The sequence below is a fragment of the Aethina tumida genome, chromosome 4 (assembly GCF_024364675.1).
Source record: "Aethina tumida isolate Nest 87 chromosome 4, icAetTumi1.1, whole genome shotgun sequence".
Classification (NCBI taxonomy): Eukaryota; Metazoa; Arthropoda; class Insecta; order Coleoptera; family Nitidulidae; genus Aethina; species Aethina tumida.
This window is the reverse complement of record NC_065438.1, coordinates 17,777,150-17,849,238: the sequence shown is the minus strand read 5'-3', so window position 1 is coordinate 17,849,238 and position 72,089 is coordinate 17,777,150. Positions and strand designations below refer to the sequence as shown.

The following is a 72,089-nucleotide window of genomic DNA, read 5'->3' as shown; positions in this document are numbered from 1 at the left end:
AACAAGATAATGTCTTCTAAAAATAAAAAGTAAAAAAGGCAGTTGGAAGATTAACAAGTCAACAAGACAACTTTCTTGGGCACTTAGATCTTGCTGCAAAAGGAAGGCTTATCTAGACATACCATATTTTCTCTCTCCAATAACTAATTCCAATATTACTAGATAGAAAACTTATTAAGACGGCAATCAAATTTTTTGAGAATAGAAAGAAGTAAAGAAAAAAGTCAGTTGTAAGATTAAAACAATATATGTCATTTACTATATCACTTAAAGGAGTAATCAACAAGATAAACGTCTTCTAAAAATAGAAAGTAAGAAAAGGCAGTTGGAAGATTAACAGAGTCAACTCTTGTTGACTTAACTATCTTGGATACTTAGATCTTGCTGAAAAAGGAAGGCTTATCTAGACATATCATATTTTCTCTCTCCAATAACTAATTCCAATATTACAAGATAGAAAATTGATTAAGATGGCAATCAAATTTTTTGAGAATAGAAAGAAGGAAAGAAAGAAGCCGGTTATAAGATTAAAACAATACGTGACAGTTACTACATCATCTAAAGGACAAGATAACTGTCTTCTAAAAATAGAAAGTAGAAAAAAGGAAGTTGGGAGATTAACAGAGTCAACAAGACCATCTTAGATATTTAGATCTTGCTAAGAAAAAAGTCGGTTGTAACATTAATTAATTAAATTATTAAAACAACATGTGACAGTTACCACATCATTTAAAGCAACATTCAACAAGAGAACCGTCTTGAACATTTGGTTCTTGCTACAAAAAGAAAAGTCATCTAGACAGTAATATATTTTCTGATTTTTATGAAGAAGACTGATTTTGATGATGAGGAAATAAAATAAACATTTAATATGTTTTAATCTGGGTATTGTTAATCAATTTAGATTCACTTTGATTTAGATTCAGAAGAATTTTAGATGGTAACGATATATTCAGATTAAAAATTTAAGTAGAATTAAACTTTGAAGATTCCATTCGATACTTAATTTCTTAGAAGATAAGTAAGAAGTAAAAATGTTTTATTAAAATTAAGATTTGAAGAAGAGATGATTTTATTGATGGATCCAATAACTATTTTTAATAATACTAATACAATTAATATCATAATATTTTTTAAAATAATAAGTTTCAATTTCATTTCTTTCTGTATTTGGTTTCTAGATGATGTAAAATATTTTACTACAACTAAGATCTCTACTAACTAAGTTCTAATAATCGTAAAATAACGAATATTTTGAAGCTTCCTTTGACTCTTTAATATGACATATTGTCTTGGACTGTTAGATAGTCAATGTATAAAGTACTTATAATTAATATTTTCATTTTGTTGGCAACTTGAAGAATGTTACCATAACTCTAATCATCAAATATATTCTCCTTAATTAAATTGAAATTATATTGCCACCTTGAATTGAATCTTCATCAAAAAGTTGCTTTGTAATATAAATAGGATTATTAGTTAATTAATTTTGTGACATCTTAACCAGTCTTCATGATATAAGTAAAAATGATTTTGAGATCCACCTTTCCGAAAATGAAAAATTTTAAATTGAAAAATAATTACCTTCATGGATTTTTTAAGCTTAAACATTTAACACTGAATTGAATTAACAGGTAGTGAGATATTCAATAATCTATGAAGAACAGGTACATAACTAGATGTAAAATATTTGTATAAATATGAGATGCACTTGCATACAATTAATTAAATATCAACCTACAATGGCATCGTCTCAGTTACCACAAGTTCCATCCTCCTCACCCGAAGAACAAGTCACTCTTCAAAACCAATGGGTCAAAGAAGAGAAAACTAAAATGGACGATCAAATTAAACTGGTTCAAGAAGGAATTAAACGTTTATATATTTCATTAAAAAAGCCCAAAACCAGCATCAGGAAACTCTTTGTGAAGTTAAAGGAGCGAGAAATTAAAAAGTGTGAGGTAAGCCCACAGTCTAAAAGAAAATTTGACGAATGTAAGCAGCCCATTGAACAATCCACCGAACAACCCACTGCAAAACGTGTCAAAATGGAACGACGGCCTGTAAGACCTGATGGGCCTATGAATCAAACAGTTGAGAGACCTCCTATCCAACATGGACCACCGCAACAAAACCATCATGTGCGGCATGGACCTCCACAACAGTTACAAGATGATCATGTATCAGATCATGTATCAGATCATGTGTCAGATCATGTATCAGATCATGTATCAGATCATGTAGATGTAGTGCGAGCGTCTGTTTCTTTGATCTCCGATAATCAAACTGAATCCCCAAATTATTTAGATATAAATGACTTAATCATCCAACTAAAAGCTGCGGGTTTGATACCATGAATTTGTATATACGAGAATACGTATTGTAACAATAAAACAAATTAATAATATATTATTTATCTATTATTATCACCATATATATGTCCAATTTGACTATACAATTTATATAGATTAAAAATCATTATTTTACTTTGAAATGAATAATTCGAAACTCAATTTATGAAACTGGGTTCCGGATATTTCAGTAAATTCTTTTCTGATACTGGAAGTACTAGTAACAGAAAGTAATGAAATTAAAATGAACTACCCACTTAAAGGGGAATATAATGAATGATAATAATGAATCTTAACAATAATTACTTTACTTTGAAATGCATCTCATCTCAAAACAATCATACAATTCTGTTTGTTACCACCGAAACAAGCTGCATCAACTGCAACTTGTGCAGATTCACAATCTCAATAACTTGCGAAATTATTAAGTTCCACTTAAACAATGGCCGAACTTCCTTCCCGCCCAAGTTCGAGACGCGTCGAACAATGGGGAAAAATTATAATAAAAGCCGCTGCATGTTGTGAAAAGTTTGCCATTTTCCGTAAAGTTTGTTAGTTTTTGTTTCGGCACCGCGACACCGTCGGATCTAAGGATTCGAGTTGTTGGTGACGACTTATCAACTTTCGCGAAACACATCAGACCGAGACCGGGGGAGAATGCGGAATCGAGTGCAAAATGGGGTGCATAAAGCACGATTCGGGCATTAAGAGATTTTATGGAAACGCCCTCGCAATTTTTCCGATCTCTCCGGCCGTTTCGCCGACCGGGGAGTGTTGCCCGGATAATATGTAACGGGGTGCTAATCGAAAAATAATACTCTGTTTCGAGGAATTAACGCACCACCTATAATTTTGTAAGTAAATTATTCTGTCACACGTATATGACTTTTAAAAAGTGTGTAAATGTTTAGTTTTTTTATTATTTGAAATATACCGATTCTGGTAAATTAATACATAAAAATGGAAAATAACATTTTTTCATATTTTTTTTTTTCTAAAAAAATTTACTCGGTGCATTAAAGGATATGTTTTGATCTAGTAAAAAAATTAATTTTGCAGTTTTTATTTAATTTAATTAATAATAATAATGATAATAAATTGTGGATATATTTGACTAAAATCATAAAATCAAATTATTTCACATTTTTTTACATTTTTAGACGTAATGAACAATTTGTCTTAGTGAATTGATAAAATCAAAACTTCTTAGGGAAAATTTAAATTTTTAACATTTTCCCAGGAAATTGATTGTTTTTATACTGTATGTCTATTTTTTTAGAAAGTTCAAAAATAGAATATTTTCAAAAAAACAAAATAAATACGTAAATAAAATAGAAACCTAACCTATTTTTTCATCAAAATTTAATAAAAATAACAAATTTTTCAGACATTCATAAAAAATTGAAAAAAAATCAAAATTTCTTAGAGAAAATTTAATTTTAAATTTGAACATTTCTAAGATTTTTCCAGGAAAATTTTATAATTTTTTTTTTAACTGTATTCTTATTTTTTTAGAAAGTTCATCAACAATAGAATATTCTCAAAATAAATAAATAAATAAGTAAATAAATAAAAGAAATAGAAATCTAACCTAACCTAATCATTTTTTTCTCAAAAAGTTCATCAAAATTTAATTCATAAAAAATTGAAGAAAAAAAAACAAAATTTCTTAGAGAAAATTTCTTAGAGAAAATTTAATTTTAAATTAAATTTCAATCAAAATTTTTCGTAAATTATTTAAAAATAATAATAGAATAATCAAATAATTTAAAAATTGAATATTTAAAACATGAACATGAAAAAATATAAATATTTTTTTATTAAATTTAATAAAAATAACAAAATTTTTAAATATTCCATTTATGATGAACTTTCTGAAAATAAAATAGGTGAGGTTAGGTTAAGTTTGATTAGGTTAGATGTTTCTTTTTTTTATTCTATTTCTATTTTATATATATAATTTTTAAATAAAATTAATTTTTATCTAAGAAATTTTGTTTTTGTTTTTTCTCTTGGCAAAACCATGTTTTTCATCACGCCTAAAATTAAAACATTTTTTTTATAATTTTTTATTAAATAAAATAATTCTATAAAAATTTCAAAAATAAACAGTATTGTTCAAATTTAAATTTAATTTTTGAAGAAATTTTGATTTTTTTCTATTGATAAAGTTCTTAACCCTCCAAAATTAAAACATTTAAAAAAATTTTTGATTTTTTTTTATTTTTAATATATAAAGTTTTAATTTCATAATAATTGTTAAATTTTCAAAAATTCATAAAAAATTGAAAAATTACGTTATTGGCATTTTTCCATTTCTCATGAACTTTCTGAATAAAAATAGGTTAAGTTTCCATTTTCATATTTTTGATAAACTGGAAAAAATTGTCATGTGGTATAAAAAAATAATTCCATAAAAATTTCAAAGAAAAACCTCAAAAATCAGTACTGACAAAGACAAATTCTTTATCCCGTCAAAATTAGAGCATTTAAAATAATTTTTTGATTTTTTTTTTCATTATTTAAAATTTCAATATAATAAAAATTGTTAAATTTTCAAAAACACAAAAAAATTGAAAAATTACGTTATTGACAATGTTTTTTTGAAAATATTCCATTTTTGATGAACTTGCTGGAAAAAAAATAGATTAAGTTAGATTAAATTCGATTTGGTTAGGTTAGGATTCATTTCTATTTCTTTTTATATTATATTTTTGATAAACTGAAAAAATAGACATAAAAATAATTCCATAAAAATTTTAAATAAAATAAATTTTTATTTAAATTAAACAATTTAATAAAAATTGTTAAATTTTCAAAAATTCATAAAAAATTGAAAAATTTCACATATTTTTTCATAAATGCCAACCTTTGAGAAGAACATTTTAAAAATAAAAAAATGTCGAAATCTCAGTTTTTAGATGTTGTATGACTATTTAAATTTTTATTTTTTCTAGAAAAAAATATTTTGAAGATTTTTTGGTAACATTTAAATTTAATAATCGATTAAATATATTAGAATGAGTCAAAAAAACAACTATTTGTTTTTATATTTTTTGTCGACCTTGAAAAATTGGTTCCTTGACACCTTTAAAAAATGCTTTCCAAAGATGAGTTCTTAATTTTAATAGAAAAATTTTTCTCATCTCAGTCTTCCATTTATTCTTCAATTCCACATGGAAAAATCTATATCGCATCATTACTAGACCATACAGAAAATTTCTATATACATTTTTTGTAGGAAATCTACACTCTACAAAAAAGATATCTTACAATTTGTTCATAACTCTTAACGTTTACAAGATATCGGAGGTCAAAGTTTAAGAAATTCACAAAAATTTCTTTTTGGTCAACCCTTGTGTATATATGTGTTTATTTTTCTCATTTTCAGAAAATATTAATAATAATCATTTATTATTGGTGGTGTGGTATTAGTGGAGTAAACTAAAAAACTAAACAAAATTCCAATTGTCGCCGCAATAATTAACACAATAACTTCCGCCGACAATAAATACTCCCCCAGGTTGCACACCGTACGACGGGGCGGACAAAAGGGCGCGTAAGACTGGGATAAACCTTGTGAACAATGTGGTCAACTGGGACAATAATTAAAGCAATATTTCAACAAAATTCGTCCGTATTTATATCCGGGGGATAAAGGATTTTTTCCTAGGACCACGTTTGTTTACCGTTTACGTAATCCGGCACATACATCTCTCAATAATAAAAAAACCCGGACTTTAAACGTTACCATTTGCAGCAGCTCGCCAAGGTTACAATTAAATAATTCATTGCGTATTGGTTAAGGCCGAAACCGCAACACAACAATGTGTGGTCATAAATTTCCGCACCACATTGATTCTTGTGCCTAAAGAATGTTTCCATTATAGATAAAGCCAACGGGCTAGATAACGGCAAACCGAAATGTTAATTCAGCAAAATCTGATGAAGTAAAACACATTTTCCCTGAGCGCTGTTCATTATGAACTTTCCACAAATTACGATGTTAAAATATTAATCACATGTTTGTGAAATGCCATATTCCTTTGTTGAATTTAATTAATCATTTCCCCATATCTTTGTAACAAAGCGAAAAGTGGAGAGCGTTTTCAATTTTGCATTTGACATGCACGTTTTAAGATCGTATAATTAACTGTAATTGACTGAAAACATTGCCCATTTTATAATTAGCCCTTTGTAACGTGGAAACGCACCAAACACAGGTATTATGTAGTCGCAAAGTCCTGATAGCAAAATCAGATATGTTGGAATATCGTCCGTTGTAGATTTCAATAAAATATTATTCAGCCTTTTTCTAATACTCTGGGGTCGATAAAATATATTGAGTTGGAAAGTAGGGTATTATATATCCTTCGGGTTTTATTGTATTGCTGTGGGACCAAGTGAAAAAGTTATCATTGTCTCTTTAAAAACCAACTTTATATTCCTGAATGTCGTTGCTAGAACTTTTGGATTTTTAAAGTACGATTTAAAAAAAGCACATTAAGGCATTGTTTGTAGTGATAATCAAGGTGTCATTTTGACTGATACTAGTATTTCCAGACCAGATAGAGACAAATTGATTTGGTGTCCAAATCTCAATTTCTTTCTTTACTTCTGTACAGCTTGATTAATGATAATTACTTATTCCTTTCCGTGTAATTTTAGAAATACATTACAGTGAGGTCTGTTGTGACCCAGGAAGCCTAATTTACAGTTACTTATACTATCCAAAAGATATATTATCATATAAGGTAAAACATATTCATTTGAATTATATGATAATATATTATGTCTCTTTAAAAACCAACTGAATATTCCAGAATGTCGTTACTAGAACTTAAAAAAGCACATTAAGGCATTGTTTGGAGCGATAATCAAGGTGTCATTTTGGTTGACACTAGTATTTCCAGACCAGATAGAGACAAACTGATTTAGTGTCCACAGCTCAATTTCTTTCTTTTCTTCCGTAAAACATAATTAATGATAATTAATTACTTATTCCTTTGTGTATAATTTTAGAAATATTTTATAGTTAGGTCTGTTGTGACTCAGGAATCCTAATACAACCTTTTTACACTTATTTTTCTATTCAAAAGATATATTATCATATAAGGTAAAACATGGGTTATACAATAATTATTATGTCTCTTTAAAAACCAACTTTATATTCCAGAATGTCGTTACTAGAACTTTTGAACGTTTAAAGTACTATTTAGAAAAAGTACATTATGACATTGTTTGGAGTGATAATCAAGGTGCCAATTTGACTGGCACTAGTATTTAGTGTCCAGAGCTCAATGTCTTTCTTTTCTTCTGTACAACGTGATTAATGACAATTAATAAATTAATAATTAATTAATTTCTGTATAATTTTAGAAATATATTGAAGTTAGGTCTGTTGTGACTCGGGAAGCCCAATACAACCTCTTCACACTTATATTTTCTATTCAGAAATAGAATTGCATTATACAACAACAGATATTGAAAGTAAAAAAAATCTTATTGTTGCAATTTATTTATTGTACCAAACCTGCAGATTTTAGTTTAGCGAATAAGTCATTTACATCGACACTCCTTGTAGATTCAGGAATCAAAGAAACAGTAGCTTTAACAGTGGGAAGGTGCTGTTGGATTGGAACAGATTCAGCTGGTCTATTCGGTGCCGAAGCTTGTTGAGGCGGGACCTGATTATGCTGTATCTGACTAGGATGCTTATGATGGTGTTGCTGCGAACCATGACGCATATGGTGGTGTGGACCATAAGGCATATGACGACGCTGTTGTGCGGGAGCATGGTGATACTGTTGTGGGTGTGTTGGTCCATGCTGCATATAACGACGCTGTTGTGGAGGACCTTGTTGATATGGTCTTTGCTGTGATGCTCCATACTGCATATGACGACGCTGTTGTGGTGGTCCATGTTGGATATGTTGATTCTGCGATACAGTAGGATGTTGCTGTGGTTGATGTTGTTCCAGTTTGACCCGTTTTGCATTGGTATCTTCGGTAGGCTGGTTACCTTCGTCAATTTTTCGTTTAGATTGTGAGCTTGCCTCGTGCTTTTTCATTTCTCTCTCCTTTAACTCCTGGTAACGCTTCTTGATACTAACTTTGGGCTTTTCTGTTTGTTGCTTCTTTATTGAAGCTTGTAAACGTTCGATTTCTTCTTGAACCAGTTTAATTTGATTATCAATTTTGATTTTCTCTTCCTTTATCCATTGATTTTGAAGAGAGGCTTGTTCCTCTGGAGAGCAAGAAGGAAATTGTGGTAATTGAATAGATGCCATTGTAGATTGGTTTTTAATTAATTCTATACAAACGCATCTCTCACTTATATGAATATTTTGCACTACCTATGTACCTGTGTTTGATGGATGATTGATTATTATTCTTTTTACCTAGTAACAATGTGTAAAATAATTAATTAAAAAAAACTTTTGTGGTACTGGTTTCATTTGTGTACCTGGGCGTGATGGATGATTGACTATCATTCTTTTTACCTAGTAACTCATTTATGTGTAAAATGGTTAATTCAAAAAAACCTCTTGTTTTGTTCACCTTGTTGAACCATTATAATTTAAAATAATGTTACTTACTTAATTTGACTTAACAAGAAATATGTAGTAACGATCTTCTCAATTTTGACTTGTTAATTCATTTGTAAATCAAACGATGATTGAAGTTAATTTGATGGCAAAAAATTCGTTTAACTTTGAAACAACCCAATCAAGATCAGATGTATCCCCTGCACCAAGAAAAATGACATCCTTTTGAAAGTTTGCGCCGGCTTAATTTGCAATTTCAAAGTTTTCATTTTAGGACTTCCTGGCTTTCGCTCTTTGTTAGTCCTTTAAATGAGAGGCAATTTGAACGGTTTGCTTTTGTTGCGACGATAATTGTTTCTTACTCCATTCAACTCGTTAAATCTCCAGTTTAACGATCTGCATTTACGTCGATTTGTGTGTTCAGATAAACAGTGGATTTCAATTTCGCATTAACGCGAACGTTCCATCATCTCCACGCGGATAAATGTGTATTTTAAATCAAAGGAATTGTGCACGTATTGAATGGTGGATCGTTATGGTGAAACGTATATATATATCCTTAAACCGTTGCATCACTACTCGCCGAACACAAAACACATTAGACTGGTGCATGGTGCAGATTGCATCGCAGCAACAAAACGACTTCAGTTCTGATTTCGACTTTGAATACAAATATCTTTTGAGATGCATATCCGGTTGATTACGCCGGATAAGTCGGCGGTAGCAACAAGTGTAATGTTGCACTGCAAACGGTCCATGTATCATGTTCCTTTTTAGGGAAATGGATGGTACCGGACAATGTAATTTATGTGTTTGGCTCATTATTATTTGAGTCAGTTTTTTATGATGTTTACAAATTCTTATTGTATTATTTGTTATTTTTTTTCTCGGAATATATTGAAAACATTTTTTGGAGTTAAAAATGGTTTATTCTTAGAAAGCTTGAAAGTGACAATGAGTGCGTTGGCGGTGGACAACATCGAGCTTATCCTGAAAACCCGATCAAGAAATTATATCTCATGTAAAATCTCCATACTTGTAAGGACTATTATTAAATTAAACTTAGTTAGATGAATAAATTATTTTATTATAATTTTCATTTATTTTTAATTCTTTGTGAAGAAATAATTGTTTGTTTGATGAAGTTCTGACGAGTTGACATGGATGAAACCGGTACATTCATGTCCTGAGCATTCTCCACATTTTATTTATTCATATATCTATCTACCCTGGTGCAGACATGCAAGAATCTGTACCATTGATACAGTGTCATTGGACTGGAGTGGATCGAATCATTAGTGTTGTTCAATCCATCAATTGGAATGTTGTAAACTGATAATTAAAAATAAACAGATTGTTATTAATTGGTTTTATTTATTTCAAAATTACAATACATATTTATTCATTGTATCAAACCCGCAGATTTTAGTTTGGTGAATAAGTCATTTATATCGACACTCTTTGTAGGTTCAGTATGACTTTCAGGAATCAAAGAAACAGTCGCTTGAACAGTGGAAATGTGCTGTTGAGTTGGAACAGATTCAGCTGGTCTATTTGGTGCTGAAGCTTGTTGAGATGGAGTACTCTGAGGTGGGACCTGATTATGCTGTATCCGACTAGGATGCTTATGATGGTGTTGCTGCGTACCATGCCGCATATGGTGGTGTGAACCATAAGGCATATGACGACGTTGTTGTGGAGGAGCATGTTGATACTGTTGTGGACGTGTTGGTCCATGCTGCATATAACGACGCTCATGTGGAACACCTTGTTGATAAGGTCTTGGCTGTGATGCTCCATACTGCATATGAAGACGCTGTTGGATTGGAGCAGTCTGAACTATTTGATTCTGCGATATAGCAGGATGTATGGGATGTTGGTGTCGTTCCAGTTTGACCCGTTTTGCAGTTGGATGTTCGGTAGGCTGGTTACCTTCGTCAATTTTTCGTTTAGATTGTGAGCTTGCCTCGTGCTTTTTCATTTCTCTCTCCTTTAACTCCTGATAACGCTTCTTGATACTAACTTTAGGTTTCTCTGTTTGTTGCTTCTTTATTGAAGATTGTAAACGTTCGATTTCTTCTTGAATCTGTTTAATTTTATTGTCGACTTTAATTTTCTCTTCTTCTATCCATTCATTTTGAAGAGAGGCTTCCTCCTCTGCTGAGCAAGAAGGAAATTGTGGTAATTGAATAGATGCCATTATAGATTGGATTTTAATTAATTGTATACACTGCATACAACTGCATCTTATAATTATAGGAATATTTGAACTACCTGTGTACCTGTATTGGGTGATGGGTGATTGCTTCTTTTTACCTAGTAACTCATTTGTATGTAAAATGATTAATTAAAAAATCTTCCTTTTGTACTACTGGCTTTTAATTTCAATTTTTAATTATTTGTTTGTAACAATACATATACTAATATACTTTATATTTACAAGTAGATATGTATGTATCAATGAACTTATTTTATTATAATAATCATTATTATTATAATATTTATTATATTGAACTTAGTCTAATCTTAATTTAATTTCAATTTTTAATTATTTGTTTGATTTTAGTTGGATAGCTAATTTATTTCAATATATATTATTATGGAATTTTATTGGATTGGAGTGGATTGAACTTCATCATTAGTATCTTTCATCGTCAATTTTGTGATTGATATATATTACCTTACAATAGATACACAAAATGTATGTATCTTATCAAGAAATTGAAGAATATTTCCTGTAAAATCCTCATGTAACAATTAACACATAATTTTGAAAAACAGCACATATCTAATTATGCCAAATCCCTCCTTGTATGTAATGTGCCTCATATTCTTGAGATAAAAAGAAAGAATTGACGATAAACATATTAAATTGTTCTAAACTTGTGTTTATTTGTGTGATGTAATATAATAATTACAGGATTTCATTGAATTGGAACAGAATCACTGCTGAAACCTGACTCTCTGAGAGTAATAAGAATTAGAAAAGAATAAAAGAAATCGTTGATCGTTTTTAGTATTTATTTCATTCTGTAAAATCCTAATTTAACAATTAACACTTAATTCAGAGTAATACCATACATCTAATTATGTAACATGACAATTAGCCAAATATCTTCTTGTAGGTAATGGGAACGGGCCTCTTTTTCATATTCTTGAGATGAACATATTAAATTATTCATGAACCTGTATATTTCTGTGGTATAATATAATAATTATAGTAATGTAATTATTATACTGCATTTATTAATTAAATAATAATTCATTTGGATTATATTGGGTCTAATTATGTAACATGACAATTAACCAAATATCTTCTTGTAGGTAATGGGAACGGGCCTCTTTTTCATATTCTTGAGATGAACATATTAAATTATTCATGAACCTGTATATTTCTGTGGTATAATATAATAATTATAGTAATGTAATTATTATACTGCCTTTATTAATTAAATAATAATTCATTTGGATTATATTGGGTCTAATTATGTAACATGACAATTAACCAAATATCTTCTTGTAGGTTATGGGAACGTGCCCCCTTTTCATATTCTTGAGATAAACATCTCTTTGTGAGATGTAATAAAAATATTAGAAAAGAATAGAAAAAAATCGTTGATCGTTTTTAGTTGATATGTACATATTTATTTTATAAGCCCCGCAGATTTTAATTGTGAAAATAAGTCATTTATATTAATGTTAGGAGCTTCACTTTGAACAGAGACCGTCGCTTGTACTGTTGAGGAGTTCTGCGGAGTTGAAACCTCTTGAACTGGATTATGATGTGATGAAGCTTTATGCATGTGATGAAGTCGTTGCTGTTCATTTGGTATGTGGTAATGTTGTTGCTGCTGTCCAAGTTGTATGTGATGATGTTGCTGTTGTCCATGTTGTATGTGATGATGTTGCTGCTGTCCATGTTGTATGTGATGTTGTTGCCCATGCTGCACAGGCTGTCCTGGTAGACCATGTTGCATACGTTGTTGCTGTTGCGGAAGTCCATGTTGTATACGACGTTGCTGTTGTGGACCCAGCTGAATTGGTTCCAATGACGGTTGCTCCATTCTGGGGTGCTTTGTAACAGATTGTACCATTGGTTGCGGACCTTCGTCCATTTTTCTTTTACAATGAGAGGATGCCTTCTTCATTTCTCGATCCTTTAACTCCTGATAACGTTGCCTCATACTTACTTTGGGTTTCTCTGTTTGTTGCTTTATTGCAGTTTGTAAACGTTCCAGTTCTTGTTGAACCAATATCATTCGGTTATCGATTTTAGCTTTTTCTTCTTCTATCCACTTAATTTGAAGGGCTGCTTCTTCCTCTGGGGAAGAGGATGGGAATTGTGGTAACTGAGTTGGTGCCATTATAGATTGTTGTGTTGATAAAGATTAATGTTTAGCGATTCTTATACAAATATGTTACAGTACAGGTATAATTAAGCCTCTCTTGTACCTATTAATTCCTTTGTGAAATATAGGTTAATTCTGTTTAATTTAGTGCAAAAAAAAAAAAAATACAAAAGAAGCATATAATCGAGGTATTTGCTTAAGTTAAAGGTTAATAAGGTGAATTACTTTTCCTATTTTTAATATTTCTTCCGGTTTATTGAAGCTTAATGAGCTGTAAATGTTATGGGTTTTTCAGTCAATAAAACACTATATTATTCAACAGTTATATATATTAATATAAACATAAAAAAGCAAATATGTACTAAGGGTACATATAAAACATTATATAAGAATGCATTTAACAACACGTAACACGATTAATTGCCTTAGAAGTTGGACGGAGATAGATGGAGACTAGATAAAAGTATCAGTTAGTGTCTGTGTGGTCCATGAATGGTCTTGAAACGCCTGGTTAGTAATTTTTTGTTTCTGGTCGATCTCTGCAACAGAAAAAACGAGCTGTAGCACAAAAAAGCTAATCCATCAATACCTTGGTGGCTCAGCATCATAAATTGGATCGGGACCTGTCGCCGCATAACGTACAAGCGGCCCAGACCGGTCGAATGAAATATTTACGCGTTTTAAATGAACAAGTCGCACAATTTGGTGTACATTATCAAACGGACCGGTTCGTAATTTATTTAGGGGTTCAATTATCGAGTCCAGACCTGGCGTGCGGGGCGGTAGACGATGGAAGACGCGGCACCGAACAAACACCGTAAATAAGTAATAATGTGGAGGCGCGACAAATATTACTAATGTATCTCTCGAAATCCATTCGGTGTGTGGCTTCGGAAATCCGATTATCGAACTATGTGCCGTTTCGATCGGGTGTTTCATCTTGAGCAGATGAAAATCCGGCACGTACTGCATCTATGGATTATCATACCAAATGATGCGGTTCATCGATTTTTCACTTTTCACATCTGGTTGGTTTTTGTTGGAAACAATTAATGATTTTAATTCATAAATATTACCTAGACAATGGTTTCATAATTTAAAAAAAATAATTATATAATTTCTTTCTACATAAATCAAATTAATTTGTACTTAAATCTATTCAATTAGTTAATACCCACAATTCATTTGAAATTGATAATGTTTGGTGTTTTAAACGAGATTTCATTTCGTTCCAGTTTTCTATTTTAGATTACTGATGCTTTCTATTTGTCTGTATATAAAAGGAGTTTTTAAGACGTTTTCTTGTTGTATTTTCAATTGAGTAAGTTGTTTCATATTAGTTAATAACATTATTGTAAACCAATTTTCAGCAGCGTATTATGTTTTCAGCGATCTCAACAATATTTGTTTGTATATAAATGGAGTTGATTTTTTTTGATAAGACGTTCTCTTTTTGTATTTTCAATTGACTGTGTTGTTTCATATATATTAATAACAAAACCCACAAACAACAAGTTACGAATTTTACAGTGATACACCAAAATTCAGTTTCTTGACGATTTAGTAAGAAGTAGAAGAAGTAAGAAAATCACACTTCAATAATTTTTTTTGTTGACATCTGTTTAGTGATATTGGTGTTTTTGTACACTTGTTCATCAAGTTTCAATGTTTTTTCTTTTCTGATAAGTTTCAAAATTTGAAAAATTTGAGAAATTTGAAGAATTTGAGAAAATTGAAACATTAAAAGAAAGAAAAATCAGAAAAATTGGGAAAATTAGAGTTAAAAAATATGAAAAATTTGAAAAATTTGAAAGGTTTGAAAATTTGAAAAGTTTGAAAAATTTGAAAAATTTGAAAAATTTGAAAAATTTGAAAAATTTAAAAAATCTGAAAAATTTGAAAAATTTAAAAAATTTGAAGAATTTGAGAAAATTGAAACATTAAAAGAAAGAAAAATCAGAAAAATTGGGAAACTTAGAGTTAAAAAATATGAAAAATTTGAAAAATTTGAAAAATTTGAGAAATTTGAAAAATTTGAGAAATTTGAAAAATTTGAAAAATTTTAAAAAATTTGAAAAATTTGAAAAATTTGAAAAATTTGAAAAGTTTGAAAAATTTGAAAAATTTGAAAAATTTGAAAAATTTGAAAAATTTGAAAAATTTGAAAAATTTGAAAAATTTGAAAAATTTGAAAAATTTGAAAAATTTGAAAAATTTGAAAAATTTGAAAAATTTGAAAAATTTGAAAAATTTGAAAAATTTGAAAAATTTGAAAAATTTGAAAAATTTGAAAAATTTGAAAAATTTGAAAAATTTGAAAAATTTGAAGAATTTGAAAATTTTGAGAAATTTGAAACATTAAAAAGAAAGAAAAATCAAAAATTGGGAAAAATATAATTAGAAAAATATGAAAAGTTAGAAAGAAGAAAAATTAGAATTAGAAAAAAATTGAAAAATTCGAGAAATTTGAAAAATTCAAACAATTTCAAAAATTTTAAGAGTTCCAAAAATTTCAAAAAATCGAAAACATTGGAAAATTTGAAAAAATTGGTAAATTTGAAAAATTAAAAAAAAGAATAATTAGAAAAATTAGGAACATTAGATAAAAAAATAAATAATAATAATAAAAATTTCAAAAGTTGGAAAGAAAAATTAAAATTAGAAAAAAATTGAGAAATTTGAAAAATTTAAGGAATTTAGACAATTTAAAAAATTTCAGGAATATCAACATTATAAAAAATTTTAAAGATTTCGAAAACATAAATAAAACGTAGAAAAAGCATAAATATTGACAAAAAGCTGAATTTGGGTCTACCACTATAAAATTCATAAATTCATAATTTGTTGTCAGTTTTGAAACATTTCAAAATAGACTTAAATTTGTGGTTTCTGTTACTCCTAGAATTATATGTGAATTCTTTGTTCGAAAATACTTCCATAAAAATATTTTGTTTAATGTTTCAAAATTTATAAGAAGATTATAGTGGGATTTATAAAAGATTTTTTTTCCAATATTGACCCACAGTTTTTTTATTTAAGTACAATTAAAGTGGACATTTTAAATCACAAAAGCCTAATATTCCCAACTTGTGAACACGCCTTTATTGTTTTAACCATTCAAGACGAACTTGTAAAAACATTGCCAAAATTTATCAGTTATTTTCCGACTTAATTAACGGTTTTGTCCGCGCACACCGTCCCGAATACAAAGTGCGATCTGTCGTGCGGCAAAAAGACCGGTCTCGAATTTCAGCGCCTGTCCCGACTGGTAATTCTTTCGGGTCACCCTGACCCATATCGGTCTGCCGTAACATGTAATGTTTGACGTTTATTACAGCGACACTTCGCCGTAAATTTACCGCCCTTTCGTACGTCACTCACCTCAAACTTAACGGCTTGTTTAGACTCGTAATTCTTCTTGGCCAACGCCACCCTAACCCATTCCGGCTTGTCCGAAATGGTGATGTGGAGCAAGTAGCGGACGCCGAGCAGCAAGTGTTCGAGGAACACGAACAGCAGGAACCACTCCACCTCGCTCAAATCCGGCGCCTGCTTCCTCATTTGCGGGCTCAGGTACAACAGTCCGCAGTTCGTCATGATGGAGAGGACGCTCAGAACCTCGAAGCATCGCTGAAACGAATTTCATAAAAAGGTTTTTATGAGTATTAATGTTCTCCCTTGGTTGCACAGCATTTTCTGCGAACACAACGTAAAAGCGAGTGTTAACACTGGCTACGTAATTAGAATGTTTCCCCGAGAGACTTGTAATTAAGGGGTGCGGTAAAAATTCTACTAACCGAGATGTTTTTAACGATGTACCAATTAAGGAAAAATATAAAATGGGATTATTAAGGCTCATTCATTATGTGGGTGTGTTTAACTAACCTGCCAGGCTCCGATATCCTTAACCCTCCTGCTCATTGGTCTCTGGTAGATCTTGCAGAGTTTGAAGGCGTCAGCCCTGATTTCGGTGAAGTTATTGATGACCGCCCAGAGGGCAGCCAGTGGATAAACGGAGGAGAACATGAACACGTAACCGAATTGGATGAACAGCTCCAAATAGTCATCGAACGTGCCTTCGTACTCCTCCATCACGCACTCTTGGTTGACCTGGGTGATTCGGGGGTCGTCACGTTGGATTTGAGGTAGATTGTAGGTGATTTGGTCGAAAGCTTCGCTTCTTGATATCTTTTGCTTGGGTGACTTGGGGTGCTGACTTTTGTACGACATTACCTTTTTAAAAGGTCCAAAGTTATTAATGGTTTAATGGAATTGGTTAAGACTAGATTAACTAACTATTATGGAAACTATAGTTGTTCGGGTTTATATTTCCTGACGTTTCGCTTGCACCAATGGTTTTTGAGCACTGATGTTCATATTTTATCAAGCTTCAATGTTGCTTCTTTTCTGTTGAAGTTGTTTCCGTGTGAAAAATTAATAAAAAAACGTTAGAAAAATTAATTTGAGAAATTTGAAAATTTTTTAAAAAAAAAATATAGAAAACATTAGAAAAATAAGGAAATTAGAAAAATATGAAAAATTTGAAAAGTTGGAAAGAACAATTATTAAAATTAGAAAAATTTGGAAAACATAAGAAATACTAAAATAATTAAAAAAAAAATGAGAAATTTGAAAAAGTTGAAAATTTGAAAAATTTGAAAAATCCCAAGTTTCAGAAATTTGTAATGGAATTAGAGAAGGAGAACTAAATACCGTTTTTGGATGTCCTAATAAAAATAGTGTTTTTACACTAACAAATTTTGAAAAGTTGGAAATTTAAAAAATTTAAAAAAAATCAGAAATTTGAAAAATATGAAAAATTTTAAAAAAATTAGAAAAATTAAAAAAGTCGGAAAAATTATCAAAATTATAAAATATTACATAAATTAGAAAAATTAAAAATATTAGGAAAATTAATAAAATTTTGAAAGATTATAAAAATTTAAAAAATAAAAAAATTAGAAAAATCAGAAAAATATACGAAAAATTTGAAAAATTAGAATTAGTAAAAATTTGAGAAATTTAAAAAATTTGAAAAAATTAAAAAATGAAAAATTTGAGAAATTGAAAAATTAGAAAAATAAGAGAAATTAGATATATTAGAAAATTGTGAAAAATTTGAAAAATTATAAAATTAGAAAAATTTAAAATTTGAAAAATTTAAATAATTTGAAAATTTTGAATTTAACAAATTTCAAAATTTTCAAATATTTAACAAATTTCAAGTTTCAAAAATCAGAAAAATTTAAAAAAATTACAAAAATATTTGAAAAATTTGAGAAAATTAGAAACATTGGAAACATTAGAAAAATTAAAATAATTAAGATAATTAGGATTAGAAAAATTAGAAAAATATGAATATGAAAAATCAGAAAGAAGAAAAATTAGATTATGATAATTTTGAAAAATTTGAGAAATTTCAGAAATTTGAATATTGTAAAAAACTTTAAATATTTAAAAAAATTCAAATTTAAAAAATTCAAAAATAAGAAAAATTGGAAAAATTAGAAAATTAGAAAAATTACAAAAAATAGACAAATTAGAAAATTAGAAAAATTTGAAATGTTTGAAAATTTTGAAAAGTTCAAAAAAATTCAAACATTTCAAGAATTTCTAGAATTTCAAAAATTCTAAAAAATTAGACAAATTTTAAAAATTAGAAGAAAATAGGGGCAATTAGAAAAATATTTTAAAAATTATAAAAAAGAAAAATTAGAAATATTAGAAAAATATGAAAAAATATAAAAATTGGAAAAGAAAATTAGAAGAATTACAAAAATTATAAAAATTTAGGAAAATTAGAAATATTATTATTCGAAAAATTATAAAAATTGAAAAAATTAAAAAAATATAAGAAAAATTGGAATAATTAAAGAAAAATTTGAATAATTTGAAAAATATGAAGAATTTGAAAACTTGAATTGACAGATTTGGGAAATTTGAAATATTTGAAAAATTTAAGAAATATGAAAAATTAGAAAAAAGAAAAATTAAAAAAATTGGAAACATTAAAAAAAATTAGGAAAGTTAAAATTAGAAAAATATGAATAATTTGAAAATTTGGAAAAAAGAAAAAATTTGAAAAATTAGGAAAATTAGAATTAGAAAAATTATCAAAATCAGAAAAATTTGAAAATTTTAAAAAATTGGCAAAATTATCAATTAAAAAAATTACAAACATTTACAAAAGAAAATAGAAAATTTATTAAAATTAGAAAAATATAAGAAAAATTAAAAAAAATTTGAGAAATTTGAAAATGTTGAAAATTTTGAAAATTTGGAACTGTTGGATGGAAATCGTAAGATAAAATACACAATTGCTTGTCTGACAACATCATGATTAGGGAAGCAACTGAAATCCATAAACACGGAAGCAACTCCAACAAAAAGAAGAAACATTGAAGCTTGATAAAATATGAACACCAGTGCTCAAAAACACCAAACCACTCGCTACAGAGGTAAGAACGGCCAACGAACATAACGAAATTTCTAGAACATTAGTTGTCCAAGTGACACGAACCATATCAGACCTCTGAAGATGCTAGCCACTCGTACTAGGGAAACGTCAGGAGATAATTCCACCAAACGTCGACCAATAAACCCGAATAACTATATATAGATTTAATGGAATTGTCCAGTCCTTACTTGAAAACTGTAATACTTCATGATGAGCGGCAGCACCGTCTCCTGCAAATTGCATATCATCTGGGAGATAATCAGCATCGTCTGCACCTGGCTCTTGAGCATCTCCATGTCCCTCGTGATGAAGGCGATGTAAAACAGCGACATGAAGTTGTTCACGAACTCGAACAGAACGAGTTTCGTTACCCGATGCCTGTCATACTGTGATTGAGTGCGGTGATTCTCTGCGAACGGATAAAACTTTAACGGGGACTGATAAATAATTCAGAATGAAGACGTTTCCGATTTTAAAGCGCGATACAAACGACAAAGGGGGGGCAATAAATCCCACGAAATGCGTCTCGTGTCTCGGAATTAAATCAAACTTTTCATTAGACGGCGACGGGGTTGAATTTCGGGAATTCGTACGCTTCGAGGAAAGAGGCGAAGCTATTGAAATAACTTACCCCATTCCGTCAAATAAGTGGCCAGTTTTCTGTAATACATGTTAAGAACGAAGACTAGAATGGAGTAGATAATGCTTGGTAACATTATGTATTGTTGATAAGACTCGTCCGATTGTTTGATGTAGTCTTCGGCCCAAAAGGACGCCAACATGACCACAAACGCCCCCACCATGCACACGAACACAATCGGCATTGATACGCAGTACATCTAGAAAAAATTAATTGTTAAAAAATTAATGACAAAGAACTGAAGACTCACCTTGACGGTGGTTAAATATCTGGGTGCTTGCGGCTGGATCCTCCCCGACACAGCATCCACCCCCATGGTACCCCGAAAGTTGGGTCTCGGCTCGTCCAAGCTGGTCATTCCAATCGTGCCCCATTTGAAAGCAAGCTCGTTGCTCTTCCGCCTCCATATCTGTAAATTTCCTCATGCTTTGTAACTGACAAGTCAAGACAATGGGTCATTGTTCAAAAACAAACAGTCATCGCGATACGTTCGGTGAAAGGATCTGCCTAAGAACTAAATATTTAATTAACTTCCATTTAATTTTGTCCGCGTGACTGAGTACTCTCGAAATTTAAAGTGTGTTAGAATAAGAAACTTAGCCTCGGCACTTCATAACTTCAAGTGGGCCTATCTGTGAAGGGTGACTCTTAGAATTTTAGTAATGACATACCAAGATTTAAACTTGTTTCAGAACGTGCGGGGCCAATGTCTAGTTCACTGCTGGGTTTTTAATAATTGTTTTTGTTCTTATTTCGTGAAAGAAAAAAAAAATTATAAAAATGAAAATAATAGTTAGAAATGTTTTTAATTAAGGACTTTATTAATAATAATTAATGACAGAAGTGATAAAAATTAAATAAATTAAAGAACGAAATAAATAATTAATAAGATAAAATTGCTAAAAAACTCCTAAAAATCATAAAAATCATAAAAATCATGGAATTCATAAAAATCATAAAAATCAGAAAAATTAAAAAAATTAGGTTAGAAATTACAAAAATTAATTAGAAAAATTAGAGAAATTGGAAAAATTAGAAAAATAAGAGAAATTAGATATATTAGAAAATTGTGAAAAATTTGAAAAATTATAAAATTAGAAAAATTTAAAATTTGAAAAATTTAAATAATTTGAAAATTTTGAAAAATTTTAAAAATTTGAAGAATTTGAAGTTAAAAAACTTGAAAAATTTGAAGAATTACAAAAATTAAAGAAATTGGGAGAATTAGAAAAATTAATAAAAAGAAAAATTGGAAAAATTTTGAGAAATTTGAAATATTTGAAAAATTTTAAAATTTGAAAAATTTTAAAATTTGAAGAATTTGAAAAATTTAAAAAAATTGAAAAATTTGAGAAATTTGAAAAATTTGAAAAACTTGAAAAATTTGAAAAACTTGAAAAATTTGAAAAATTCCAAAAATTTGTAAAATTTGGAAATTTTGAAAAGTTTTAAATATTTGAAAAATTTGACAATTTTATAAAATTTGAAAAAATTACAAAATTTGAAAAATTTGAAACATTTAAAACTTGAAAAATTTGTAGAATTTGAAAAATTTAAATTATTTAAAACTTGAAAAATTTGTAGAATTTGAAAATTTTGAAAAATTCAAAAAATTTGAAAAATTTCAAAAATTAGGAAAATGAGACGTATTAGAAAAATTAATAAAAAAGAAAAACTAGAAGAATTTATAAAAAAAAATTGATGAATTTCAAAAATTAGAATAAGTAGAAAATTAATAAAAGAAAAAATTTGAGAAATTTAAAAAAATTGAAGAATTTGAAAAATATGAAAAATTTGAAAAATTTGAAAGATTTGAGAAATTAGAAAAATTGTAAAAATTAGAAAAATTAGGAAAATTATAAAAATTATAAAAATTAGAAAAATTGGAAAAATGAGAAAAAATAGAAAATATATATTCAAGAAATATAAGAAATTAAAAAATTTATATAAATTCAAGAAATTAAATAAGTTAAAAAAAAAGGAAAGAAATTAAGGAAAATCAACTAATTGAAATTAAAAAAATAAATAATTCGGAAAAATTAAGAATTACAAAAAAAAAAAAAAATAAAGTAATTTAAAGAAATAGAAAAATATATGGAAATTAAGGAAATTTCAAAAAATTCAAAGAAAATGAAAAAATTAAAGAAATTATAGACAGTAATAATAGGATAGAGGAAATGATAAAAATGCAATAATGACGACAATGTCAAGGGTAAAATCAAATTTAAGAAAAATGTCGAATTAAATATTCGAAAATTTAAGTAACACATTTAATCAAAATTTGGGACAAATACTACATTACAATCTATATTTCTCTATTATGAAAATCCATTATTTCAATAACAATAAAGCAAAGTAATTAACACAATCATATTTCGAATTACCATTAATTGATGTTATTCCTTTGAATTGGGCAAAGTAATTGAGAAAATCGAATCTGGCAAGTACAACCATTCCGTTTTATTTCACTTAAAAAGGTATTAAGACAATAGTTTGTCCATGGCTTTCCTTTCAAGAACAAGAGTAGTTTCCGTTAAAATATTGACATTAAAGCAAGTTCGTACAATTCCGCCGTAAGCTCCACTACAGAGCGATCCCGTGCAGGATATTAACTCGGGTTTTATTTTCCTCGAAATTAAACGTAACAGAAGCAGTTTAAACTAATAATATTGCAGCGTCTTCGACTTTGTTCCCCGATGGATTCAATTGAACACTCAACATAAAGGCAGGACCATTTAAAACGTGAACGAACGGCCAATCTGGAACGCAACAAAAGCCCGGAGGCATCTTGGGAATCTCGGGACAGGGCCATCAGTGAAAGTGATAATTAACCTCGGCCCGAAAGCCGACGGAGTCCTGCCACCAGTTAAAGGCAGGATGCGAGATAAAACTCCGACGACAACGCGATCCACGATAAAAATCTGACGCCCGCTACTCGGCTCCCTCATAATCCGGGCGGGTTAATCTGGGGAAAATAATTTCGAGGACCCGGAGACTGATCCGAAGTGGCGCGGGGCTTTTGTCAATTTAATAACTGTATCTGCGACAACAAAAACCCGCCATTAGAGGCGACGGCACAAAAGGACCGCGAAGACGACAGACCTGGGGCACGGGAAGTTTTCAAGATTAATGGCGTTACTCTGTCCTGGAGTTTTTTGGTTGTTCCTCCGGTTTCCGGAGTCGACTGAACGATTGTTTTTTAATCCGGGGAGAAGGCACCATCATGGAAATAAAGTCTTATTTAAAAGTTGGGGATGTTGAAAAAAGTGTCTAAAAATCGTAGTGTCATTGACTTTTTATTATTTTATCATTTAGAATTCCTTAATAAAAAGTAAGTCTCTTGAAAAAATTACACCCTATGGAAGAGTGTTAAGGAGAATACTCAATTCGAGATATTTGAGAAATTCGTGAAATATCAGAAATTTAAAAAATTCAGGAAATTCAAAAAATTGAATAAATTAAAACAAATTCTTGATATTAAAATAATTAAGGTAATTCATGAAATTTCATTTGATTTATTTAATTAACTAAATTAAAGAAATTCGACAAAATAAATAAGTTAAAAAAGACATACTCAAGAAATATGAGAATTTCAAAAAATTAACGAAATTCCATAAATTGATGAAATAAAAAAATAAACTAAATTTTAAAATTTTAAGAGATTTACAAATTAAAGAAACTGATGAAATTAAAAAATAATAATAAGGTATTCAAGAAATACATAAACTTCAATAAATCAGAATAAATTCAAGTTACAATATTCAAAAGTTTCAAAAAATTCATGAAATTAAAAAATTAAGACAATTTATGAAATTTCATTCCATCTAGTTCATCAACTAAATTATTGAGATTCAACAAAATAAATAAGTTAAAAATAAAAATAATTAAGATTCCATAAATTGAAGAAATTAAAGAAATGTTTATTTCAAAAATTCAAGAAATTTAGAAATTAAATTGATGAAATAAAAAATAAGAAATTCAAGAAATTAAAAAATTAATGAAAGTGATCAAATTAAAACAAATGAAGAATTTCAAGAAACAAATAAGTCAAAAAAATTAAGTAAATTGAAGAAATTCAACCAATTCAAAAAAATATTAAAAATGTAAGAAATTACAGAGATTCAAGGAAGTCACAATATTCAAAAATTTCTAAAAATTCAAGAAATGAAAAAATTAAGGTAATTCATGAAATTGACATTCATTTAGTTAATTAACCAAATTAAATAAATTTAACAAAATAAATTAAAAAAAAATACTCAAAAAATTTAAGAAAATCAAAATAATAACGGAATTTCATAAATTGATAAAGTTAAAAAGGAAATTCAAGAAATTCATGTAATTCAAAAAATTCAAGAAATTCAAGAAATTCAGGTAATTCAAGAAATTCCAGAAATTCATGAAATTCAAGAAATTCATGTAATTCAAGAAATTCCAGTAATTCAAGAAAATGATGAAATTGAAACAAAAAATTTCCAGAAATTGAAAAAAAATTAATAATAATTAAAAATTATAAAAATTTAAAAAATAATTTAAAAATAAAAAAATTAAAAATTTTTTAAATAAAATTAAAAAATTCAATAAATTGATAAATGAAAATTTAAGAAATAAATATGAAATTTAAAATAATTAAAGAAATTAAAGCAATTCAAATTATTTAAAATATTTTAAAAAATTTTAATTTATTTTTTAAATTCCTTAAATCTTTTAAATTTTTTAAATTTACTAAATTTTTAAAGATTTAAAGAATTTAAATAATATGAAAAATTTAAAAAATTTAATTTAATTTTAATAAGTTAAAAAAGAAACTTAAATTATTTAAAGGATTTATTTAAAATACAAAAAATTGAAAATTTTTAAAAATTCGAGAAATTAAATAATTCTTTGAAATTCATGATAAAAGAAATTTAAGAAAGAAATAAACAATTTAAAATAATTAAAGAAATTAAGAAAATACAAGAATTAAAGCAATTCAAATTACTTAAAATATTTAAAAAAATTAAAAATTAGAAAATTTAAAAAATTAAAAAATTTAAAAAATTTAAAAAATTTAAAAATGTAAAAAATGTTAAAAATTTGAATAATTTAAATAATTTAAGAAATTTTAAAAATTTAAAAAACTTGATAAATTTAAGTACTAATAAAAATGTTAAAAATTTAAAGTAATATAAAGTAATTTAAAGATATTTAAGAAATTAAAAAATTGTGGAAATTCATGATATTAAATAAATTAAATAATTTATAGAACTTAAAAAAAATCAAGAAATTCAAAAACTCATATTAATAAGACAAAAAAAATTATAGAAATTAAAGAAATGTATGAAATTCAAGAAATAAATGGGTTAAAGAAATTAAAGAAATTTAAAAGTTGTAAGATATTCAAAAAATTCAAGAAAGTTAAAAAAATTGGGAAATTTATAAAACATAATATATTCAAAAAATTAAGATGTTCAAGAAATTAAACAACTAAAGATTTTCAAGAAATTCATGAAATTAAAACAAATGAATTTCAAAAAATAAATGAGTAAAAAAATTAAGGAAATTCAAAAAATTGTATATATTAATAAAATTAAAGAAATTCAAGAAGTTCATGAAATTAAAAAAATTCTAGGAATTTAGTAAATTCAAACAATTCAAATAATTGAAGAAACTCAAAGTATTCAAGAATTTCATAAATTAGTTAAAAAATTTGACCAATATCTATGTATACATAACTCTAATCAATTTATAAATTAAAAGCTCATTTACTGACTTCTTTAAAAAAGTATATTTTTTTTTTCTGACGAATTACATCAAAATTATGAAAATAATCACTGCCTATATATAAAGTCAAGTACAATTAAAGTGGACTTTTGAACAGGAATCCATCAGTTTTTCAAATTATGAAAATATTTAGCTTCCACTGTAAACGATAATATTGTTTGATTAATTTATGGCCGTACCTCCATCGACTGCACAAATCACCTCTTTGTTATTTACCATCGATATCTGTACAAACGCAACGTATTTATCTTCCGTTATTACAACAAAAATGCAAATAAATGTTTTTGCATTTCAATTATTCCTCGCACACGAAACATTGGCAACGAATCCTTTGATGTGTTTTATTTCCGGTTTAAATTTCATATATTCCTGCCTACTGTTATTTTTTTTTTCAGAACAAAAAACCATTGACAAAATTACCGCCATTATAGTCGCGTCTGGCCTCACCGTTTTAATATTCATTGCAATTACTCAAACCAAACACGGGGGTGGCGACAAAAAAAATTGATTTCCAATTACCAATTATCCCGTTCGACGCGAATTTAACATTACCAGGACACCGGTAGACAGGCCGTCTGTACGGAAGGAGCCGTTTCGGGTCAAGCTTAATTAAAATTATATCGTGTTTTATTCCGACCGTTTTGCACCACCGTCATAATTAAATTGCGAACGGTCCGTAAACGCGAAAAAATCCCTATTGAAACGCCACGTTCATTCCCATTCATCCCCTAATTTGCCGAACCCTTCTCGTCATTATCGATTCCAGACTCTCGTTGTTGTTTTTTTCCGTTCCCCGGCGCTTTTTTTTGAAGTGCGAATCCACCCCCCAAGTTCATTGCTTCCGTTCGGTTTCGCGGGCGGCCGTCGGCGCATTAATCCGCCCTTAATTAAAATTAAATGACACCGGATCGGAAGTTGTTTATGGAAAAAAAGGCCGAGCCCGCCGCGGTGGACGTTCGCAATACGGTCGGGTCGCGGGGATGCGATGAGACGAGGGCGGCGGCATGAAAAAAAGAGCCGGAAAGCGATCTATTATGAAAAGTTTAGAATTGTGACGTTTGCCCGAAACGAGGTACATTTATCTCTCGGCAGGCATTAAAAACTCACTCCAGTGGCGGATGACAAAACGGAATCCATGGCGAGTTACTAATTTATGGTCCTTTATCTGAACTTTCAAATTGTTTCGGATAAAATAAAAGTTGGAATAATCGATGTCCGGGATGCCCGAATCGATTTCGTCCTTTTATTACTTGTGAACTTTGAACAGACGTTATGGAACTTGAAAGGTTGATTAGACATAAGTATATGGGAAAATTTTGGTGTAAAAGCAAAGTTATAGGCAACTCGAATTGTTGTACGTAATGAAATTCATGTAAGTTTTATTTGAAATTTATTTAATTTTTTAAAATTAATTGTTCCACAGTATTTTAATAAAATTAATTAAAATATTATATTTTTTAACTGATAAATAAAATTTTCTGATTCTGAACTGAAACCTATTTAATTTTAAGTTTAAGTTTAATTAATATTTATATAATTTTTTAAAATTTTATTAACTTTGTTTTAGTAGGACCGACATTTCATTTAAACCAATATTATTTATAAAATAATTGTTATATAATATAATTAATTTTAATAAATCAATTTTTATAAATTTATTTTAAGCTCAAAACATAAATGCCAAATAAAGAAATAATACTGCTGATTAATAATTTTTTATAAATTACGCTTAAAAATTTTTTACTAAACTTCTTGTGAAAAACAAAAAGTACTATACTGATACTTAATTATAAATTAATTAATTTTAAAAAAATTTAGTAAATTTCAGATGAAATGAAATTTAATATTTTTTTATAAATTACAGTTAAAATTTTTATAAACTTCCTTTAAAGGTGAAAATCAAAAAGTTTGTTATTTAATTAGACAATTAATATTTTAAATTAATTAATTTTAATAAACTTTAGTGAATTTCAAGCGAAAATTTTGATAAATTTCATTTTAAACAGGAAACAGACAAATTTAATTTTTTAATTAAATAAATAATACTGCTTAATAAATTTTTACCAAATTCAGTAAAAATTTTTATGAACTACCTTTATAAGTAAAAAACAAAAAATCTGATATTTAATTAAGCAAATAATAATATAAATTAATTAATTTTAATAATATTAGTGAATTTCAGTTGAAAATTTTGATAAATATCATTTTAAATATAAAACATAAAAATTTTATATTTTAATTAAAGACATAATATTATTATTTAATATTTCTTTATAAATTTCAGCTAAAAAATTTGTATGAACATTTAAAAGTGAAATACAAAAAGACTGATATTTCAATTAAACCAATAATATTATTAATTAATTAATTTTAATAAAATTTAGTGAATTTCAGGTAAAAATTTTGATTATTTTCATTTTAAACAGAAAATATAAAAATTTAATATTTCAATAAAAAAATTAATATTTTTTTATAAATTTCAGTTAAAAAAAATTATGAACTTCCTTTATATATAAATATAAATATTATAAATTAATTAATTAAATAAAACTAGTGAATTTCAGTTGAAAATTTAATAAATTCATTTTAAATAGAAAACATACAAATTTATGCTATTATATATAATACAGTGTTTAATAATTTTTTAAAAATTTTTATAAAATTCCTTTAAATGTGAAACTGTAAAGTCTGACATTTAATTAAACAATTAATATTATAAATTAATTAATTTTAATAAAATTTAGTGAATCTCAGGTGATCATTTTGATAAAGTTAATTTTAAACAGAAAACATCAAAATTTAATATTTTAGTTAAAGAAACAATATTACTGTTTAAATTTTTTTATAAATTTAAGTTAAAATTTTCATGGACTTCGTTTTAAAGGTGGAAAACAAAAAAATGTGCTATTTAATTAAACAAACAAAATATAAATTTAATTAATTTTAATAATTTAATGAATTTTGGTGGTGATTTTAAATGTGGAAAACAAAAAGTCTTATATTTAATTAAACAAATAATATTATAAAATAATTAATTTTAATAAAATTTAGTGACTTTTACGTGAAAATTTTGATAAAATTCATTTTAAACAAACAATATATAAATTTAATATATTAATTAAAGAAATAATACTATTGTTTAATAATTTTTTATAAATTTCAGATAAAATTTTTATAAACTTTCTTTAAATGTAAAAAACAAAAAGTCTAATATTTAATTAAACAAACAATATTATAAATTAATTAGTTTTAACAAAATTTAGTAAATTTCAGGTGACAATTTTAATAAACATAATTTAATATTTTAATTAAAGAAATAATACTATTGTTTAAAATTTTGTTATAAATTTCAGTTAAAATTTTTATAAACTAAAATAAATTAACTAATTTTAATGAAATTTAGTAAATTTCAGATGAAAACTTTGATGAATTTTATTCTAAACAGAAAACATAAAATTTTAATATTTTGATTAAAGAAATAATAATATAATTTAAAGAAATAATAATATAATTTAATAAATTTTATAAACTTCTTTTATAGATGAAAAACAAAAAGTTTGCTATTTAACAAATAAAAGTATAAATTAATTAATTTTAATAAAACTAGTGAATTTCAGCTGAAAATTTCGATAATTTCATTTTTAAAAAGGAAACATAAAAATTTAATATTTTAATTAAAGAAATAATACTATTGTTTACTAATTACTACTAATAAATTTCAGTTAAAATTCTTATAAACTTCTTTTAAAAGTGAAAAACATGTAATCTGATATTAAATTTAATTATTAATTAAACCAATAATATAATAAAATAATTAATTTTAATATAATTTAATGAATTTCATTCTAAACAGAAAACATAAAAATTTAATATTTTAATTAAAGAAGTAATACCATCGTTCAATATTTTTTTATATAAATTTCAATTAAAAATTTCATGAACATGGTTTTAATGGTGGAAAACAAAAAGACTGATAATTTAATTAAACCAATAATAGATTAATTAATTTTAATAAATTTAGTAAATATCAGGTTCAATTTTCATGAATTTTATTTTAAACTCAAAACATAAAAGTTACATATTTTAGTTAAAAAATTTTTATGAACTTAATTTTATCGTTTTTTTGGTGAGATAAAAAGTATGATGAATTTCAAGTGATACATTCATGAATTTCATTTTAACCATTACAGTCTAATATTTTAATTAAAGAATTAATATAAATATATAATAATAAATAATTGTTAATAATTGTTTAAATAATTTTTTATAAATTTTTATAAATTTCAGTTAAAATTTTCAGAAATACAAAATGTCTCAAACGTAGCTCATGAAATTTATAAAAAATTATTTAAATTTTAAACTTTTTATTTCAATTTTTAAATTAGTTTCTAAAATTAGACATTTTTGTTTTATATTTAAAATGAAATTTACGAAACTTGTACTTAAAATTTATAAGATTTTATTAAAATTAATTAAAACATAATATTATTTCTTCAATTGAAACAATAGATTTAGATGTTTCCATAACGCGTTGTTAAAATAAGATTTTCATTACAGTTTAACCCCTCTCTTTATAAATTAATCAAAAACTTGCCGAACCCCCGGCCCTTTAATTACGCAGCAAGTCCGAGATCCCGACAACAAATCCTAAACCGTTCCACTGGATATTATGAAAACATCTGCCACACATTGAAAGTTCCACTAAGTGAAATTACTGCAGATTCCCACCCTAATTTTTGAAACTGTAATTTATCAAATGGCATCTTAAGCTGTACATGACACACGAAATTAGACGGAATAAAAGCGGCCGATCAATTTCCCAAAAAAAAAAACGACGCTTTTTAACGCTAATACTCGAAGATTTATCGATGCGATATTAATTTGGCAGGAAAAAATCGGGACGTCTGGCGATGTTTTCGAATAGTTTTCGTTACATCCCTTCGAAGCCACATCAACAACACACTTACCTCGAGCAGCAGCGTGACCGAGACGACGTTGAACACGCAGAAGAACGGAACGGTTTCGACGGAAACAAATATTTGCAGGAAGCCCAGGAACACGGGGATCAGCAGGGCTTTGGTGTAGAAACCAAGAAATTGAAAATACAACGCTATCGATTCGCCGAAGTACAGTCGAATCTCCTCTGCAAAGGAAATAAAAAAAAAATTACACACAATTGCAGCCACTGTTTACACGGGATGCTTCGCCCCGGGGCCACTTTAAATTTTATACGCAAAGAGGTTTTGTTGAAAAAATAAACGGCGAGACGTAACAGCGGTTGTGTTTTGTTTTTTTTGTTTTTGTTTTTGAGTAAACAGCAGCTCTTCGGCAAATTTTTTTAGAAACCCGCCACCCACCAATTTAATTATACAATTGTATAATGGAAAATATTTTAACGTGCCAGTTAACATTTTAACGCATTACATAATTTTACAGTGCATTTTTGCAATTTACCCTAATTAAAAATTCCGTTCAAATGATTCCCATTTGCATTAAGCACACTGCGAACAAATTAAATTTTATTCCACGTTATTAGCCAATCCACTTCCATTGTCGGCGTTTTTACGTTTTTTGTTTTTTAATTTTAGTTCACGACTAACTGGACAAACTGTTCACGTACTTCCCTCTTTTATCTCGTAATATTTAAAACGTTGCTGTTGCTCTGCAAATTACGGATTAGCGCAAAGGAGCGAGTAAACGTGTTACATCCACCTGGAAGTGCTGGATTTATAGGGACGGTTCTTGAAATTAATAATTTTACTTTTTTAGATTTATTCTTACGTCTGAAATGTAATTAATATTGTACGTGAATTTGGCCTGGTAATATTGCTCACTTAAAACAGTTGGAGTTCAGTAATTTATCACAAATATTTCTGACTGTTTTTTAAATGTCTTTGAAAACTGAATTTGAGGTGTTTTTGTTTGATTTTCAGACATACGTGTCTGGTATTACGATACCAGGTAATTGTTAGAAAATTATTCGTACCTCCTTGAAATTTTGAGATAACGTACCATAGGCATCTTTTTATCTCAAATGAAAATTTAAAATTGCCTTTAAAATTTGGAAAGTTTTCCTAAAATATATACTATAATTTATGATAAAATAAGTTATCTTGATATAAAACAAAAATATCCCTGGTAAATTTTAAGATATTTAATAAAAACCATAATAGACTTTGTTTTCAAAAAGTTCAAAAATTAAGTTTTTCAAAGATTTATTTTGTAATTTGACTTAACTTCTTAAGACAACGTAAGATTTTTATCTTAAATATATATATCACATTAAAATTTTGAGATATGAATAACTTTTTTATCGCAAATTGTTTTTAAAATATTTAAAAAAAATTACCTCAAAAATTTATCTCCCTGAAATTTCAAGATAATATGTGCAACTTATTTATCTCAAATGGAAAATTAAGTTTGTTTTTAAAATGTTTAAAAAAAGCTTTCTAAAAATATATAATGTAATTTGTGATATATTAAATTATTTTTATATAAGATATAAAGTTAATTATGGTAATTTTTGAGATATTTATTTATTGGAAACCGTAATTTAATTTACTTTTAAAATGTTCTAAAAAATATATTTGCAATGTTTTACGTAATGAGATATTTACCTCAAAAAATACATCTAATTAAAATTTTGAGATAATAAGTGCAATTTTTTTATATCTAATATAAAATTAAATTTACCTTTACAATGTTGGAAAAGATCAGGCTTTTCAAATATATATATATATATATATATATATATATATACATATATATATACTCAAAATATATATCTATTTCAAATTTTGACATAATATGTAGAATTTTTTATGGAACAAAATCAGGTCTTTCAAAAATAACAAAATATACTTTGTGGTATATTGAATTATCGTTGCAATAGATATAAAGATATTCCTGGTACATTTCAAGATATTTAATGAAAACTGTAATTGAATTTATTATTAAAATTTTCGAAAGTATTAAGCCTTCAAAAATGTACAAATATAATTTATGATATATTAAATTACCTTTACATGATATATAAAGATATTTTAGTATATTTTGAGATATTTAATCAGAAGCCTAATTGATACTGATTTTAAAATTTTCCAAAAAATATAACTTCAAAAAAATATGTTATAATTTTTAATGTTTATCTCAAAAAATATATCTACTTGAAATTTCGATATAATAAGTCGAATTTTGTATCTTTAATTCAAAATTAAATTTGTCTTTAAAATGTTGGAACAAAATCAAGCTTTTAAAATTTATATAAATATTATTTGTGGTACATTGAATTATCGTTACAATAGATATAAAGATATTCCTGGTAAATTTCGAGATATTTAATGAAAATTTTCGATAATGTTCAACCTTAAAAATTTACAAATATAATTTGTGGTATATTAAATTACATGATATATAAAAATATTTTTAGTAAATTTCAGATATTTAATCAAAATTCTAATTAATATTATTTTTAAAATTTTCTAAAAAATTAAAGTTTTAAAAAATATGTGTAATTTTTTTTATTTTTAAAAGAAAATTAAATTTTCCTTTGAAATTTTTGAAAAAATAAATTATAATTTGTGATATGTTAAATTATTTTAGATAAGATATGCTTGGTAAATTTTTGAGATAATTTAATATTTACAAATTATATATTTTTAGAAATATTTTTATACATATCTAAAGCAATGTCATGTTATAATTTGTAATGTTATTTGAAATTTCGAGATAATATGCCAAAAAAAAAAAAAAAAATCTCTAACACAAAATTAAATTTGTCTTTAAAATCAAACCTTTCAAAAATTTATAAATATAATTTGTGGTATTATCGTTACAATAGATACAAAGATATTACTTCAAAAATGTACAAATATAATTTGTGATATATTAAATTACCTTCACATACATATAGATATTTTTAGTAAATTTCGAGATATTTAATCAAAATTCTAATTGATATTGTTTTTAAATTTTCCAAAAAATTAAGGTTTTCAAAAATATGTGTAACTTTTTGATTTTTAATGGAAAATTAAATTTTCCTTTGAAATTTATGAAAATATAAATTATAATTTGTGCTATGTTAAATTATTTTAAATAAGATATTTTAGTAAATTTCGAGATAATTTAATATTTACAAATTATATATTTTTTGAAAGATTTTTTATACATATCAAAAACAATGTCGATCGAACAATAAATCAATTTTTAAAAATATAGAGTTTATTATATACAAAATTATCTCGAAATGTACGACGAATTTAATATCTCGAGATTTCAAGAATGTGTTTTTTAAGATAAGTAAAAATTAATTTTTTCAACATTGTGATTTATGGTTTCTTTTTAATATAAAAAATCTCGAACTTATCTATGACAATATCTCTCTTAAAAAATAACTGAATAATATTTAAAATATGGGAAAAATCAGGATTTCAAATATATATATATATATATATATATATATATATATATATATATATATATATATATATATATATATAAAAATTTATCTAAAAATAATATAAAACATATAATATTTTTTTCAATATTTAAAAGTAAATCAATTATGGTTATCATCAGTAACAAAAAGTTGCAGATATTATCTCAAAATTTCGAGTATATATATATATATATATATATATATATATATATATATATATATATATATATATATATATATATATATATATTTGAGGTAAGTATCTTTATATTACGTAAAACTGTTCGAGATATACGCAATTTTTTACATCAAAATTGGTTATAAATGATTAATAAAAGATATTTTGTGATATATCATTGTCCTTAGCTAAGATATAACAATAATTTTGGAAAATGTGGAACATGGAGAGTTAAATCTCTTCTCTATCTGGTGTGAAAATATTCATCACACCCACAAAGTCTGCCAGTTTCTAAAATTATTTAATATTTTATTAAAACAATTTCGTAGAAAAATAATGTCGCCCCGCCTCGGCGACACAGCCTGACCAAGACGTTTGTCATCCCGACGACAAATGCCCCGCCCCGGCGTTGATAAACCTCCATACCGCATCCAGTGATTAATGATCTGTTTAATCGAAAACAGATTTTATAGAAATTAGAGCCGGAACACGTTGAACGATCCCCGTACAAGCGCAATTTGCAAAAATAATTTATGGCTGCAGGGAATTGTGTGATGAAAAATTATTAAAAGTTGCAGACACGTATGCCGGCGCAACGGGGCTCAGCATCCAAGACCTCGTTTCACAAAATAAATAAAAAAAATAATAATAAAAAAACGTAAGCTTAAACGCAATTATCCCAAGGCAGCGTTTCGCCAGCCCGCTCACAAAAGACCATCCACAGCATGCATCATTAATATCCGCTTTTATCATTTTAACGGGAGGCTCCGGCTTTGCGTCGTATTGACTATTTATGAACGGGCGAATTGAGAGGGAAACTGTATCTTAAAATGTTACTTTTTTCCTCTTGATGTTTTCGTTTTATGCAAGTTGATTTTATGATGAGCATCAACGAATTTACTGCCAGTCGGTAGTTTTAAGTGCAGTTAGTTTACGACGGTCATTTCGCAGATATCGATCACCACGAACGGGACTTCCTCCCAATTGTCGCCGAAACAGCGAACTCAAACACGAGCTGCAACTTAGCTTCAGTGCCTGTGTCACGATAATGCTAATGAAACTGTGTCCGCACACCAAGTCGACCGGACGCAGTCGGAACAATTAACCTAAGAGAACAAACACAGTGGCAATATTATCCCGGATTCGGTCGTCGTACCTCTCTCCAACCCAGTCCGGCCGTCAATTCCCCCGCACGAGCACACAAACTTGTGCGAAAGTTGTTACGGGGGGGGATTAATGTGCGGGAAGAGGAACGATGTCGCCGGGGCTCTTCCCGTTGAATTTCGCCGCAACGTGTATACAATTGTCTGAGGGTACGTTCCAGCTGAATATATTGCATTTACATAGGAATGATTCTTCGGAAACGAAAGTTGGTTCACTAGTTTATCGGTCTGTGATGCTCCAAACTGCCGCTTTTATGCTACGGCAACGGTGGTTTCGGTCTGAAATGTTCCAGACCCGAGTTTACAAAGAGCTCTCGTAGAACGTCTAAATAAACCTATCGACTGGCACGATGGAAATTAAAAATAGGAATATATCCAATATAAAGGTTAAGACTGTCGTGAGCATTGTTGAATAAAATATATCGGGCCAAGCAGTTGAGTTTCCGCGAATTTTACTCAAAATGTTTACAATTTATGCGATAATTATGACAAAAAATATATTCCTTTGAAATTCGGAATAATATCTTTCTACCTTTTGTTTTAAGAAATTACAAGAATATGTTCAAGTATTCTTTGGTAAATTTCGATAAATACACAATTTTTTATGTAATATTAATTTATCTCAAAAAATATATATCTTCTAATAATTTTCTTTTTTACCTGTTTACAAAATAAAAAAAAAAACAAATTTTCTAAAATGTTGAAAAAATCAAGCTTTTTAAAAATATATATGTAGTTTGTTATATACTAAATTATTTTCAAGATATTACGAGATTTCTTGTAAATTTCAAAATAATGAAAAGTCTACATTTTTGAAAAGTAAAGTTTTTTCGACATTTTAAAAGTAATTTCAATTATGATTATCATTTGAAATAAAAAGTATTTTTTCGTAATGTTACATATCCATTGAAATTTCGGGAGAATATGTGCAGTTTTTTTATTTCAAAATCTCCATTTAAGATGTAACAATATTCTGAGATATCCACAATTTTTTATGTAACATAAGAAACTTATCTGAAAATTCTTAAAATTTTAAAATAACATTTCTTTTTTACCTTTTAATACATGTCTACAATTATTTATACATAATATGGGAAATTTATCTCAGAAATATAGATCCTTGAAATTTTAAGATTTTTCTTTTTTTTTTCGTTTTTGTTATAAATGAATGTTTTATAAATGGTAAAGTTTTCAATCAAAAATATACAATTTGTATATATAAAATTATCTAAAAATAATATAGTTGCACACAGTTACGTACGTAAATTTAATATATCACAAATTTTAAAATACATTTTCGAACATCCAAACATGAATATTTTTCCACCAATTTAAAGGTAAATTTAATTTTTTTTTTTTGGGACAATAAAATTCTTCATATTATCTCGAAATTTTAAGACAATATATTGTTTAAGATATGTTTCTTATAATATGTAAAAGTGTGCCCTAATTTAATACACCATCAAATTATAACATACATATTTAAAGTATAATTTTTAAAAATATTTTTAAAACAAATTTAAGTATGATTTTCAATAAATATCCCGAAATATATCAGAAATATCTTTATATCTTAAATAAAAATAATTTAATATATGATAAGTTATAATATATTTTTGGAAAGCTTGATTTTTTTATCATTTTGAAAGAAAATTTAATTTTACATTTGGGATAAAAAAAATCCACATATTATCTCAAAATTTCAAGGAAATATATTTTTTAAGATATATTTTTTATAATATGTAAAAGTGTGCCCTAATTTTATACACTACAAATTATAACATATATATTTGAAATTTAATTTATTCGAATATTTTGAAAACAAATTCAAGTATGGTTTTCATCAAATATCACAAAAAAAAAAGAATATAATAAAGGAACTTCTTCATATTTTATAGAAATATAATTTATTATATGATTAATTGTATTATATATTTTTTAAAAGCTTGATTTTTTCTGTTCTAAGGCAAATTTAATTTATCATTGTGGAAAAAATGTTCCATATATTATCTCCAAACTTTAAGATTTTTTGTGATATTTTATAGAAAAATAATTTATTATTTCATAAATTATATTACATATTTTTGAAAAGCTTGTTTTTTGACATTTTAAAGGCAAATTTAATTTTCTATTTGGGATAAAAAAGTCCCACATTATCTCCCAATTTTAAGAACATATATTTTTTTTGATATTTCTTGAAACCTTGTTTTTTCTATTTTAAAGGCAAATTTAATTTTCCATTATAAATAAAAGAAATTCTACATTTTATCTCCAAACATTAAGGAGATATATTTTTTGAGATATTTTATAGAAAATTAATTTATTATATGATAAATTTAATAATATATTTTTGAAAAGATGTTTTTTACCATTTTAAAGACAAATTTAATTTCCTATTTGGGATAAAAAAAGACCCACATATCTCCAATTTTTGAGAAGATATATTTTTGAGATAGGTTTCTTATATTATGTGAAAGAGTACCCTAATTTAATACACAACAAAATATATAAAAATAATTTAATATATGATAAATTATATTATTTATATTTGGAAAGCTAGATGTTATTCTATTTTAGTCAAATATAATTTTCCATTTGGAATAAAAAAGTTTCACAATTATCTCGAAATTTTAAGGAAAGCTATTTTTGAGATTGGTTTTTTGTATTATAGAAAAGTGTCTTCTAATTTAATACACAACAAATTATGTATATTTGAAGTTTAATTTTTACAAATAGTTTGATTATCTTAAAATATCTGGAAATACATCTTTATATTTTATATAAAAATAATTTAATATATTAAAAATTATATATTTATTTTGATTATATTTAATGGAGGATTAAATTACACAAACGAAACGGAAGATTAAGTCAATCAGACAAATCTGCTGTAGTTCAACATGTATTATTAGATAGAAATCACAACATTTTTATTTTTAGGAAATTCATCTGCTTGCCTCAATTAGTGGATAACACATTAGAATGTTTAAGAAAGCAATTGTGACCCACAAACCCAAAAACAAGAAATTCTAAAATTTAATAAAATTTGGACACCAGCACGCAAAAACTCAAAACATTAACTTCTCTACTACCGAATTACCGAAAGGTTAGAAAATAACTCCATTCAACGACGACCTACAACCCCTAACAAATATACATTTTGTGTAAACGAATACTTTTCAAATAACGGGCGCGGATAACAATGTAACTTCCGTGGTGGATGCGCCCCTTTTAAATTTGGCCGTGGATCATTTAATCTTTTCGCGTATTAATACATCTTTAAATTTCGAGCCTCCCCGCAACTTTCCCCAATTATAAGTTTATAATGAAACGGAGCGTGGAACGGCGCCCCGGGACGGCCGACTGTGTGTATACAACTCGGGGCGTTACGTATTTAAAGTAAACAGTGTGCGGAATTCATTACGTTTTCAGCGAAAATTATTCCGTCGCCGGCAACCCCGTAAACATTATCGGATCCAGCTTTTGTCGCATTAACGAACGTGTACAAGACAAAAAACAAGGCGTAGTTACAAACTCAGTTTTGTGCCCGAAATCTTGACGAAAATTTGATAACGAGCCCCATCAAAGGCCGAGTAAATGACTTGTTAACCGTCCGTCCTGGTTCTTGCTCCTTGTGCGCCCTTCATTACGGCACCAATTAGTGGATGGAACATTGTGTCGCGGCACAAAACCCTTCTGGCCCTCGCCCGATATTAAAGGCGGATCTCGCGTGATGACAGGCCGTAAGCCCGGCGAATTTGTGCGTCTAATTAACCGACTAATTAGGTTAAAACGTCCGTCTGGCCCCGCGGGATTAATTCGCATTCTTTGCGTCACTCACCGATCGGTTGCTTTTGGTAGAACGACCAGTACCACTTGTTCCCCAGCTTCTTTAGGGCCTCCTCGTCGTGCAGGGGGAACATGTTGAGGATTATGTTGTGCCTGTGGCACACCTGACAAATCGACTGGCCCTCGTACAGGACGTAGCTGTTAAAGCCGGGGATGTGGTCGTCCTCGGCCAAGGCTCTGATGTTCTCCAGCTCGTGCCTTATGATGGTCTGCCTTTCGGATATGGTGAGCAGGTCATCGACGTGCATGTCGTTGGGGAGGAACTCCTCCAACTCGGCGACGATAAACTCCCTCATTATTCCGTTCCTGTCCGTCTTCACCATCTCCATTTCCTCCGCTATCTCCAGGAACTTGATTTTTGATGCGGAAATGTGCAGTATTAATCCCTGCAACGACAAAAATAGACGTTTTAAAGTTCCAGATAACGGCGGACATGATCGATAAATTCACGTGCAGTGCTCGGAGATATCCTGTTTACCATACGTTAATTAGCAAACTCAATTTACCTTATCTTAAACGCTTTACCTAATCTTAATCTGGCCATATGTAGCTATTTCCGGGAATGCAGCGTTCCGGAGTTTTTTAATGGCGAGTTTCTCCATTGTAGCCGGGGACACTTTGAAAGATTTAAAGTACGAGATGGCAAACGTGAAACTCGAAAGTTTTGCCCGACGGATTTAATACAGTAAGTGTATCCATAAAGTAAATTGTATCTAGATTTTTAGACGTCCGTATACGGCGATACGAAATTACGTTTGACAATCAATAAATCGTAGGTATGCAGACGTTGAAAGCACAGTCGTAAATAAAATTGCACTTGCTAAAACGTATTACTTACGTCGTCCACCGAGGGCTGCATCATGACGATGAGCTCGGCGCCTCCGCTCTTCTTGGGGCCCTTTATCTTGTCGATCAGCCATTTGGTGGTGGTTTCCGGTACGTTCTTGGCCACTTTGATCACCATGTAGGTGGGTGGGAGGACCGTCTCTTCATTTTCGGTGTCCGTTGTTTGGTCACTGTGGTCCGTGTGGTTCGACCTCATCAGTCCTGAAAACGAGGCGAGATTAAAAGGCCCGGCCTTGTGAGTGACGGTTTAATTTTAGCGCTTGCATTGAGGTGGTACCTAAAGTTCAAATTGCTTTAAATTATTGGCTAATAACCAACGTATTTAATAATACCTTTTGCGAGTAGTTTATTTATAGGACGTGACTCACTGATCAAACTGGTTAAAAATAATTGTTTGCTTACCCTCCAGAAGGGTTATGGTTTTTCTCAAGCCGGGCTTTTCATCGAAATACGAGTCCAGTTCATCTTCGATGAAGGTGGAGGTGGCGTTTTTTCTGTTTCTTAAGTCGGAGGTCATGCTAACACACACTCACACTGCAAAATATGTTAGTTAGCACTATTAATTAAGTTAGTGGCTTGACATAAAACAAGTTAGCACCATCTTTCAATCATCAAGTTTTATCTTAAAATAACTTATAATTAGACTAAATATATACATTATATTGGATACTTAATTATGTAAATTCAACAATCTAACAACAGTTGATGTTTCTATTGATGTATAATTTATTATTTCAGGGATATGTTTCGGAATAGGTGGTATTTACTGATTTAAATGAATCTTCCCCAACTTCGGAATACGTAACCAGTTTGAATAATACATAAGGTCGGTTTAACCCCTTTTAACGAATGATTGATTACCAATAAATGTTTGATTGGACTTGTTCATAATTTCATTCATTCATTAAATTTTTATAAACTGATTTAGAAATTATTTCAGGCACAAATTTGCCTTTAATACTGGTTAGGCAAAGTTATAAATATGAGTTACATCTTTTATTATATATATTTTTGAGTGTTACAATCAAATTATAATTACCTCAAATTATATTATCGTAAATCAACTGACACAGATTAAAATGTCATGTCATGTGAAAAATAAGAACGAGGAGGTGATATAACACCATTATCTATCTTATCTTCAAAGATAAATATTTAAGAAGTAAACACCTAAATGAATCAAATTTATTTATTTCATTTGATAGTACAGTACAACAAAACAAATCAACATCGTCAGCTTTCCCCACTGACAAACAATTCCAGACACTGACACAGACGTTTGTTTATTTATTTATGCGGATGATGTCATTGTAAACAAAACGACCGCAGGCTTCAGGAAGTTAATTGCCAAGCTACATTTTAGTACACACGCAGTGTTAGTTTCAGTGCATTTTTACCTTATTTTTAATCACTAGCACGAGCTGATGGGCCGGCAAATAAAAAACATTCTGTAATGCACGTGAAGTAAACTCCTGCTATTTTTATAACGTCTTGTGACGTGGTCTGTAAAACGGAAGTCGGTTTCGTGCCGAGGTCGGTGGTGGCAGCACTAACCACTCTATTGGTTACGTTTGCAGGTTACTGTAGGCGTACGGCGCTGTGCGTCGTAGAAAACTGTACGTCGTGCTAGATTTGACGTCTAGTTGACGTGGGGAGTTGTAGAGGGCGAGACGAATTTGTGTGACTGTCGGACGCTCATAATTTGAAAATGTGGGACTTGACCGGACTTTTCAACATTAAAATAATAATGTTGCTTTTGTTGGGGTGCTTCTTCGTGGGGTTTGTAGCGTTCTGCGTCATATGCTTTAGAGGTACGCCCTTTTTGTATTGTAAAATGTTTAATAATATCTTCCATTTTTGACAGATGTTTTCTGGATTATCCGGGGCAGCTACAATGACATTTGTGAAGCATTAACAATGGATCCTGCCACATTAAAAGAGGACAAGAAGGAAAAGAGTGGACGTGAAAAGAAGCTCCAATAAAATGTCATTTATTTAAATTGTGTAGTTTAATCTGTTGGGTTATAATAAATAATTAATTAGTAACTATTTAATGGCCTTTTCACTGAACCAAAGTAAATGTGTTGACAATAAACATCACGACATAGTTGTGAATTGTAATTATCGTTTGTGAAAACCCATAAACGAATCACCCAGTCAACACAAACCCCCCATTATGTCGATTCGGGACTGAAAAGCGTACAGCTGCAATAATATTTTGCCGGAGTGTTTAAAACGGGGTTTATGGCACCATTATGAGCTGCATTCCGCCATTGGTACGGAACGACGTAACAAAAACCGATAAATTACCACCTACAATATGGAAACTATTCCCCGTATTCGGCCCGTTCAGTCATTACGTTGAAGAAAACAAAGAGCCGGTTTATGTTGATCAGCTCGTTTACTAAACAATACAAAAGGGATAATCAGTGAGAGTCGAGTTAATCTCATCGGTGCTACGGAACAAAATAACCCGATTTATCTGCGCCCGTGTCGGTTATAGACTCGGAATCCTTTTATATTCCATCGGGACGATGCGCCTCCATTATAAACGCATAAGATGGATCTTTCGCGTTTTTAAAAATTCTTCAATTATACGTTTGTGAGGATGGGTGGGAGAGAGAGACGTGGTGAGGGTATCTGCAATTGTAATTCGAGAACAAATTGCCCACTCATACACAAAACCCGATGTTTTATTTGATTTCTATGCGAGGTGATTTATATTTTTAGGTGAGGGCCGGATTCAACCGTTTCCGCAGAGTTTTCACGAGGAAAATATAAAATTTTTATTTCATTTCGGTAAGGAGGTTTGAATCGGTTTTTTATTATTTACATTTGTCATAAAGGGTATGACCAAAAGTTTTACAAATAAACTTGAATGATATGAAATGTATAAAATATACAATAAACATAAAAACAGGTTGTTAATTGAAATGTTTTCTCGTCGTAAAATATATTAATGTATGTTGCGAGCTTATAAATCAATAAGGATTTTATTATTTACATTGGTCATCAGGAAAATGTCCAAAAACTTTACAAATAAACAGGAATTGTTTTCTGAAACTATAAAATATACAATAAACTCATCATCAAATTTATTAAAGTATGTAGCGAGATAAAAACTTGAAACTTGAAAACTATAAAATGTGTAATAAATACATAAATTATGCAATATTTCATTATTAGAAAATTTATTACCTGTCGCAGAATAAAATTCAGTAGTTATTTATTTATTAAAAGTTACAAAATTTTGTAAAATTCATAAAAAATTAGAAAATTATGTTACTGACACTTTTGTTTTGCAAATATTCTATTTTTGATGAATTTTCTGAAAAAAAAAAAATTGAAAAATTACAATTTTTCAAAATTTTTTATGAATATTATATTTTTTTTTCATAAAAATTTTGTAAAACCGTAAAAATCGAAATTTTTTCAAATTTAAAATTTGATATTCCTCTAAAAAATATTATTTTTTTTCTATACTCTTTAAAGCGTCGAAAAGTAGAATATTTTAAAAAGAAGAAGTAAGGTGACTAAAAGTCAAAATGTTTAAAATCAGATTTTTATTTACTTTTGTCAATGGGAAAATGATCAAAACTTGCATAACCTGAGAACTGTAAAATACACAACAAACTTAAAAAAGTTTTATTTCTTGAAGAACTTCATTATTATAAAATTTATTAAAGGATAAAAAATCAATAAGATTATTTTCATTAATCATTAGGAGAAATTTCAAAAACTTTATAAAAAACTTGAATAACCTAAAAACTATAAAATGTATATTAAATATAACAATGTTCTAAATCAAATCTAAAGAATCTAAAGAATCTAAAGAATCTAAAGAATCTAAAGAATCTAAAGAATCTAAAGAATCTAAAGAATCTAAAGAATCTAAAGAATCTAAAGAATCTAAAGAATCTAAAGAATCTAAAGAATCTAAAGAATCTAAAGAATCTAAAGAATCTAAAGAATCTAAAGAATCTAAAGAATCTAAAGAATCTAAAGAATAACATATGTTGCAGGATAAAAAATCAGTAAGATTATTTACATTTGTCAATATTTAAAAACTTGAATATCCTAAAAATTATAAAATGAGCAATAAATATAAAAATGTTTTTTTTTTATTTATTGAAATATTTCATTAACACAATTTTTTTAAAATTTGTTGCGGGATAAAAAATCAGTAACAATTTTTATATCAGATTTTCATTATTCATAATTGAAAAGGAGAATATCCAAAAACAAAATATTTTTATTATTTTAAAATTTATTAAAATATTTTAAAGCATGAACATTTTTAATCAGATTTGTATTATTTACTTTTGTCAATGGAAATATGGTGAAAACTTGAATAACCTGTTAAATACACACACTAATACAGATATTAGTAGAAATATTATCATAAAATTGATTAAAATATTTTGCTTGCTTAAGAACATAATTTAAATTGAGTAACCTTAAAACTATAAAATATACAATAAACTTAAAAAAATTTATTAGTGTAAAAAATTTCATCATAATAAAATTTATTAAAAGCTGTTGCAGGTTTAAAATTTAATGAGGATTCTTTCTATGCTGCATCAGTTAAAGATTGATGCAATAAACGTGAATATTTAATGCATTTGTCACATTCTAAATTTCATTAACATTAAACAAAATAATTTGTTGTGCAATTATGGGCTGTACCACATAATATAACCTTGACACGTCCTAACAACAGACATTTAAAATCGCAGGTTTTAATGAACTTGACATTTAACCCACAAACCTAAAGACCAATTAAATATCAAAATGCATTTGAACCCATAACTAGAGTATCGTACGTACTAATTAATGCATTAATAAACGAGAACACCCAGAGACACATAAACCAGTGTTTGAAGTTCTAACGTGCATAATTAGAAATCCGTCGGCGCACGTCTGACGTCTTAACACTCGTGCAGACATCGCATGCGGCGTAAATCAATTTTTATCGACGGCAGCCGGCAATTTGAAAACATACAGTTGCAAAATTACTGTTGTGGCGTTCGTACGCGAACTGTCGGTTGTCCTGGGCAAATTGCAGGAAACCGGCTGAATTGAACAAACTACATACATGAACGGGCACCTGATACTCCCTGAAATTATTCGTTCCTGAATAACCCGACTGCCGTATTACTTTAAACGACCACTTATTTCCGACATTCTCATCGGACGAATCATGTTTCGGGTTTCGATTGTTGTACCAACGGAATGTGATCACGTAATTTTGTTTTGTTGATGAAAACTTTCTATTTATATTGAAAGCATTTTTCATTGTAATGACGATGTCGGGTTTATCGTTAAAGTTCAGTTTTTGGGCGACGTTATTTAATAAAAACATTCTTTATTATGGCAATGGATTGTGTGTGGATAATGTATAATAAATTGACAACTTGATGTGTCAGGCATTGATCAATGTTCGATATAAAATTACATACACTGGTGGACAAAGACATTGCACACCTTAATATCTATTGTTATAATAATTAGGAAATGCACACCTCAAATATGTAACATTTTATTAAAAATATAGGTAATTTTTTAGAATCACATTTTTATCTATTTTCAGCTATAAAAAATCGACAAATTTTATTCAAAATATTCTAAACTTAGGCGGATTGATAGAGTAAAAAAACATTAATTTTTCTTAGAGAAAAATTAATTTTAACTTAAAAAAATGCCTATTTTGCGCTTTTAAAATTTTTATGAAATATATCTGATATGTGACTATTTTTTTTCCAAAAGTACATAAAAAATAGAAAATTTTCAAAAAGACAAAAAATTGATATCGTAATTTTTTGTAAATTTTTATGATTTTATTAAATTGAGGTTTTATACAAAATTAATATTAAATTGATGTTTTATACAAAAAAATTAAAAAATCAATATTTCTTCATATATTTTTTGTTCAAAATGTTCTATTTTTAGGCATGATGAAAAATCTTCATGTTTTTTCTTGAAATTTTTATGAAAAATAGAATATTTTCAAATAAATAAATAAATAAATAAAAACGTAACTTAACTTAATTATTTCATAAAATTCATCAAAAAAAATAAAATTTTAAATTATTAAAATTATTAAAATTATTAAAATTATTAAAATTATTAAAATTATTAAAATTATTAAAATTATTAAAATTAGTCAAATTATTAAAAATTCATAAAATTGAAAAATTAAGTTAAAATATATTAAAATAACGTTAAATTTTCAAAAATTCATAAAAAATTGAAGAAATCAGCAATTTTTCAAATTTCATTAATTCATAAATAACTGAAAAATTACGTTATTGACATTTTTTTTCTTTAAAAATATTCTGTTTTTGATGAACTTTCTGAAAAAAAGTCACGTGGTATAAACACTTTTTTCATAAAAATTTTAAGGAAAAACCTTAAAAATCAGTATTGATCAATTTTAAATTAAAATTTAATAAAAAACGTTAAATTTTCAAAAATTCATAAAAAATTGAAAAGTTTCTTGAAAAAAAGAAATCAGCAATTTTTCAAATTTCATAAATTCATAAATAATTGAAAAATTATGTCATTGACATTGTTTTTTTTTCTTTAAAAATATTCTGTTTTTGATGATCGTTCCGAGTTATATGGTATAAAAACTTTTTTTCATAAAAAATTTAAGGAAAGATCTCAAAAATATTAGTATTATAAGTATTGTTCAAATTTAAATAGAATATTTTGAAAAAAAAAAAAAAAAATGAAAATTTATTGTTTTTTTATTTTTTATAGCATAAAACATAAAATTTATTAAAATAGTTAAATTTCCACAAATTTATAAAAAAAATTGAAAATATGCATTATTGAAAAATTTTTTGAAAGATAAATTAATAAATAAAATTTAATACAACTTTTTCTCTAAGAAATCTTTTTTTGTTACTTGTTCAAGGCATATTTAATGCGCCTAAGAGTAGAATATTTGAAAAAAAATATGTGAAAAAATGTTTTTCAATTTTTTATAGGTGAAGACGCGATTATAAACAATTATTCAAAATAATTGAGGCTGTTCACATAAATAGCTAGAAATGCTATTAAAAAATGTATAGTTACTTGCACTGTTTGAATTAAAGTAGATTCATGATTTATAGTTTGGCGCAAGAGTATTGTAACTGATTAAAAAATGTATTGAATATTGAAATATATTTTTTATACTGACAAGACGAAATTTGTATAAAATCCTTTTATGAAATATCTCATAAAACGTCTAATTTTAAGTTTTGTGCTGTGTTTTTGTGGCCATTACTGTATCTTAAAAAAAAATTCAAATTACAGGTGAGTACACATTTCTGAAAGGCCAAGAATATTATATTTTGATTAAATATGTATATGCCACCATACAGTTAATTTCACACTGTTACTTTGAAATATTACTCAAAATATTTTAACAAAACATCACTCAGGAGTTCATGTTAACAAAAGTCATATCTTGATTAAAACGGCTGTTACATTATTCAAATATTTACTTATTTATTTACAGAAAAAACTTGATTAAATATTAAAATATTGCTTGTCATTAAGTTAGCTTTGACAAAGATAAATTGTTGTCTCTCACAATATCAATAAACGTTTGTAATTCATCTTTTAAGATCCAATAATATCAGAGCCAGAAAAAAAAATACTTGTTAATGTTCGACTTTCAACTTTTGTACGTGGCAAATAAACTTGGACGTAAACTTTTCATTAGGAAACTGCGAAACAATTAAATCCGATTTTATCTCGTTCTAATAATTTTTTTACGCGTCATTTTATCGTGATAATTAAGACCCGTTTTTAATTACTGCGACTGTAACTTAATTAAAAGAGAGTTTTAACTGCCCCCATCCAAAACTAACCCCGAAATGTTTATTGTTAATGTCACTTTTAATGGAAGTCGCTGCACGCCAACGCCGAATTTAAAATGTTTTCTTTATGAACTGGGCGGTAAATTATGAATTAAAATTTAATAGATTAATGTTTTTGGGGTCGAATTTTTGGTGGATTTACGTCCGGTAAATCTAAAAACAACTAAAACTTTTTAGTGCTTTGTATATGTATTTTATGATACTAGTGCTAGACTAGCTATTCTTCGAACAGGCACTTTAGGTTTGGGTGATGTTACGGCAATAATTATAAATCCATTTGCTTTATAATTTATGGGGGAACATGCGATGTTTTAGATTATTACAATGTTGGGGTATTGTTGAAGCTTTTACAAAAGAAGCCATTAAAATATGATCGTTTACACGACTATTTGTGTCCTTTGAGGGACCTAAATATGTATTGCTAGAGTTAATAATAAATAAACATTTGGAATTATCGATTGGATGAATAAAACAATACGATTGCAATCTAACAATGTATTGGAAACATATTTACAACAGACTTAAAATATAAAATATTAAACAACAATCTAACTAACAATTTATCCTAATTTGTGGTGGATGAATTTCTTTCCTGCTCCTGCTAAAAGGGTGCCCAATAATCCTGCGATTTTCAGCTTGTCTTTGATGAAACCGGACTCGTATCCTGTGGCGGTGGGATCGGTGTCATCAATGGGCTTTGACAGGCACATACCCAAGCAGATAGCCAAAAGAAGTACCTGTAAATTACAACACACATTCCTTAAATATCTGTCTAAAACTATTTTGAATAGTTTGAATAATTAAAATAGAATTGTTAAATACTCACGATGTAAATTGGTTTCATGTTGACAGTTGAACAAACTTAAAACAATTATAATTTTGATGAAAAAACGCCAAACATATAAATATAATTCCCCCACCCTAACTAAAGCTGGAAGGACTACTCAAATATACTAAAAAAATACACATTGATCGTAATTGCGAAATATGTTACGAGGATTTCGTACATTCTAAGTGGACTTTATAAATTAATAGATTAGAGAGGAAATTTCCTAATGTGTGTTGTTGTTTAGAAAGAGTGATTTTAATAATATTAAATATTTATGTTAATTTTCTTTGTTAAAAAAATATTTAAAATTTGTTTTAAACATTTATTTATCACAATTTATAAATTTATAATCGTAAGTAGTATAAATTGAATTAATAAAACATTTAAATATATTTAAAAAATCACATAAAAATTATTTCAATTGTAAATAAAAGTATTATAAATATTTTGCTTCATTTAAAGAAAATCAATAGGCTACAACATAATACAATATTAATGCAAAATACTAAATACAATTTTTAAAATTATATTTTTCGATTTATATTTAGATTCTCAACCAGTTTTACATTTATAATTAGTATAATTATGTAAATTATGTGTAGTATATATTTTTAAGTAGCTTGTTTAATTCAAATTATTATAATTTTAAGAAATTATTTAAATAAATTTAAACAATCTATTAAATTCACTACAGCACTATTTTGTTATTTTATATACAATATATATAATATTATTTTTTAAATTATAAAATATTTAAAAACATTTTTTTATTTGAATATAAATCAGATTCTTATTCTGTTTTACTCTTATAAGGAGTACAATGATGTAAATTAATACTGTTTTTTATAAAATAATTTATTTAAATAAAATCAGTATTAATTTTGAAAAATTATTTAAATAAATTTAAAAAGTCTCTTCAATTTATTTATAAATTTTGCTTAATGTAAGTAATATTTTTTAAATTAAGACAATTAGTAATATTGTAAAATTATTTCGTATTTTCTATTTAATTTAATAAAAATCTTTAAAATTAATCTTTAAGATTAACTTTTTATTTTAATACAAAGCACTAAATTAATTATCTAAAATTTTAATTTTTGATTTATGTTCAGATTATCAAATATTTTTCCAATTTCAATTAATAAAAATCAATAAACAATATCAAATTTTTTCTAATATAATTTTTATGCAAAATAATAAAATAATTTTATTAGGAAAATTAGAAAAATTGAAAAAATCAGAGAAATGTGAAAATTTTGAAAAAATAGAAATAATAAACATTAGAAAAATTAGGAAAATTTGAAAATTTTGAAAAATTTGAAAAAACTGGATAATTTGAAAAATTGGAAAAATTGGAAAAATTTGAAATATTTGAAAAATAGAGGAAAAAGAAAAAAGTGAAAGTAGGAAAAAGAGAAAATAATGAAATATGTTCAGATAATAAGTATGTTCAGGTTTTCAATTTGTTTTTACCTTTAAACATAATATAATTAACTTAATTTATATTTTATATTATAATAATATGATATTTTATATAATAATATAGTTTGTTTAATTGAAATCATTATTAATTTCATATAATTTTTTCTAATTTTTTTCGATTTATGTTCAGATTTTCAATTATTAATTATCATAATGCAAAACAAAATATTTTTCGATTTATATTAAGATTATTAATTATTTAAATATACTTAAAAATCTTAAAAAATATATACTGTGTTTATATTTTGATATAAATACAGTATATATTTATTTATTTATTTTAGTATTTTTACTCTATGTGAATAATATGTTTTAATTAATGATAAAATAATATGTTTTATACTATAATATTGTATAGTTTGTTTAATTGAAATTATTATTAATTTCAAGAAATTATTTAAATAAATTGAATAAATTTATAAGAATTCTAAATATATTTTTATATAAATATATAAAATAATCAATATATAATTTTTCAAAATATTAAATAAAATATTTAAAATAATGTTTTTACCTTTAAAAGACTATAATTATTGATTATAATAATGAAAAATATAAAATAAAATAATATTTTTCGAATTATATTGAGATTATCAATCAGTTTTTACATTTAAAAAGAGTATAATTATCTATATTATTTAAGTTTTTGTAACTAATTTTAATTAGTTAAAACCATTTTTAATTTTAAGAAATTAAAAGATTTATAAAATTTATAAATATAGTATATATTTTTTACTTTATGTGAATAAAAAAACTAAAATTTTAATTAAATTATTGAAATATTTTACAAATAAATAATTTCCAACATAATATAATATAATTTCAATTATATTATGAAAATATTCATATTTTATTCTTTCCTATTTATATTCATATTCTAAATTTGTATTGTATTCATAAATAGTATAATTATGTAAATTTATTTACATTATTATTTAATTTATTAATATTATTGCAATAATTATAAATCTTAATAAAAATACAATTAAAAGATGTTGTTTTTTTGTTTAAATTTTATGTATTTTTTACAAATCAAAATATTAATATTGGACAGAAAAAAAATTTTAAATGAAAAGATACAGGTTAATTCAAGTGGTTTTAATAATCGCTTACAACATATTTAAACTTGAACTTGGCATTTGTTTCGTGTCTCATTACGAAACCTATTTTTACCAAATCATCATTGCAATTTGGTGCTATAAATATAAATTTCCATAAAAAATTTAATATATGTTAATTTATTAAAACCTATGAAATAGTTTCATAAGACGCAGAATATATTAAACTAATTCTTTAATAAATCGTCTGAGTCACCGTCTTTATAAATACCATAAGTTTGTAATAAACAAAGACATTCGAAATGTTACTAGTGCTTTAATATTATGGTATCAAAGGCGCGAATTCCCCCGAACCAAATTTATACGTATGCGAAATTATACATCCAATAAATGACAGCCCTCTGTATGTATCATTATTTGTTCTCGCACTCAAAGACATTTTATTTGATGCTTTTTCATATTCTTTTGCTCCGAATATTGACAAGGGACCGTGCATTTTATTCAAGAAGAGCTGGAGCCTGCGAGGAATTTGTCGCAGTAGTTTCTCCACTAAGACACTCGAAAATGACGCGTACAATTACACTACGAGTATAAAGTTCCGGGACCGTGGGGGAGACTCCCGGCCGGTCTCAGCGAGAGTAAGACGTAAGGGAAAAATCTATTAGGGTTTATCTCCGTGTTAAAAGCGTAAACGGGGCGTCGCGCCTAATTTTTACGCCGAGATTTAAAAGGGCCCGGCCACAACATCCCGTTTTATTCGTGTAAACCGCCGGTGTAAATTGATAACGAAATTAATTCCGAGGAGTTTTACAACAAAAGTAAGTTATGAAAAGAGGGTGATTCGTTAGGATGTAAATTGGCGCTTAAGTATGCATTTTAAGGGGAGGCCTCGGGCGTTATATTTTTCTTCGTGGTCTCACACACGCCCTGCCCCGGAAGACATCGAGAGGGGATCACTGAGAATTATAAAGTAGCAAATAAAACGGTTTTTGCAATAATCCACGGAACCGTAACCAGCGGGTATTTGGAGAATGCTGGCAGGCGCTAGGAGCCCCATAAATCCCGGAACAGATAATAAGATAAATGGGGAAATAAACACAATGCGATCGTGTACATTAACTTATAGCCGGCGGATATTAATTAGCGTTTAACGTGACTTTAATACAGCTGATAAGCCTGCCCGAGAATTCTAAACTCCTAATACTCTCGCGCAAGATAAATTCTATAAATCTATAAATGCAGCCGGGGCCAACATACTTTATTGGGAAATAATTTACAGTGGATGCTCCCAGCTTCAGACCCTCGGCCCGATAAATTTTTGCCTTTCGCGAACTTGAGCGGCGATTAAAGTTAAAAAATAAATCCAAATTCTGGCCTTTATCTGGCCGTAAAACAGAGAGACTGATAAAAATCAATACAGTGATGTTTGGAATCGAAGGTTACATGTTGGATAGAATAAATTAATAATAAAAATAAACGATTTGTCTCACTGACTTTTTTTCATATTAAAATTAATAAATAAATCCATATTTTGAGATTTAATTGGGTCTAAAATAGAGAACCCGTTAAAAATCAATAGTATAAAACTGAAAATCAAGGAATAGCACTGAACAATATATTTTACTATGAAAACTAAAATATATGTATGTCAAATTAAAATAAATAAATAAATCCATATTTTGGCATTTATCTGAGCCCAAAACAGGAAACCAGCCAAAAACAAGGGTATAAAGCTGAAAATTGGAGGATACACACAAGAAAAAATAAATAATATTAAAAACAAACTATTTGTGTCTGTGAACAATAAATTTTTCTGTGTATACTAAAATATTTGTGTTTCAAATTAAAATGAATAAGTAAAGCAATATTCTGACCTTTATCTGAACTCAAAACAGGGAACTAGTTAAAAATCAATAGTATGAAGCTGAAAATTGGATGATGCACTTTAAGAAGAAATAAATAATATTAAAAATAAACGATTTATGTCTCTGAACAATAAATTTTATTGTGTATACTAAAATATTTGTGATTCAAATTAAAATTAATAAGTAAAGCAATATTCTGACCTTTATCTGAGCTCAAAATAGGGAAGCAGTTAAAAATCAATAGTATGAAGCTGAAAATTGAAAGATGTAATTTAAGAAGAAATAAATAATATTAAAAATAAACGATTTGTGTGTCTGAACAATAAATTTTTATGTGTATACTAAAATATTTGTGTTTCAAATTAAAATTAATAAGTAAAGCAATATTCTGGCGTTTATCTGAGCTCAAAACAGGAAACCAGTTAAAAATCAATAATATGAAGCTGAAAATTGGATGATGCCCTTTAAGAAGAAATGAATAATATTAAAAATAAACGATTTATGTCTCTGAACAATAAATTTTATTGTGTATACTAAAATATTTGTGTTTCAAATTAAAATTAATAAGTAAAGCAATATTCTGGCCTTTATCTGAGCTCAAAACAGGGAACCACTTAAAAATCAATAGTATGAAGCTGAAAATTGAAAGATGTACTTTAAGAAGAAATAAATAATATTAAAAATAAACGATTTGTGTCTCTGAACAATAAATTTTACTGTGTATACTACAATGTTTGTGTTTCAAATTAAAATGAATAAGTAAAGTCATATTCTGGCGTTTATCTGAGCCCAAAACAGGGAACCAGTTAAAAATCAATATTATGAAGCTGAAAATTGGATGATGCACTTTAAGAAGAAATAAATAATATTAAAATATTTGTGTTTCAAATGAAAATTATTAAGTAAGGCCATATTCTGGCCTTTATCTGAGACCAAAACAGGGAACCAGTTAAAAATCAATAATGTGAAGCTGAAAATTGGATGATGCACTTTAAGAAGAAATAAATAATATTAAAAATAAACGATTTGTATGTCTGAACAATAAATTTTTATGTGTATACTAAAATATTTGTGTTTCAAATTAAAATTAATAAGTAAAGCAATATTCTGGCCTTTATCTGAGCTCAAAACATGGAACCAGTGAAAAATCAATAGTATGAAGCTGAAAATTGAAAGATGTACTTTAAGAAGAAATAAATAATATTAAAAATAAAGATTTGTGTCTCTGAACAATAAATTTTACTGTGTATACTAAAATATTTGTGTTTCAAGTTAAAATTATTAAGTAAGGCCATATTCTGGCTTTTATCTGAGACCAAAACAGGAAACCAGTTAAAAATCAATAATATGGAGCTGAAAATTGGATGATGCACTTTAAGAAGAAATAAATAATATTAAAAAATACACGATTTATATCTCTGAACAATAAATTTTATTGTGTACACTAAAATATTTGTGTTTCAAATTAAAATTAATAAGTAAAGCAATATTCTGGCCTTTATCTGAGCTCAAAACAGGGAACCACTTAAAAATCAATAGTATGAAGCTGAAAATTGAAAGATGTACTTTAAGAAGAAATAAATAATATTAAAAATAAACGATTTGTATCTCTAAATAATAAATTTTACTGTGTATACTAAAATATTACATTTTTCAAATTAAAATTTATAAAGAAATTCAAATTCTGGTCTTTATCTTACTCCAAAACAATAAAAAATTAATAGTATGAAGCTAAGAATCAGAGGATCTACTTTAAGAAGAAATAAATATTAACAAAAACAGACAATTTTGTTTGTTTACTACTATAATTTTTAGGTTTGAATTAAAATTCATAAATAAATGCAAATTTGAGCCAAGAAAACTAAATAAAAATAAATGAAGCTGGAAATCCTAATATATAATTCAAAAATAAATAAATAATAATTAAACCAATTTGTATTAATAAACAATATACTTTACTTTACAAAATATAGTTCTTTTTTATTATTATTAATAGATATCATTAATATTTAAAAAAAAAAGATGTATATACTTATAATTTTAGAAATACGTAATCCGCAAGATCCAGGTTTCAAAGATGAATGCAATCCCCATTTTACAACTTTAATTCACTTTGCTTTTGTCAATTCCACGAATTTTATTTGTGCGGAGTCAACATTTTTAAGGAGCGCGGATTTGGCCGTGTGTAAAGTTTAAAATAAATTGGAATATCTTTGAAGTAAAATGCAAGCAGGTAAATAAAGTATTCGTAACTTTCGTCGAAAGTTCAGGCCTCAGCTAACACACCAGTTAATTAAACTTGCGTACGAAAATAAATTAATCCCGGCTGGAGCACTGTATTTCACGATTCGGACGATGATTCTCAAAACCGGGTTCTTGCACCATAATTGTGATGTTGGTTAACGTGTCGCCGGCACAACCTTGAAAAAGTAAACATTGTTGTTACCAATTCTTTTATGAAAATCAATGCATTTCCATGTCACGGTCACACTTCGTCGGGATTTATGTTAATTGGTTTGTTAATTATGCATATTCTAAGCAATCCGGCGTTTCGGAGCATAAATTAATTTCATCAATCGACCGTAAAAATTGCCCAATAACCGACTATAAACAATATTTAATATTTCCGAACGAGTCTGCAGGACTTAGTTTTAATCGTTCGACGAATTAAAATCCGATGACCAGAGGTAATTTTCTGAATATCTCGCCGCCTAACGTCGCCTTTATGTTCGTCCATTAATTTTAAATCCAATTAAACTTAGGCAGATATAATGACTCCCTATATGATTTAATATTTACGCTGTGACATGCTGATGCTAAATAATTGAATTTTGATGTAGCAATTTGGACTTGGACGCCGTTAGGCAAGAATAGGAAATGGCAGAATTATGTGGTGTGGACGTATGAGATCAAAGTCATTCCCCAATAGAGAAATCGTCCAAAACTAAAGATTTTTTTGTTTAAATATCTACTTAGAGCTTTTAGAAACAACTCCATAGACAGGAAATAAGACCAATAATGAGACCTCAGCATCCCATGAAACGAAGACTAAAGGAAGATGGTCTCTATGGTAGAAAATTATCTAAGAAGTCCTTCATTTCTGTAAAAAGTAGAAGAATAAAAGAAATATTCTTTCCATTCTTCAGCAGTGTTGAAGAAAATAACAGTGATTTTAAAGCAGATTTAATAATGTTTAAACTATTTAATTAATAAAAGCTGAAAAATTTTATAAAAGACCTTAACATCTTATAGGAGTTAGCTAACTTACTTTCATCATTATTAAATGCAAATGATATACTTATCGAGTAACAATTTCAAATTTTATCCTAAAAGAAATAAAAATAAAGACAAAAATGAACATATCCTAATCATAATTAAGCAAAAGGCCCTGAAGAAATACTCATTTAAGAGATTTAAGATTATAGAGATTAACAAAAGCTAAAAGATTAAATTGAAAAAATTCTAATTGAGATAAAAATAATAATTAACATTTGTGATAAATTGATCTTCATTAGGATAATTGACAACAAAATTAATAAAAAACTAAAAAAATTAATTTACTGCTGTGGATATTTCTTATACAATATTTATAAGAATAATAAAACCGTCGTGTGATTTATATTTAATATTAAGGTAAATTATAAAAATTAAAATAATTGTTGATAATTTTTAGTTTTTTAGGAATTCCCCAATAAGAACTTTAAGACAAAAAATAGTAAACAAATACTTAGTAAAAACTATTGCAATTACAGATAACAAAGAATAATAATATAATATAATCATAATTTAGGTAATTGAAAATAAATTTATACAAATTATATAAATTAAAATAATTATTGCTAATAATAATAAAAAGTCAAAAAAGTGAAAACTGTTAAAAAAAGAAGAAAAGATAAATTCTGTTCAAATGTTACGAATGTTAAAGTTATCAAAAATTAAAGTAATAAAAAAGTAAATTATAAAAATTAAAATAATTATTGGAAATTTTTAGTTTTTTAGAAATTCCTTAACAACAGTTAAAAAAACTATTTCAATTACAAATAAAAAAGAAAACATAGATAATAATAATAATTGTGGTTGAAAATAAAATTATACATACTATAAAAATTAAAATAATTATTGCTAATATTTAGTTTTTTAGAAATTCTTTAATTAGGACAAAAAATGATAAAGTAGAAATAAAAAAGAAAACATATATTTTAATCATAACTGAGGTAATTTAAAATAAAATTATACAAATTATAAAAATTAAAATAAATATTGCTAATAATAATAAAAAGAAAAGGTGAACACTGTTGTAATTAAAAAAAAGATGAAAATATAAATTCTGTTAAGTTATAAAGAGTTAAGATTATTAAAGTATTAAGGTATTAAAATTAAATTAATTATTGCTAATAATCTAAACAAAAAACAGTCGACCCTTGATGAACATTGGAAAAGCTTTATTAAAATATAGTCAAAGTGTATAGGGAACGCCCAAATATTTTTGAATTATTGCATTAAAACCAAAAAAACTAATGTGAAAATATAAAAATATAATGAATTATTACTAATTAAATAAAAAATATATTGTAAAATGAATTTTCAACCACTTCAAAAATTGAAATAAAAGCACCAATCAAATATCCAAATATTTATTATTATGTTATTTATAATAATTATGCCATATTTATATTTTTACCATCGCCCTACATCGATTTGACATACTCAATATAAGCCTATTAGCCAAAATTAGCTGCTGGTTTTAGCAATTCAAAAGTCTATTGAATTAAGGTGTGGGGAGTTTTCTGGACAAGGTAAAACTATATCAGTTTCCAGTCCTCCTAATAATGTCAATAGAAAAGAAGAAACCCTAAAACTTATAAAGTTTGCCCATTGCACCATTGCTCAGAAATAAAAAATTAGCAGTTGGATGTAAAAGAAACACGAACCAATGTGAAGATGGTGTCCATTCTAAGGACGTCAGGAAATAATTCCAATCCAAATTTAGATATTCAAACAATGGCAACGAAAGCCTTAACCTTTACATTCCCTTTGCTTTTTATCATTTTTTTAATGTAATGGGGTGTAAAAATAATAAACAGCTCACGTCCCTCAGTGATAAAGGCAGAAGTCAACGATTTTATGGAGTCTCGTAAATATCTGTCTCTCATGAAAAATAAATAACCCGTCATTTATGTTCTTAGTTATGTCTCGGCATCGTCTAAAGTTGGATTAGATTACTTATTCTCCGGATTACAGTCTTATAATTAGATGTGGCACAGAATAAAACCCTAATGGAGGTGTACGAGTTGTTAAAATATTTACGGGTCCGTCAACAAAAAAAGGTGTAACTTTTTTAATCCGTAACTAAGACGTGGTGGGAAACAAGCAATTTCCGGATCTCAATTATTAAACGTTCCATATAACTCCATCATATCTTCCACGATAAACTTGTTAAATTGTTGATTTTTATTAAAAGAGTCAACAATATATTTACCGCCAAGTTTCGTTGCGGCCTCTCGTCGAAACTTTTCGTAAGCCGTAAAAGTTACGGAGCCGGCAATCGCCGAAACTTTGGGCCGGCAATATAAAACATCTCATAAATCCGGCTTCGGATGAAGCATCGCCGTATTCCCCGTGTAAACCAATAGACGAAACTCAATTATTACATTCATTGCTTATGTTATTTTCAATAAGATGGAGACGAGTAATCATCCAGAAAGAAGATTAACTTACAGCTATTTATTCTGTGGACTGATCCGATTTGGGGGCAATGGAAATAAAATATTGCCGGATTTTGGGACATCCATCATTGACACAATGGCACAATGACTTCATTTTGCATGTTCCTGTCCCACACTCACGAACACTAACATCAAATACCAGAAGGAAAAAGTCAGATTTTATAATTTATGACACCATCGATTGTCTGATTAATGTCCGAAAATGGCTATTTAGAGTGATTTAACTAATTTATTCATTAGAAGTATATGGAGAGTGTAAAAGTTATTGATTTGAAAGTATTAAAGAAATTAAGTCGACTTGAATTTCAAAATTTCATACCCTGTTTTGCCAGAAGTATCGTCAACTTTGCTAATTTCAGTGGAAATCGTGTATATATTTGTTTTTAAAATTCTATATGTAATTGCAAATAAAATGACTTTATCTAATCACAGTAGATTTCGATATCATTTAATATTGAGTTATACTGAAAATAACATAGTTATTCATTAATAAGATACACACTACAAAATTAAAGGCAAATATCGAATCTTGTATACATTAAGTACTAACAAAAAAATTAGAATACATTATTTAATTTTTGAATTTAATTAAAATTAATTCCATTAATTATTGAATTATTATTTTTTAATTAAACTTATATTATTATTTTTTAATGCTAATTATTATTAGCTTTTTAAGTTAAATGTTTTAAATTTTCAATTTAAATTAAATATATATATATAGATATATATATATATATATATATATATATATATATATATATATATATATTAAATTATAATTTTTTTAATTTTAAATTAAATGTTTTATTTTTTATATTTACTTATTTTAATTTAAATTATGTTTTAATTTTTTTAATTTTATTTTCTTAGTTTAAATTGAATAATAATACAACAATAATTTTTAAATTTTTAATTAAATATTTATTTTTTTTATTCCTTTTCAAATGAAATTAAATATTTTATTAATTTTTGAACTTAAATTAATTTTTTTTAATTAAAATTATACTTATTGTAATTTTTTTTATTGCTAATTTCAATGAATTAATATTATTTTTTTAATTTAAACTAAATATTTTAGTTTTGAGAAATTACTAAAAACGTAAAGTGACCTAATTCCATACGATTAAAATCCGTACGATCATTTTCCATACGATAAAAATCTGTACGATCACTTTCCATACGATAAAAATCCGAATGATCAAAATCCATATGATCATTTTCCATACAATCATTTTTATACGATCAGAATCCATACGATCATTTTCCATATGATCAAAATCCATACGATCAAAGTCCATACGATCAAAATCCATATGATCATTTTCTATAGGATCAAAATCCATATGATCAATTTCCATACAATTAAAATCTATAGGATTTTATAGATCTATATATTTTTATATATATTATGTCTTTTTTTATTTATAGTTAAATATTTTATTTCTTTTTTTTAATTTATATTAAATGCTTTATTTATTAGTTTAAATTAAATATTTTTTTTTAAATTTTAAATGTTTTTTAACTTTAAATTGAATATTTTATATTTTTTTTTAGTTTTAACGTAATTTATAAATTAAATGTAATATTTTTTTCAATTTAAATTAAATATTTTAATTTTTTAAAATTAAATTATATATTTTAATATTTTTAAACTTTACATTCAATATTTTATTATTTTTTTAATTTTATATTAAATATTAATAATTAATAATAAAATCAAACGATTGTTGTTACTGAACAAAATTTATTGCTCAACACTCTATATATTGTAATTTTATTATATGTTAATCAAAATAAATAATGACTTTTGCAATATTATTTTTTCAGCAAGTGAAAATTTAATTAAAAATTCTAATACATAAAACATATAGCAACATAAAAATAATTATTGTAAAGTTGAAAATCGAAAGATACAAGTTGAACAACAAATATTCAATTTTATTGTTGTCTATTTCAAACATCATTCACTAAACAGATATAAAACAATAAGGTTAAAGTGGAAATCGAAGAATACACATTAAAAAGAAATAAATAATAATAAAATTAAACGATTTTTCTTATTTAATAAAATATTTTGCTTTGCAAAAAATAAATCTCCCCCGCAAACATCTTATAAATCCATCTTAGGATGAAGTATCCCCATATTTTTGTAAACTAATAAACGAAACTCAGTTACAGCATTCATTGCTTATGTTATGTTACTTTCAATAAGATGAATGCGCGTAATCATCCTGAAAGAAGATTAACTTACATTTATTTTTTTCTAAAGACTGATCCGATTTGGAACCAATGGGAATAAAATATTGCCGACTTCACGGAACATCCATCATTGACACAATGGCACAACGACTTCATTTTGCATGCTCACAAGTCCTAACATCAAAAACCAGAAGCGAAAAGTCAGATTTCATAATTTATGACACCATCGATTGTCTTTATTAACGCCCAATAAAAACCATGTACGCAATTCAAAACGTACGGGATCCGTTTTTGATTTGCTATTAAAATAGATTGCAGCAATTTAAAAACAAACGTATGTTGCGCCGCGGTCGAGTGCAGCACTTCGCGGTCCAATTTACGAAAAAACCTCAAATCGACCGGGGACAACAAATTTTAAATGACGGCAATCAATTCGAATTTCGAATACGTAAATCCGAACTAATGATGGGTCGCGTCCAGTTTTAAATAACATCCGCAAATTTTAACGCAATTTGTAACAATTAAACCGGGGTTTAATTTGAATTGTACGTCGAGAAAGGAACACCGATATTTGGTTAAAGTGGATTGTTACGAACGTTATATATATTTTATTTGCTGAAGTAAAATTCATGCGATATTGCCCACATGTTGTGTCATAAAAATGCGAGTTACATACACTGTAGCCCATACTAATTTTATGCAAAGTAAGCAATTGAATTCTGGAAAAATAAAAATGTCGAGCTTTGTTTCGACGTAGTTTTCTGCTGACAACATTTACCGAAGAGTCACGTTCCGTGCGTTTATTTGAAAAATTGTTCCTAAAACATGCCGCCTTTTTATATCGAATCGAATGCGATTTTATTCGTGCGACACGTTTTTTGACTTGGAGGTGTTTAAGTTGATCATAAATAAACACTATTAGGTGCTTTAAAGGAAAATTGGTATTTGAGTGCAAATAAATTTCTTCCTAATTCATTACTGAAATAAATAATCACGAGGAATTGGGCTGCTGAAAAAAAATACAGTTTTATTCAAAGGACGTCCCAAATTGTTTGATTGTGACTACTGTGGAAATAATTAGAGAAAAATTATCTAGACTTCAGCTTTTTAAAACGTCGATAATAAAAAATAATCAGGAGTACCCTTTTTCTTCAAAATCATACAAAGAATTATAAAACATTAATATTTTTGAAAGATATTCAGTGATGTAGAAAATAGGACGACAAAAAAGGGGGAATCCCCGGAATCTACCTTTCTGTATCATCATGAAAAAAGTTAATTACACTGAATTTTAGGTATGTATTTTATTATAATAATAATTATAAGAAAAAAATATTTTCTTCATTATAGGACGTGTACTACTGCTTCCAAATTTTGATTATCTTGTCACTGTTTTTGAGTGTCTTGTCCAACGAGAAAAATATTCTATAAATATTTTTACTATACCTAAAATATATTTAAAATTCGACATAATATATATTATCTCATATTATATGAAAATCATAATTGAGTTAAAAAAAAAGATGGAGAAAAATTAACCTCCCCATAATATATATAATCACATATGAGGACATACTAGACTATGATGTATAAGTCTATAATTGTAAATTTTTGATTTTATAAACTCAATTCTTAATTTTATAAATTTAGACTAAAAAGTTTTAATTCTTATTAATTAATTTTTAATTAAAACTTATAGATTTAAAATGACAATTTTATTTATTTTTTTAATTAAATTTTAAGTTTTCAAGTTTTATAAGTTCAAAATAACAATTTCAATTTATTTTCTTTTAATTTAAATAGTTATATTTAATTTCTAAACAAATATTTTGTATTTTCCAATTCTAAAGTAAAAATTTTATTAATATTTTTAATTTAAATGTTTTTTTTTTTTAATTTTTTATACATTTTTTGTTTATATTTTTAAGATAAAATATGTAAAATTCTATAAATTTGGAATTAAAATTTTAATATTTTAAAATTTAAATGGTAATTTTTAATTACAAATTTTACAAATTTAGTTTAATTTTAATTCTTTTTTTTTTTCTAAAATATATAAATTTAAAATTTAAAAAAAATTTTATAAATTCAAAATTTCATTTTTCTTTTTTTTTAATTTATTATTTTTAATTTTCTAAACTTAATATATATTAATATTTCAATTTTAATGTATAAATTTTATATATTTATATATTATATATATATATTATATTTTTTTAATTTAAATGGTTATTTTTAATTTTGTATAAAATTTTTATTTTTATATTTTTAAGTTTAATATATAAAATTTTATAAATTTAAAATAAATTTTATTTCTTAATTTTATTTATTAAAATTTAGAGATTTAAAAAGTCAATTTTATTTATTTATTTAATAAATAACTAATTTTTTAAAATTGAAATGGTAATTTTGAATTTTAAATTTTATAAATTTAGCTTAAAAATTATTTTGATTAAATTATAATTTAAAAAATTAAAATGACATTTTTTTATTTTTTAATTAAATTTTAATTTTGCTAAATTTAATATTTTATATTTTTCAATTTTAAAGTAAAAATTTTATTATATATTTTTAATTTAAATCGTTATTTTTAATTTTTTACAAAATTTTTATTTTTATATTTTTAAGTTTAATATGTAAAATTTTATAAATTTAATATAAAAATTTTATATGGTAACTTTTAATTTCAAATTTTCTTAATTTTTTTTATTAAAATTTGGAGATTTAAATGAGAATTTTATTTATATTTTAAATAAATTCCAAATTTTTGAAAACTTAAATGGTAATTTTTCAAATTATAAAAAGTTAGAAAAAAAATTTTAATTCTTAATTTTTTCAATTAAAATTTATATATTTAAAAGAAAAATTTTATTTATTTATTATAAATTATTATTTAAATTTTTTAAAACTTGTATATATATATATATATATATATAATTGCATATCTCGAAAATTTAAGTGTGTCTTTTATTCTTAAGTAAAGTACAAAATTTTTACCGATTATCAGTATATTTATATTCAATCAATCAATAAAGTTTCTTATATATTTCAGAAAAATTAAAAAAAAAAATTGATATCTGAATTCTTAATTGGTTTTTCTGAGCCCTTTCTGAAAATGGACAAAAAATAACGAATTTGGTACGCCCTGTATAGCGATTAAGCAATATTATTAGCAATTAGTATGCACAATGACCAAACTACAAAACTAATTTATCCTGATAGTATTTTTAACAGTAAACCGTGGACTAACACGAACTGTAAATATTTCACGAACACGAATATGAATATACCCCGGATTGTAACATATTGGTCAATATTTTGATTTATTATTCAGCCCCCGGTTTTATCCTCGCGTGTAATTTTCTACAACGCTGGCCTCACTTTTGCAACAAACAAAATGTTATTAATTCGATAATTTTAACGCCGTAATTTTGTTATTAATTGATATTTATGAACTATAATAAATTTGTTATGTATTTAAATAGGCGAAATTAACGTTCCATTTTATGATGAATATATTTAATTTTTCGGCTTGGCTGTATAATAATTCGTTATGGTAGAATGTTGATTTGTGAGAATTAATCATCTGCAATGAATGGGATCGGGTTATTTAATTATGTTCGGAGTCATTTCTCATATTTTATAGGCTTTTATTTTATTTATAATTCCACCGTTGTATAATTTTGTTAATTGATTGTTAATTTCAATTCATTTCGGATGTTAATGCAAACATTACAATATATGCGAAATCAGCATTTTACCATTTTTAATTTATTAATTTTACCCTCAAATGTTTTTATGAATTTTTATACTAATTTCTAAACAACAAAAGGTTCATTTCAATAAATTTTAAAATTACATTTTGACATTTTTATATTAAATTGAATTATTATTTATATTAATAATAAACTATAAAAAAAATAAATTTCCATTTAAATTTTTAAAAATTAAGAATTTATATAAAAAAAATAAATAAAATTCCTTAAATCTATAAATTTAATAAAAAAAATAAAAATTAAATTTTCTAATCTAAATTTATAAAATCTGAAATTAAAAATTACCATTTAAATTTAAAAATAACTTAAAATTTTTAAAATAAATCTCATAAAATTTAAACCACTATTTAAATACAAAAAAAATTGAAATTGTTATTTTGAATTTATAAAATTTAAAAATTAACTCAAAAAAAAAATAAAGTAAAATTTTACGATTAAGCTTAAAAAAAATAAAAATTTTATAAAAAATTAAAAGTAATCATTTAAATTAAAAAAATATAATAATAAAATTTTTACATTAAAATTATAAAATATAAAATATTAAGCTTACAAGATCAAAAATAACTAAGTGAATTAATAAAAATTGAAATTGTTATTATAAATGTATAAAATTTGAAATAAAAAATTAAAATTTAATATAAAAATAAATAAATAAAATTGTCATTTTAAAAAATTAAAAATTAACATTTACATTTTAAAAAATTTAAAATTTATTTAAAAAAATAAATAAAATAGTCATTTTATAATTCAAAATTTTAATAAAAAATAAGTATAATTTTAAATTTAAAAAAAATAAAATTTTTATTATAAATTTATAAAATTTCACGTATTAAACTTAAAAATATAAAAATAAAAATGTTATAAAAAATTAAAAATAACCATTTAAATTGAAAAAATATAATAAAAAATAGAAAATTTAAAATAACTATTTAAATAAAAAAAATTGAAATTGCTAATTTAAAAATCAACTTAAAAAATTAAAATTTAATTAAAAAAATAAATAAAATTGTTTTTTTGAAACTATAAATTTTAATTGAAAAAATAAGAATTAAAATTTTAAAGCTAAATTTTATAAAATTTGAAATTAAATATTACCGTTTAAATTTGAAAAAATTGTAATTTATTAAAAAAATAAATAAAATTGCCATTTTAAATGTCAAAATTTTAATAAAAAAATAATAATTAAAATTTTTAATCAAAATTTATAAAATTTGAAATTAAAAATTGCTATTTAAATATTAAAAAGATAAAATTTTTATTTTAAATGTATAAAATTTAACATATTAAACTTAAAAATTAAAATTTAATTAAAAAAATAAATATATTTGTAATTTTATAACTAATTTAAAAAAATAAGAATTAAAATTTTTAATCTAAATTTATAAAATTTTTAATTAAAAATTACCATTTAAATTTAAAAAATTAAAATTTTTATTTTAAATTTATAAAATTTAACATATACATAAAAATATAAAATAAAGAATTAAAAGAAATAATTTAAAATAACAAAAAAATTGGAAAATACAAAATATTAAGTTTAGAAAATTAAAAATAAAACTGAAATTGTAAAATTTAAAAATCAACATAAATAATTAAAATTTTAAAATTGCCATTTCAAATTTATAAATTTTAATTAAAAATTAATTAATAAGAATAAAAATTCTAATTCTAAATTTATAAAATTTAAAAATAAAAATAATTTACCATTTAGATCAATTTTGGAGAGAAGTACATATTTACAAAAATAATTTAATTAGGAAGACAAAAGACGCAAAAATATTATAAAGTGATATAAAATTTTATTCAAATAAATTATTGTTACAGTTAAGATTTGAAGACATTACTACACAATATAAAGTCGTAGAAAAATAGTTTAAGAACAGTTTGTACTTTATTCAGGACGTAACAAAATTTAGTGATTCAGTGATAAATTTTCCCAATAAATCCTGTTATGAAACCCGATCACCAATTTTTTATTGGTACGTTACCTGGACCGCTACACGTGAAATGGCATAAATAAAATTTAACTGTACACGTAAATTTTTCGATTAGTTCATTTCACAAAGTAAATAGTCGGTCTGTTTGCATTTCACCATAAACATATTTATTGCGAAATGATGCATTGGAAATTATTCAGTGGAGTCCGTACCTATAAAAGCTTTTGAAATAGGAAGGCCCATAAAATTCTAGTTACCTCTTGTGTGTCTATGCTGAGAACAAAGTTACGTTCCAGGTCGATTATGTAAAATAAAACATTTCATGATACAGATAAAGGATAAAAATGTATTCCTGCGTTGTTTTATCGCCCATTCTCTCATACCGAAGTAGGTAATGCAATACGCAATTCCAGTTTATCATCGTCCGACTAGAAAATTGCTAAATCAACTAGAAACTAACTTTAATACGTTGTTAACTTTACATCGGTAATAAATATTAGCAGTTATAAAAGTGTGCGTTACATCCCCTTTTTACGAACTTTTTGTGCATTACATTTTAAAATGGGAATCGACATGACTTTCGGGCACGGCCAGATTATGATGTGCAAACGTTGAAACTTTCGCAATTCCACGATAGTCGCTATCAGCTGCCGCAAAGGTTATTTCAAACCTGCTCCACACTTATTATCTGTGTTTATACATATTCCGGCATTTAACAGAAAACTTTTCGTATTACATAGCCCATTTGTCCCATCCCGTGACGTTCCAAAGGTAAAAGATAAACTGGCAACTTTATTATGGTTTGAAAGATTTAATGGCACTCAACCAGAATGGCTTTCGTTGCTTTTTGCCCGTCTGGTGGTGTCTTGCGACTAAGTGAAGAAACACTTTCGCTCTGTCCACAGAGGCCCTGCTGGTATTGTTCGTAAGTAAGTCGGTGTTGGAAGGCCAAAACATGGGATTATTGTCGCCAGATAGTTTGGGCGGGCACGTATTGTGACCACGGTTGGTGAATAGTGTTGGAAACGAGGTGGTGGGTCGTTGAATTAAAGGAAACCGTAATACTTGATGTGTAATAATTGTATGGACCCTTCGGCGTTTTCAAATAAAGGTCCCGGTTACCAGATAAGAGAACAAGTAATTGCCGGTACGTTTGAATCTCCGTCATATTGTGTCGTGTAGCGTGATAATTAGGGTTGTTTCCCATTAAAATGTTACGAGTATGCCGATAATAAATTGAATCCGTTACCATTGTGGCATATGAAAATAATGAGTACAACTATTGCAATAATCCCACCAGGATTGTCGAGGTAGAGAATCTCCGGATGTGCCCAAAAGGAACTTTAACAATATGTCGATATTAAATTTTAGTGGAGTTGGCAACCGATATTTCCTGATCGTTGATCATTATGCTCCGGGCTTTGCGTTTTGACTGAAATAATAAATATATTAAAAAAAAACAATTCACGACAGGTTATATATTTTTTATAAAATATCAGTTATTTCTGGTTGAAACCCAAAATGATCTAAAAATAAAAATTTTCAGAGTCTTTAACAACCCTATTCACATAAGGTATGTAAGGTAATAAATATTCTTTTGAGGTCAATAATTTATCAGATATATGAACAATATAATTTGTATTATATAATATATATATAAATGTGTAACTGGAATGACATGATATGAACCACCTTACTACTATTAGTTAAAAGGTGAAATTCAAAAATTTAAATGTAAAAATAAAAAAATTAAATATATAATATATTTAAATTTAAAAAAATAACCATTTAAATTAAAAAAATATATTAAAATTGTTATTTTAAATTTATAAATTTTTAAATTTTAAGCTTAAAAATTTAAAACTAAACAAATAGGTTAAATTAAAATAAAATAATAAAATTATTATTTTATAAAATTATAAAATATTAAGCTTAAAAAATTAAAATTCATTTAAATTAAAAAAAAATTGCAGTTTTAAATTTTTAAAATTTATAAAATTTAAAATATTTATGTTAAAATATTAAAAATGATATTAAAATTATAAAATGCAAAATATAAAGCTTAGAAAAAAATGAATGAAAAAATCATTTAAATTAAAAAAATAATAAATTGTTAAAAATCTTAAAATATGATAAACTATAAAATTTTATAAGAATTTTAAAATATTAAAAATAACTATTTAAATTTAAAAAAAAGTAAAATTATTATATTAAATTTATAAAATACAAAATGTTAAGCTTAGAAAATTAAAAATAACCATTTAAATTGAATAAATAAATTTTATATTTTCAAAAAAAAAAATAATATATTAAGCTTGTAAAACTTAAAATAATCATTCAAATTAAAAAATAAATAAATTGTTACTTTAAATTTATAAAATTTAAAAATTTTAAAAAACACAAAAATTTTATAAGAACTTTAAAATATTAAAAATCACTATTTAAATTTAAAGGAAATAAAATTTTTATATTAAATTTCTAAATACAAAATATTAAGCTTAGAAAATTAAAAATTTTGAAATTTTATACCTAAACAAATAAATTAAAAAAATAATAATAAAATTGAGTTATTTAAATTTTATTATTATTAATAATTATAAAATTTAAAACATTAATCTTAAAATATTAAAAATTATATTAAAATTACTTAAGCTTAGAAAATTAAAAATAACCACAAAAATTGAATAAATAATAAATAAATAAATTTGAAATTTTATATTAAAAAATAAAATAAAATATTAAGATTATAAAATTTTGAATTAAAAAAAATTAAATTTTTACTTAAAATAATCATTTAAATTAAAAAATAATAAATTGTTACTTTAAATTTATAGAATTTAAAATATAACCTTATAATATGATAAACAATAAAATTTTATAAAATTTTAAAATATTAATCTTAAAATTAAAAATAAAACATATAAATAAAAAAATATGTAAAATACATAAAATACAGTATTGAGCTTAGAAAATTGTAAATAACTATTTAAATAAAAAAAATAAATATATTTTAATTTTTTTTTTTTTAAATTAAAATATTTAGCTTATAAAATTGAAAATAATTATTCAAATTGTGAATTTAAAATATAAACTTAAAACTTTTAAAATATGATAAAGAATTAAATTGTATAAAAAATTTAAAATACTAATCTGAAAATATTAAAAATAAGCATTTAAATTTAAAAAAAATTAAAATTATTATATTAAGATTGTAAAAAATATTCAGTTTAGAAAATTGAATAACCATTTTAATCAAAAAATGAATAAATACATTTGAAGCTTAAAATGTAAAACTAAACAATTAAATTTAAAAAAAAAAATAATAATCAAATTATTTTAAATTCATAAAATTTAAACCATTTAGCTTAGAAAGTTAAAGTACCATTTCAAAAAAAAATGAATTAATGATTAAAAAATTAAAAATTTCTATTTACATTTAAAATTATTACAATTTTTATTTTAAATTTATAATTTTGGAAATATTACATTTAAATGAATTAAAAAAATGGTGTTATCGTAATTTTAAATAATAATAATAATAATAATAATAATAATAATAATAATAATAAATTAAATAATATTATTTTGTTCGTAAGTTGAATAGAGTATAATATAATTACGGATAATATTAGTTCAGAACTGGTTAAATAAAATTAGGTTATATTAGGTTAGGTTAGGTTATATGTTTTTAGGTTATGTTTGTTTAGAAGGTAATTTTTAAAAATATTTCTATTAAAATACCTTAATAAAAATTTAGAAAAATGTTTCCACACGTATACAATATTAATATCATTGTGTTTATTTATTATAAAATTTCTATACCAATTTCAAAGCCTTAAAAATATATTTAAAAATTAACGTAGACTCGCAATAAGATGAAAATTTTCTATGTCGTAATAATTTCAATATAGTTCAAGAAATAATCTACAAACACCTTTTGCAGCACTTATCTATAACAACTTTGAGACCAGGCGACATTTTTATGTTTACACCAAGGATTATGCCTCCGGCATAATGGAATATCCGTATGAAACATCCACAAAATTTCGTACACATTTCGTCGTCGGGTAAAAATGTAATCCAGGGTAATATGTATAATAAAATAATCCTATAACACTTCTGACCGCGGCGAATTGAATCCTTATAGCCGATACGATAACCGTATCAATCGGTGTTTTGCAAGCCCGTACGTAATTCGGACCTAAAAAGATTTTCCACATTTTTTTTTTTTTTCGAGGGGGTATGTGAATTCGGATTTGGGCGGATTTTCGAACACACGTCATTTAGTTTTTCCGGATTACTCTGTAGTCGATATATTCACAAATCATAATACCAAATATTTAGAATCGGGGGGATTAGATTTTGTGTGTGTGGGTTTTATTTTAATTTTGAATAAATAGGATGTGTATTCGTTCGGGGTGCACAAGGGTGAACATTCGCGGGGGTAAAATAAAATGCCTCGACAATTTTAATACTGCAGCTGGAAATGATTTTTGTTTCGTGTTTATATTTCATCAAAAGATTTAATTTTTATACATCCTCATTTACATACAAATGCAAAATCTTTCGATCGCTTTATTTTATCAAAATATTCGTTTTCAACAAAAAAATATACGTATAAGTGCGCGGAACTTTATTCCGTTATTATTAGTTATGAACAGCCGGAAGTGGAATCGGAGCAATTAGTTTTAGATTGATCTGGGCTTTGACAATTTGCGGTTTTTCAATCAATTTCGATAACCCCCCGCCGTTTGATTGTCGACGG

General features: G+C 26.1%; 1 protein-coding gene and 1 long non-coding RNA gene across 3 annotated transcripts; one reads left to right on the top strand and one right to left on the bottom strand.

Annotated features, from left to right (window-relative positions):
- Nucleotides 1-13,559: 13,559 nt before the first annotated feature.
- On the bottom strand, nucleotides 13,560-42,111 carry LOC109605411 (anoctamin-10). 2 transcript variants are annotated; one of them, XM_020021980.2, is made up of 11 exons: nucleotides 41,976-42,111; nucleotides 40,981-41,112; nucleotides 40,571-40,779; nucleotides 39,725-40,118; nucleotides 31,073-31,248; nucleotides 20,596-20,754; nucleotides 20,337-20,544; nucleotides 19,894-20,114; nucleotides 17,134-17,481; nucleotides 16,630-16,878; nucleotides 13,560-13,787 (listed from the first exon to the last, which is right to left on the bottom strand). In XM_020021980.2, the coding sequence occupies exons 2-11, from the start codon at nucleotides 41,093-41,095 to the stop codon at nucleotides 13,719-13,721; spliced, it is 2,148 nt and encodes a 715-aa protein (XP_019877539.2). In that variant the 5' UTR covers nucleotides 41,096-41,112; nucleotides 41,976-42,111; the 3' UTR covers nucleotides 13,560-13,718. The 2 variants fall into 2 exon arrangements, with proteins under 2 accessions (XP_019877539.2, XP_049822312.1); XM_049966355.1 differs by lacking the exon at nucleotides 40,981-41,112 and having other exon boundaries at nucleotides 41,976-42,097.
- On the top strand, nucleotides 42,008-42,627 carry LOC126265320 (uncharacterized). The gene is made up of 3 exons (XR_007547832.1): nucleotides 42,008-42,094; nucleotides 42,156-42,389; nucleotides 42,443-42,627. It is a non-coding gene; the product is annotated as an uncharacterized LOC126265320 (long non-coding RNA).
- The last annotated feature ends 29,462 nt before the right edge of the window (nucleotides 42,628-72,089 follow it).

Bases quoted from the DNA above. Each gene is read 5' to 3' on its own strand.
- LOC109605411 (XM_020021980.2), bottom strand. From the start codon at position 41,095: ATGACCTCCGACTTAAGAAACAGAAAAAACGCCACCTCCACCTTCATC. The intron at 40,780-40,980 runs GTAAGCAAACAA...CCTCGTTTTCAG, and splicing joins AACCATAACCCTTCTGGAGG to GACTGATGAGGTCGAACCAC. The intron at 16,879-17,133 runs GTTAGTTAAACA...AATTCGTTTCAG, and splicing joins AGGATATCGGAGCCTGGCAG to CGATGCTTCGAGGTTCTGAG.